Consider the following 60,948-nt stretch of genomic DNA (forward strand, 5'->3'; position numbering starts at 1 on the left):
ACTGAAGATTATGAGGGCAATCGAATTTTAAAAAGGAAATGACCCACATTGATAAACTATTTACAATAAACACTGCAATATTTCATGAAAAGATTGTAATTGTAAACATTGTCATTTTTAATTTCACTGGGACTTTAAAGAAATTATATATTGTGGCTATAGCTCATTTTGTGAAAGTCAGTCTCGCATTAATACTTAATGTTTCTATCACAACAATAGTTATTTAGAAATGTTTATAGTGTAGCTAAAGGATATAAATTGATAGTTGAAGTAAATTGTAGTCATGTTGACCAAATACCAAATCAACATGGGAATAAAAAACTAAAGCTATAAAACACATTCATACTTCATCAATATGAAGTTTTAAAGAACTTCATACCACAACTGGTATTCAGAAGCTTCAGAAGGTATTTGTGGGTTAAAGGGGTTGGGGTTAAGAATACAGTGTCAATTTTGAAGGGAGCTTCCTGTTTCTGGCCCACAGTTTATAAATGATGTCAGGTCAAATCCATCCACAGTCACATTCAACTGAGTTATCGTTTTACCCCCTATACTTTATCTAAAGCACATGTTTGCACGTATCCCTTTCTTTTCATCTGGAAATCAGGATTTGTGTAGTTGTTTGGGCTAGGACAGAAAGATTGTAAATATGAAGTTCACATGTGTGCTGTCACTGTGCAGTATGAACACATGCTTTTGGTAATATATGCGTGTTTATTTCGTGGCAGGCACACTGTTTTCCTTCCATGTGTACAGTAGCCACTATCAAGGCGGAGGTTAAGAGTGATGACAAGGCACAGCATCAGGTCTAGATGCAGCCGAGAAACCCGAGATCGGCCCAGATACGATCGTTAGCAAGTGATTCCCGCAAACAGCCTCTCAACTCCACAGATATCCGAGTAGGAGGAGGGCTGAGGCGGCCCCGGGCGAGATCACATCAGGGCATCACCCGCCTTGTCAACAATACTGCTAAACAAAACATGACGTTGCAATAATCCTTTACATGGTGCGTGAACATGACACACAAACAAGGCCTTGATCCTTGTGATATACGAGAGGAAACCCTTCCTACGCATCGCTGCTGATAACGTACCCATTAACAGCTGTTGATGGGAATAAATAATGAATCGCTTTGGTCCGTGGAGAGTTCTTGGGGAGGCAGAGAATGTGATGCAAAGTTTGCATTGACCAACCCAAGATGACTTAAATAAAGCACGTAATATCGGACACGAGGGCGCTACGTGTGTTTGTGTTTTTATAACAAGATTAGTGAGAAGAGGAAATTGTGCAGTTCCATGGGCTGCTTGTAATGAGGCCGTTTTAAACAGGAAGCATTTAAAGTTGTTTGTGTGCATACTGCATATGTTTGTTATGATTAATACGATACGATATGTTGGCTTGCAAAAACGTTTGCGCAACGCCGTGAGTTCTTACAAAAAACGTTCAAATCTAAAATCTGGAGGTCACCACGTGGGAGAAAAATAAAATAGTGATAACAGAGGGAAAGTGATACCAGCATGCAATTTATAAAATCAAATAAGATGCGCGTTAGGTAAGAGATGGATTAGCACTCTACTTCTAGATCTAAAGGCGACACCTCCTGGACATTAGTGGGAACTACACTTCAGACATATAGGATGTGCTGCTTATTTTATGTTTATTATGTTAACTGTAATGTCATGTTTCAGATTTGATTCTTGTGAAGATCAGATCCTTACAATCTGATTTAAGACAGAGAAAACAGTTGCAAAAAAACTGCAAGAGAGAAAGACGTAGAAGGATTAGCCTTGTTTTAACTAGACTCGTGTTGTCTGTTTGCTGTTTTTTGCGTATTTGGTGCAAATAAAATATGAAAAAGACAATCACTGCGTGCTCTCTGAGCTCCATCAGCGTTGGACACTGCTGGGCGGCTTTTCACCCGCCTCCGACTCATCTAAACAGAGCATTAGTTTCTTCACATCTTTATTATGCCAGGACAGACCACATGGAGTCACGTTTAAGACGGTGATGCAAACTAGCCTGACCTTATGTGCACGATCACAATTGAAGTCTGTTTAGATGTTGACAAAAAACAACTAAAACAATGGGAAAGGAAAATTGTTGCTTTCATGCTAATGGCTCATTGCTGTCTTTTGTGGAAAATATGATAGATACTTTCGTATATTGACGATTGTAAGTAAGCCATTCGTAGGTTGATTTCTCTGGATTTCACTGTAATGCTTTAAACCATTGGACCTTGCGGTACCAAAGCAGAGCGATACAAGAAATTAGGCTTCAGCATGTGACACTCTTTTCCATTTGCAATTGAATCTGCACTGTTTATCCAAACAGGTAAGACTCTTAGAAGTTAAGAGGCCTCTCAAAGATTTCCCATGAGCTTTTAGAGGCATCTTTGCTTCATCTCATGATGACAAATGCTTCGAGCTAATAGAGCTGGATGGGAGAAACTAATCTAGGTGCTAACGTAGAACGCAGCAGAGCCTAGTTCCATTTCAGCGAAATAGCTTATAGGATGGAATTTACATTACAAAGAGATATCAAGTCTAATGTTAATAAACCTTAGTAAGTCATACAAATACCCACATTGTGCTGATACTAAAAATAATGCAGAGGATATGGAGCCAAGAGCAGACAGATCTGAGGTCAGGTCCCTGAGGCTGTCACGGTGGAGTGCTCTTATGAGAAATCAATACCATTGGAGATTTTCCATAGGGGTTCCAAGGGTACAAGTACACACACTTCAGTGTTCTATTGAGTACTGTAGTATTTCAGTAGGAACAAGTAGCTTTAAGACCCTATCATCTCTAGTGAACGAGGTCTGGATTGGACTACATGACTGAAAGCTTCCAATTAGGTTAAAGTGTGCCAACTTGAAAGTTTGAGGTGTACAAGGAACACATTTGCTTTCTAATTAAAAATGATACCAGTATCAGGCCCAATACTCAGCTCATGTACTCGTAAAAATTCACCGATACCTCCTGTGACAGAACTTGCGGAAATTTGTTGTGAAATTTGCTTTGAAAGTTTGTGACGAGGAAGTATATACTGTATATATATTTTTTTTATAATGTTTTTAGGTTGTTTGTAATTGTAAAGCTACAGTCTCAATGTGTTGTGAAAAGAAAAAAATCGGTACTTGTAAAAAATGGTATATCCCTATATCCCTGGTATATCTGTCATTAACCGTTTCTGTTCTTGTGAAAAATCTTCAGCTGTTCTTGAATAAATCTAAGCACATTTTTCTGAAATACGTGCACAAAATGGAAAGACTAGGCAGAACGAGAGCCCAGTTTGCTGATGGAAGCCAGTTGACGTAGATGTCAAATCAAGTGTTCTCTTACAGACTGTGTGTGACTGTCTGTGACCTGAAATGGACAGTCTTTCTATTTTCACCATTCTAACCATAGACACACTGTAGACAGGCAAAAACGATCATTCTGTTACAAAACTAAAGGTTGACTGGGGCTGTAAGAGCAGAATTTGATGTATTTAGAATCGGTTATTTTACTTTATCAACATCAAAAAATCTCATGTAGTAATATTTTTGTAAATTTACTCCTTAAAATCAGCTTCTGATGTGACCTAAAGAAATGCAAAATCAAAGGATGTAAAGCAAGTGATATACCGTCGCTGTCCTTCTGAAACCTCAGATGTCCAAATTCACAGTTTTTTTTATAGGAAATGGAAGAAACACTGTACTTTTTAAATACTATTGTCAAAGGTGACAATCGCTTTTTTGGTTAGATATTTGCAAAATCCAGTTAAAGGGTGACTAAAAATAATGATTTATGGCATGCAATGCAAATCAAGAAATACGGAGACATGAGGTTTTAGAAGGACAGCAGTGGTATATTATGGATTAAATTATATTTAGCTTTCTTTAAATTATATTTTGAGGTCTAACTAAAAAAGCATTTTGAAGTCTAAGTAATGGGTTGCAAATAGAAGAAAATAGTGAACCATTCCCTAAAAGGATACAAATGGTAAACCCCTCTTAAATGCTCCATTCAAGCGTGTTAAAGTGATTTTATTAACATTTTTAATTTCCATTGGAGACCTATTTTTTAGATTTACAAATCTTCCTGTGTGAGGGTGATATTAAATGTAGTTTCCTTAAAAACATCTGACATATTACTTTTGTCCATAAAAACTAATCTCTGTACTGCCCCAAACTAGTTGCTTTATCTATAAAAACTTAGAAGCACCATCATATTTAAATTCAAAATGCAGTAGGGCCATCATTCCCATACAACAACTGTGCAGCCAGTTTTTTGGATACAAACCTTTGATTTCATGTTTTTGTCTTCATGTTGCTATGCAACCTCAGCGAGAACTGATTCAGAAAGCAGACTCATGATTGCAAACGTCAAATTCACATTTGAACCGGTCACAAAGACAGCAATAAAACGAGGACAAAATGAAGAATAATATACTTTTATTTTCACATCATAAAGTGAATCTTTGTTATATGAGTTTTATGAAACGTCATTAGTGTCAGCAGCATTATATCTGTTGTATATGTAATTCACAGTCTCTGGATAAATCCTGTAAGCATGGAGAAGCCTTCACAATTATTTAGCATCGTTATACAGGTCTAATATGTTTTTACTCTGTATGTCATGAAGATACTTAAGCTTTCCTCTCTAAGAGAGATGGCTTTAAATGTCCAAACGAAAGCAGATGATTGTGGCAGCTACTGTATCCACACTAAATAATTATAAAAATGTTAGCGCTTGCAGGGAAAAGGTATGACATTTCTGCATGGACCTTTCCACAAATTAACTAACAAGGACATGTGAGAAAATAATGGCATTTTTTGCAGTGCAGCACAGGTCTTTTTTTAGTATCTAAATTATAGATTATAGCCCTCAATTGCTATAGTAACGTCTTAACATAGTTGAAATGGCTGAGGTGAGCATCTCTCACTTTTGACAGGGATCTGAACATGTAATAAAGAGGCAGTAAGATTGTCAGTATTAGCAGCAGCATTCTGAACAACAGGAGTAGATTAATTCAGTACTGTAGGTAAGTCTGTATATATTTATTAATTGTTGCAACTCTCTGAGTTTAACGTTTTGTATAGACAAAGACTTATTTTACTGCTTGCCACAAAACCAAACTTTGTTTATTCACTAAGTTACGTTATGATAAATGCAATATCATCATGCTGCATATGCCTGGAGCCTGAGAAATCTGTAACGTGATATTGTGTTCATCCATATCAGTCTTATAGGAGGGCAGAAAACGAGCTCGTTTGGCCATGCTGGAAAGGTCAACGTCATTTTAGGCAGTCCTATAAGGATTAATAGTCAACTAACGGCATCGCCATTCTCCTCCTCGACAAAACTGTGCGGTGTCGACGACCGGCTGGGACTCGATCTTGTTCTTAGATTAGTTGAGCCGTAAAGCTTTGCGGAGTGCTTGGAATAGGCGAAGGCTTTCCTCCGGTACATCTCGCCCTTCCACATCGATATCATCAGCAGACTGGACAACACCACTCCGCCTAAAGTGAGAAGGCAAAGGCCCGCGATAACGCACCTGTCCAGGTGAGCGCCTATCCTGGCGCTCTCGTTCTCCAGTCTTTCCATTTCACGCGCGGACACGTTTTCCGGGTTCACTCCGACGTCCCGTGGCACCGCGTACGATATGATCACCAGAGAGATCCCGGTAATAAGGAACGTGACCGCGCTAATGAATCCGTAATCCACGGACTTCCCCGAACTCTCCGAGCTGATGTCGATGTCGGACATCAGCGATAACTCCTGCAGCGCGTCGGGACGGATCTCGCTCGTGGAGTCGTGGAGCTGGCGAGGACTTTTCTCGCTAGTGTCCGGAGTGGCCAATCGGAGATTGACGTTTTCGTCCACGTACGTGAACGAGGTCTCGAGCTCCTCGTCGCAGCAAACTCTGACCTTCTCCGTGGGCTGATGGCGGTGGTGGCCATGCTGTCCTTTAATGGGCGCCGTCCGTGGTGCTGAATTACATTGTGCCTCACGAGCAGTGGGGGAAGATTCTTCCAGCGAGCTGTTCAATCTGTGGACCTGAAGAGGACTAGAAGACCAGTCCAGTACCCCAGGGGGATCGGGTGTACCCCCTCTATTGTTTATATAAAGCAACTCCACCGAGGCCATCAGCACCCACCGACTAGTTTAATTTCGGGTCGCTCCACAACACTCCTAGAAACGCAAATGACAATATCTTTGTTTTAAATCATGTAGTATAAAGCATGCTGGTATGGCGAAACACGTGCTCCTGAATGCAGACCCATCGCTCTACCCCGTTTACACTACAACTGCACAAAGCTAATGGTTGTATTTGAACGAAATTCCTTCGCCTCTCCTAACAAAAGACGAGTAAAGTTACCGATCAGCTACAGCTTCTGTATCCAATTAGCAAAGCAGTCCGTGTAAAACTCAAGATAAGCTGTAAGTCCCTTTAAACGCATGGCTAAACCGCAGGCAGGGGAAACGAGACACTTCTCAGAATGCAAGATATGACAAAGTGTCCATTTACACTCGCAATGACAAGCACGCTAAACCAACCGGTAAAATGCTATAGACAAAATGGTAGCCTACATCTAAATAAAAACTTAATCGAGTAACGTTATAAGATAGCGATAGTTTTGGCACGTGCCCATCCGGACGCACAGACAGGTCACTGCATATCCCGCTCAGAAAACGACATAAACAGAACACGTCCTGCCGACTGAATTAGTTGGCGTATTTGACGCAAATAATTTGTTTGGTATAAAACGGTTGTTTTTGCCTCAGTCTACCTTCTCGTTTGGCGAACATTTTTCCTCAAGGAAACCGTTCTCCGCTGTGCTCCCTCCCACGCGCCGTTTTAAAGCTCAACTGAGCTCTCGCTTCCGAAATTACTAATACTACTATGGTAAAGGCCGCCATCTTAAACGTTAATTAGATCTGTGTGACGTCGCGGGGTAATCTCCCAATGGTGAGTGACGTTATTGTGAACGTGAAAAGAACTGTGCTGTAGACGTCCTATGGCAATCCTCGCGTCTTGAATATTAATTAGGCAAGGCTGACGTTGCTTGGAAGAGTCATACGATGGCAAAGGTGTAGATCACGCATATTAGGTGCTATTCCTTTACTATAGTACGATGCGTAAAGTTACCCGCAGGTCGATTTTTACATCCCTTCTTGCGTTGACAAGTATAATGGGAGGTTTCAAATCGTGGTAGAATTATGGGAAATGGGGTTTTTGTGAGCAACATCAGGCTATTTATTGGATAAACGCAAACGCGTTTTGGATTGAAACCCGCCTGGACACATTTCCTACTTCACGACCAGTAAGAATCTGCGCCTGTGCTAAACCGCACCCGTTCTCGTCATCGGTTGCTTTTTAAAGCATGGAAGATTACTGGTTAAGCTCTGTATAATATTTGATACTGCTATGTTTTATAGAATTACATAAATACCTTTATATGATTTTGTACATTTTCAGTCAGTATCTACAGAATACAAAATTACGATTGTGCAGCTGCTAAAACCTAAATAGGACTTCAAACAATTGTCTACACATTCCGACAAAACACCCAATGTATTATCCTCATAATCACATTGCTTTTATTTCAAATCCCCAAACATCAAAGTCTGACATTATCCGCAACCAAAAGCAGTTCTAATCTACCTTTAATAACAGACAATCAATAGGATGTCCTCAGATTTGTACCATCGTGTTGACCAATACAAAGGATGACTTTGGCTAAAAGCCAGACAAGTTCCCATTTAACAGATGAGTCTGCAAAAGAAGTATGGCTTACTCAGACAGAGATTAATGTGCCAGGCTGGAGTAGGCACTGCTCATGGAGAACAAGGTGCACAGTCATGAATTCCCATCTGTCACAGCCGGCTTTATGAATAGAGGTGAAGTAGATTTATGTAGCTGTCAAAAGGATGCACAGCTATCTTTTTGTTTTGTGCCCCTCTGAGATTTCCATAGCTGCCAGCTGAGCCAATCCTGTATGCTTTGCCAAGGATAAAATTGTGTTTCAACAATAAGCCTTAGGTCACAACCAACTAACCTTGAAATACACTGAAACGTGCTGTGGTTTGTCAATCTATTCTCATGTTGTTACAAAAGTAAAAAAAACAAACGTTTGAAAACATAAATTGAATAATGCTTTACACTCTATGAGGCAGGTGAATATATTCAACTGTCTCTCATATGGGTCAAACTTACTTCATTTGAATATAATTTAACATTTGGCATTCACGTGTGTACCTCTAGGCAGGTGTGCACAATACCACTTGACGTTTTCTTCATGACTTAATACTGAGAACCCCAGACGTGTCCAGAGACAAAATGATTGTGAAAGTTCCAATGAACTATCATGAAGACATGATGTATTAGATTTTAGACATAATAGCTTGGATGACGCAGTATGCAATTGTAGCTTAGTCTTAGTCTGGAAAGGCTTGGTTAACATCTGGATTCAGATGGCGTGAGGTTCTTTTTAGTCTCTCTGAGAGCGTCTTTTGAAGCGAGTGACGCAATACAGACAAGACACATTTCTCGAACGTTGACATCTTAAGATTGTGCCCTTGTCAGGGGGAGTAATCAGGTTTAAGTAAGGGAATCTGAGAAAGTTTGGGCGGAGCTGTCCTTGGTGCTGAATTCTTCAGAGTTAGGCTGAGACACACATTCCTGCTGCCCACTGAGGAGAGAATGTCACATGTTAAGTGATCCAAGGTCACGTCACGTGATCCAGAAGTCACTCGCATTCGGTTTCATCCGGTGCGCTGTCTGCAGGGTCTTAAAAGGAAAGAGGGAAATCATTTTTAAAAGAAAAATCCTTTAAACTCTTAATCCTTTTTTAGGAGAAAGGGAGTGTGAGAGTCAGTACATACAGGATGTGGACAGGGTGTTCTGTTCTGAAGGAATGAAAATAGAAGTTTTAGTTATTAAACATCTAGTCATTGAAGACTGGCAATGTGTCTTTGCTCTGGTAACATTATAGTGTGAGTTTATATTAAAAACGAGTCAGAAAATATATATTATTGCTTTCTATATTTTCATTTTTTAAGGTATAAGCGTGCATGGCAAATTGATCGAGAAAATAAATTATATTAATAATATATTATATTATGTTATGTATCTAACTTCTGGGATCCATTGCCGTGAGCAAGTTATCATTGCTATTATAAAAGATTTCGGCCCGGTTTCATCGAGACAAGGCTTAAGACTAGTCCCAGACTAAAATGAAAGTGTGACCTGTCTTAACTGAATATAACTCGCCCAGAAATTTCTTAAAATATATCAGTGCCATTGTTTTGTGTTCAGATGCACACCAGTAATGTATTCTTCTAAGGTATTTTTATAAAAGCGACATAAATATCTTAATCTAACTAAGGCATAGTCCTGGTTTAAGCTAAACCGTGTCTGTGAAACTGGGCCTTCATTTAATAAATTAGTTTAATCATAAACTACCGGCACATATATTTTTTCTGATATGACCGTGTTTCCATTATATACAGCCAGTAACAAGAACACACAAAATGTGTAGTTTTACTCCATTGTGTGCTGCATCATGTTATCAGAGCTCTGTCGGATGAGATACATGCAAGGTGAGTCACAGAACTGGGCTCTTGTCATTAAGAAAACGAGAGTCTTGAGTATTCAGCCAGAATCTTTATTTATTCCTTTGAGATGCTGGCTGCCAAGCTTCAAGTGGTCTGTTGGCATTATAATATGGAGAGCAGAACAACGTCTTTTGTGTTTCGAATTTTGCTGAAATAAAATTCAACTACAGGATGAATTATTCATATATAATTATAAATGCTTGTCTCGTTCTCACATTCACAAACTTGTGCTTCTTAGTTTGATAATCACTCAGATGTTTCATTAAAAGCTGGTAGGTGATACATCACAAACAGCAATCTTTCAACACTGCAGAAAGGTTTCCTCTGCTCTTTCTGGAGGAAAGTTTTGCCATACATAAACAATAGATTATAAGACCTTATAAACTCTCAAATGTGTCATAATTTATGTTGCTTATATATTGACCGTGTCAGACAATTGGTTGGCAGCATTCAAAAAATGAGGAGTTCAACAGAAATACTTTGAAGTTGTCCCAGTGTTTTCTTACAATGAAGGGAATCAAATATATTGTGGGCACCATACGAATTCTATAATCTTATGTTAACCTAAAAAAGTTAAACGGGAACTATTGGTGTTGTCCTTCAATGTGTCCACTAGATGGCAGTGTAACCCTTATCACGCAACGCAGTCTTTGAAAATTCAGACATTCCTTATAAAATGTATGCATGATCTATCCTGAACTAAAAACAAATATCAAATCAGAAAAATCTTTACAAATCATGGCAAGATTTTTCAATGTTTACATGTCTAAAGGTCTAGAAATCTATATCGCCAAGTGCAAAAAGCTCCAACTGAAACGTTGTTGATCTGTGGTTTTATGTAGTAGGCATAATAGATTTTGTCTTCATGGCCGCAGGTATCACCTCCCACAATATCATAAAGTCCACAAATAGGTCTGACCTTCTCATAATGGAAAGATGCAGTGACTCATATCACTTATCAGCCAGTAATAGCTTTTATAATGCAAAAGAGTCAGGACAGAATGAAAGGGGAATAAGTATATATTTTATATATCCTAATATTTTTTTAGGATTACGCATGCCCTTTACTGACGCTCCTAGACTCGTATTAGGTTTACAAAGGGGCTCGGTGAGACCGTGGCTGTGTCCAAATACCCCCACTTGCAGTCTTTGCACTTGACTACTTTCATGACGTATTTCCTGTTTTTGTCCCAAGTGTTCTAGATCCCAAGTGAGCATGTAGTATGTCTAACCCGACGGACACACTTAGCAAGTGCAAACATGTACTTAATGTGGTGCTTCTAATTATGTGATAAAAAGCAGTTTTTATAAACAAGAAACATGGATATATCTCTTATTTCCTGCAAGAAAAATTCCATGTGCTCTAGTCTCTGAAAAGTGAAAAGGAAGGGAGCCAGGATTTCTTCATCCCTTTCACCTTCATAAAACGTGTTAATAAATAAGTCTCACATTGTGATAGCCAACAAGGCATCCTCCTCCTTCATCCTTAAAATCTTGGGCAGTTCAATCTTCCCAGCAAAGTGGTGTCGGTTCTCCTCCATTCACTCACAGGCCAGCCGAATGTTTCTTGTGACCGCTGAGTCGTTTGTGCAATGTAAGAAATTCCAATAATAATGTAATTAATCAAGTGCTGCTCATAAACACCTTTAGGAAACAGAAAGGTAAGTACATAAACAAACAATAGTCTAGTAATACATAAAGAGTGGAGTTACTTCTGTTTCATCTGGTTTTGCTAGTTTTCTTTCTTGGGCAACTGGCTGTGGGATTTGACTGTGGAAAGCGACAAACATTACAATGTGTGTAGGCGTGCATTATTTTATTTTTATATACTGCATGCATACTGGAAATGCACATTATGGAGGTTTTAACCAAAAGTATAGCTATCAATATCAAGCCTTGTCAGAGGAAATGCCTGAATTAACTGACAGCACCACCACTTTCTGGTTGTAAGTCAGACTGATTAAAGGCAGCAACTGAAAATCTGAATCATTTTGTTTTTATTCTTTCGATGGTCTTCGCAGTCATTCTTGATAAACAAATAAATTGATGCAAACTTACCACAGCAAAATCAAATGGCGTTGAGAGCATAACAGAGTGCATACAGAAATACAAACCAAAACTATATTAAGAAATGTTTGCGGTTAGCACTCAACAAGTGTACAGCAACTATAAGACCACTTACCATCAACATGAATGCCCCACGATCAATTCCTACCAACTGAAGTGATGCACAAATAAATACAGAATGTAGCTGTCAAGTCTGGTAATCAATGTTTAGGCAAACCTTTATGTTTGCTCATAGTTTTGTTGAAAAACTGTGTACTGTATTCTTTCATAACTCTCCACTACAGATATTAAAGAGGTCAAAGCTGTACCTCAAAATCTGACAGTACAGACATGATCCAATGGCCTGGAGAAATGTAATTTGCCAATTTTCTAAAGAAATACAACAAAACAAAAATATCTAGATTAAATAACAATATGGGCATTCAAATCCAAATAAAGACAGTTGATCATATTGCAATAAAACTGTTTAAAAGGGTTTAAAAGAGAACTACCCCTTCTTATGTTAGAGCCAGTGGCGTGGTTTTACTGTGACTGAATTATAAGTATCCACAAGTTTCCTACGCCGAAAGATGGGAGAAACTTCCGGTTCAATGTAAACAAAGGCATTTCTGCCGTATGTGAACTTACACACTGACAGCACTTATAAACTACATTAGCGTTCTGTCCACTACTTTATAGAGGAATGAGATGTTGATTTTAATAGTTGACGGCGGATATTTAGCAACTTTATTGATTCAGTTGTTGTGACAGTAAACCAATGAGCAATTTGAAAATTATGAAGGGTTTTCAATTTTCCTTGCATGATGTCGATTGTGTGCTATTTAAAGATGTGGTAAATAACTATTCTTTGTATTTAAAAGCGAACTGCAAGCGTAACACANAATTAATCAAGTGCTGCTCATAAACACCTTTAGGAAACAGAAAGGTAAGTACATAAACAAACAATAGTCTAGTAATACATAAAGAGTGGAGTTACTTCTGTTTCATCTGGTTTTGCTAGTTTTCTTTCTTGGGCAACTGGCTGTGGGATTTGACTGTGGAAAGCGACAAACATTACAATGTGTGTAGGCGTGCATTATTTTATTTTTATATACTGCATGCATACTGGAAATGCACATTATGGAGGTTTTAACCAAAAGTATAGCTATCAATATCAAGCCTTGTCAGAGGAAATGCCTGAATTAACTGACAGCACCACCACTTTCTGGTTGTAAGTCAGACTGATTAAAGGCAGCAACTGAAAATCTGAATCATTTTGTTTTTATTCTTTCGATGGTCTTCGCAGTCATTCTTGATAAACAAATAAATTGATGCAAACTTACCACAGCAAAATCAAATGGCGTTGAGAGCATAACAGAGTGCATACAGAAATACAAACCAAAACTATATTAAGAAATGTTTGCGGTTAGCACTCAACAAGTGTACAGCAACTATAAGACCACTTACCATCAACATGAATGCCCCACGATCAATTCCTACCAACTGAAGTGATGCACAAATAAATACAGAATGTAGCTGTCAAGTCTGGTAATCAATGTTTAGGCAAACCTTTATGTTTGCTCATAGTTTTGTTGAAAAACTGTGTACTGTATTCTTTCATAACTCTCCACTACAGATATTAAAGAGGTCAAAGCTGTACCTCAAAATCTGACAGTACAGACATGATCCAATGGCCTGGAGAAATGTAATTTGCCAATTTTCTAAAGAAATACAACAAAACAAAAATATCTAGATTAAATAACAATATGGGCATTCAAATCCAAATAAAGACAGTTGATCATATTGCAATAAAACTGTTTAAAAGGGTTTAAAAGAGAACTACCCCTTCTTATGTTAGAGCCAGTGGCGTGGTTTTACTGTGACTGAATTATAAGTATCCACAAGTTTCCTACGCCGAAAGATGGGAGAAACTTCCGGTTCAATGTAAACAAAGGCATTTCTGCCGTATGTGAACTTACACACTGACAGCACTTATAAACTACATTAGCGTTCTGTCCACTACTTTATAGAGGAATGAGATGTTGATTTTAATAGTTGACGGCGGATATTTAGCAACTTTATTGATTCAGTTGTTGTGACAGTAAACCAATGAGCAATTTGAAAATTATGAAGGGTTTTCAATTTTCCTTGCATGATGTCGATTGTGTGCTATTTAAAGATGTGGTAAATAACTATTCTTTGTATTTAAAAGCGAACTGCAAGCGTAACACAGGCCTTGTGCACATATCATAAAGCTGCTGTGTCGTCAGCTGGCCATCTGATAAACATTATACTAAAGATCATGTGCAGAAGCTGCCCTTTTACATTGGAAAACATTCTCTCTGCGTTTTGTTTGTAAGACGATAAGTGGAAGAAATGCCTACTATATAGGTATCAAGCATATCAGATGAGCAATGTAGTCCACGTGATGTGATATATTCCAACAGATTTTTGAAAACACATAGAGAGAGTAAAAAATCCTTGTAAATCCAGTTTACTGTCTAGCGTTTTTATTGAAGACCATAAAGTGTGTTGATGAATACATGAATCTAATTGAAATCTCTTTTTCAACTATGAGCACATTCAGTCTAAGTGATGTTTAATGCTCGTTATCTATTTGCTTGAGATGAGCGCTCCACATTTTGAAGTTCGTCTTTTAAAAACTGTACAGTCCCTGACAGGAGGATCTGTGTGTGAAGCGCTCTTTTTTTACGAAGTGAAATAAGCTTCACCTGGTTGTAAGCGCAGCCACGAACAGGTGTTGCTTATCAGTTTCAGAATTATTTTTTAATAGATTCCCACATGAAACCAACAGTATTGCAATTCAAAATATCGATCACAGTCTCCTTTTCTGTCATCAGAATCAGTTATACAAGGTGCAATACACTATTTCTGCCGCTTCACCGGAAGTTGTATCCACGTTCATTTTTACAGTAGCGCTCCAGAAATACAATACTGGAAATCATAGCTGGCTGAAAGAATATGATCTCAAACAGATCTGCCATACATCTCATAATGCATGACACAGTTCAGTTCATGAAGTCACAGAAGTATTGTTCCATCTCTCCTCACACCTGTAAAAAATGCTAGTAGCTAGTTCATTTAAAAATAAATACAGGATAAAACAAGCTGGTTTTCATAAGAACACAGACATTCATTTGTGTTAGTATAAACTCCAAACACATTCATGTTTTTAGAATGAATGCAGATGCCATTTTTGGCATCAATGCATTGACATTATAGGTGTTGTTTTGCTGTAATTTCAGTTACCCTTTGCCGGTGTCTTCTGTTAATATGAACCAGCAAGTTCCTTTGATTTATCTGAAATCCACAATGTGTGCAAGTCACCCTGATTTGTTGCCGGACACGTGCTCTTTTTGGAGGTGTTGCTGCTGATGCTGCGGATGGTGTTGGTGCAGCTGGCAATGGAGGCTGTCCGGATGCTGTGTTTTTACAGGTTTTTAAATGTTTAATAATACCATCCCGTCTGATAACTGTTGAAGTGCAATAGCAGTAGTGAAAATGTGGTGATGGTCAGCAGTTTAGACCGCACTTGATGATGATAAAATCTAAATGTAAAAAGAATAAATTAGCGCAATCGTCTTGTTTACAACAGCAATGTTTCTAGTGCATTGCCTAGGAAGAGGTTTTGTGCTGAAATGCCTTGCTCAAAAGCACAACATAATCTAAAAGAGTCTAGGGTATATATTTATATAGTTGTTCATTCATTTTTTCAATGATTTAAACTGTGTATTGTACTGTAATGCGCAGTCTATAACAACAACAACAACAACAAGTATTTGAACTCCTGAGATTCCGACTTCTCAAACGTTTCACAAAACAAGGAAATGTTTAACGATCGATATGTTTTTGTTTTAAATTCCAGGAAGAAATGATTGTAACAAGCAAAAGCAGAATGGGAGTATAATTCACACACATACCTTCTTGTTGAACTGCATTTTGCATGTGATTAGCTACATCATTCGGGAGCTCGTGTGAATGGTTAAACACCAGTAGGCACAGTGGTATTGTATGCAGCATCTCTGGATAGACAGCAGGGGTTCCTGTCCTCGAATAAGTACTGTCTGATGCATCTGTGCAGGTTAATCAAACATTTAAATAAGTCAACAAATAAAAACTATGATTCAAATTAAACACACCACACATGCTAAAAGTAGCATAGGGGATGGGATGACGCTTTAACGCTAAAGGTAACCTGCTCCCGAATGATATGTCAGGGAGTGAAAAAGAATTAACATATAGGTCGAGACAGCGATAGATATACGGAAAGATTTTATACATGTCTCAATGTTAAAGTCACCATGAAACGGAAGTTGCGATTGACTTCTTTTCCGTATCGTGACGTTTAACCGAGTGCAACTGCTTCTGAAATTAGAAAAAAATGGGGCGGGGCTTTATTTTGTCCTTCCGTTTTGATTGGTTTCTTGTAAGTCGGGCGTTGCTAACAAAATGGAGGCAGGTTTAAATGCCAGTTTACAGTAGGCTTGATGCGGCGCCGCAAGATCCGACAGGCGGATGACATCGAAGTTCCGCGAGAGCGATTCGAAAAATCATGAAAAGTTTGCTCTCGAATCGCTCTCCCGGCACTTTGATGTCATCCGCCTGTCGGATCTTGCGGCGCCGCATCAAATCAAACTAGCCTACTCTGTTGTGGAGGGGAGGGCTAAAAAGGTCTGGCCATTGGATAGTCAGTAGTCCTACCCCTTTTTTTGTTGCTTACATCATGTGGTGAGTTATTGTTGAGAGGGAGCTTACTGTTTTTGATTCAAGCTTGCAAGTGCAAATGAATAAAAAATAATGGTGTGCACGGATAAATCATTTATAACAATCACTGCAACAATGTGTCAAACACTTAGAATTTTCCCTTTAGATTTCATGGTGTCTTTAAGTTTATCTGCACACGTTTATTACTGTGCGATGCAAATTGCGTGAGTTCTGATGGACTATACATGCGCGTGCATGCGGCTAGAGTAGCCCAAGCCCCGCCCACTAGGTAGAGCTCCACCTCATTGGCTCTGTAGCGAGCACCCCTATTGACCTGTTCATCCCAGGGCGGCGCAAAACCTCAGTCAGCTCTCCACAGTTATGCGCGCCAAGGAGACGATTATTACATTTCACACGAATTGCGAAGGACACCTTCTTGGCTTTGTACCAAATGCAGCCACTTTAATATCCATTCGTGCAGGTGGTGCTTGCACCATTTAAACTATTCTAGAATCTTTAAAAGGAATTTTCTTTCTCTGGAATTTCAACGGGGTATTGGAACATGTCATTTTCGCGTGCGCACCGGACACCTGAATAGTATTTTTTTGTGCAACAGAGGTGAAAAAACCGAGTTGATCATGGAGAACAGCACTTTATTCCCATTTGACAACCAGTCTCTTCCGACATGGACTGATCACAGTGTCGAATACAAAATCGTAAGCATATTATCAGTCATGCTTATTTGTGGGATTGGAATCGTCGGCAACGTCATGGTCATTCTGGTAGTATTAACAACCAAGCACATGCGTACGCCAACTAACTGCTACTTGGTGAGTCTGGCGGTCGCCGACCTCATGGTCCTGACGGCAGCGGGGCTGCCCAACATCACCGAGAGTCTGTTCGGCCAGTGGGTGTATGGATACGCCGGCTGTCTCTCCATCACTTACTTTCAGTACCTGGGCATCAACGCGTCCTCGTGTTCCATCACAGCCTTCACCATTGAACGCTACATTGCCATCTGTCACCCGATTAAATCGCAGTTTCTGTGCACCCTCTCTAGAGCCAAAAAGATCATTGTTCTCGTTTGGTTTTTCACGTCCCTCTATTGCGTTATGTGGTTTTATCTTTCCGACACTAAAGAGGTTGTTTATGAGAACGCAATCCTAACCACGTGCGCCTACAAAGTGTCTAGAAACCTGTATTTACCCATATACTTCACAGATTTTGCAGTGTTTTATGTTCTCCCGCTTTTGCTGGCAACTGTTCTATACGGTTTGATTGCGAGAATTCTCTTTCTCAACCCACTCCCGACGGATCCCAAGGAAAGTAGAAGGAATTGGAGGAAGGAGTCGTCCGTGGGCAATAAATCCGTGAACTCCAGGAGTTCCTCCAGCAGCACAACTGCAGCTTCTCGGAGGCAGGTAAAGTGCATTTTTTTTAGTACGTTTTTATTAGCTTGAACATGACCGTGCGTAATTACGCACATGGAGCGCTCGTGGCATGCTCTGGGTTTCTTAACCAGCCGGAATTAGTCAACAAGTAATAACTATTTCTGCGTTGTTTCTATTTGAAATGTTTGTGATATTTTATTGCCTCGAGCATATTAAAGTTAAAATGCGCTGTGAAACCAGAGTCTATCTGATAAACTCGGAGCGACTGCGCCTGGACTACACATTTGTCTGTTAAAGATCGTTTGTTTGTTAATAATTGTGAGAAAACAAATAAGGATTATTGATTCTGTTAAGGTTCAAGATTGAAAAAGTTGCTTCTTTCTATGTATTAAAAATATTTTTGTCTTAAGATCAATTCAAACACGTATTCAATGTGTGCATTTTTCCAGCTGTATACTACTACGACCTTCACTCTTCTGTTGAGAAAACATGCAAATAATGAAAGTGGATGGTGGCCAGCAGCTGTCAAGTTCTTAAAAGCATCATAATGCATTTGGAAAAGTAGCCCATATGGCTCATGCACTATATTACAAGACTTAAATCATTAAATCATTGATTAAGTAATTGTGAAAAACCAGAGAGTGGATTGGTAACATATCACAATCAATAAAAAAAGTAACAACTGTCTATATGGTGCAGGTGACAAAGATGCTGGTAGTGGTGGTGATCCTCTTCGCTGTCCTATGGATGCCCTAACGGACTCTGGTGGTGGTCAACTCCTTCCTCAAGGAGGCCTACCTGGACACCTGGTTCCTTCTCTTCTGCCGTCTCTGCATCTACATGAACAGCGCCATCAACCCTATCATCTACAACGCCATGTCCCAGAAGTTCCGCGCCGCCTTTCAAAAACTGTGCCATTGTGGGTCACAGCACTCTGAGAAGCCCCCCACGTACAGCGTGGCCCTCACTTACAGTGTCATAAAGGAGAGCTCCAATGGTGAAAGCCCAGATCACTTCACCACAGAACAAGATGACGTCCGCGGAGCTGCCGAAGAGCTCCTGCCTGGAAGAAAGAGGTTGTCGTTTAAAGAGTCCTCACTAGTTAGTAACGACACCTTGGCTAGTGCTTAAATGCTTACTGGTATGTTATGAAGTAGGAGGACTTTACATTAATTCATAGTGTCAATTGTTTCAGTTAAAGTGTGCCTCTGAGTAACTATAGTCCTACTGAAGTGTCTTTTAGCTACAGTATATGGGCATTGTTCACAACGCACACAAATCTGATCCGTTTCTTTACAACTGACTGTTCATTCTGACATTTTGCAAGTCATTAAATGTTTGTTCAGGCAGTGCAGTCAGCATCTGGTGTACAGTATATGGGTATTGACTAGGGATGTAACGATTCACCGTGAGCCGGTTGAAAATCGGTTGTAATGAGCAACGATTCAAATCGGTTGAGGCTTGAACTGAATCGCGATAACACAAATCTGATCCGTTTCTTTACAACTGACTGTTCATTCTGACATTTTGCAAGTCATTAAATGTTTGTTCAGGCAGTGCAGTCAGCATCTGGTGTGCAGTATATGGGTATTGACGAATATGCAGTAAAAAATGTTTTTTGTAAAACACCATTTCTGAAAAAAAATACACATACAGTATTTATGTAAGGTGAAGTCTGAAGTTTCAGAGGTGTCACTAAATTAGTCAACTCTTTCACTGTTTTTTTTTTTTTTTAGCATTTTTACCAAAATGTCCTATGGTGTGACATGGCAAGAATTAAGAAAAAATATATACTTATTAAAATATACAAATATCATAAGAGTGATCTATATTCATCATTAGATTCTTATTTTCATGAAGTGTTATTTATTTAGTACGAAATTGTGAAATTACATTATTTTATCCTCATGACTTGTTTTTTTTTCAATAAATATGAGACGAAATTTGCTGTCATTTTTTCAAAACTGCTAAAAATTAGACTACAACTCCCCTACTGCAATATCAGAACTGTCCTTTAAGACATTATGAGATAAAAAAATAATTTTTGGCTCTTGTATGTGTGTCACACTAAAGGACAGAAATGGTAGTTATTGCATTAAATGGTATTTTTATTTAATTTAATTTTGACAATGTTTTTAAAATGAATAGATATAAATGAATAAATTCATAGACAAACATTACAATCGAAGGTAAAAAGGAAGAAAAGATTGCAAATTGTTTCCCCCAGAAAATGTAGAAACATTGTAGGAACTATTCTATGTCAGTCAATGTTACTGAAACTTGTCTCCCTACTACACAGCACAGCTAATTGTTACTCAAACTATATTCATTAAGATGTGAATTAATTTGATAAAGTATAACGCTGCTCTTTCTATAAGGAATCATTTTGGTCAAAATGAAAAATGGTCATTAATGTAACTATTAAATTTGAGAACACAGCAAATTATCAAAAATGAATAATAAATGAGTTAAACAATTATTATTAAATTGTTTAAAATGCTTCTTGTCCTCTTGTGTGACAGTACAGTTGTCACACCGGTGGACAATATCTGTCACACCAAAGTAAGTTTCAGTCTTTTGTCTCAGCTAGCGACCTTGCTGTTTCTAACTAAACTGTCAACAGCCGTCAGCAAGAATTATTTGCATAATCTTCCATGATCATATAGTTTTTCAATAAAAAAATATAACTTCGGGGCGTCACACCAAAGGACAACAAAACTTAACTCAAAAAAGTGAAATATTTGAACAAGTTTGAGACAAAAACGTACCATGTACACACGTCATGTGCTTCACAGGGGCTTCAACAATAACATGATCTTGAATGGGGTCTTTTGAGCCAATTAATGTTGTTTGTGGATTTGCACGATTTAAAAACAGGATCTGGTGTCACACCAAAAGACATGGTTTTCCAGACAAGTTCCTACACTTTTAGAAATATATGGATGAATAAATGATTTCTATTTACTAAAATAGATAGATAGATTATGCCTGATTTATTAACATTTTTATGCTTTTCTGGTGTATCTACATCGTGTATCTACATTATACGAAGTGCCCAAAAAGCTGTAAATGAGCAGCACAGTGAGCTGTAAAAACATTTAATGAGAAGAAAATGTATTTTGGATGTTGAAAACTGGGATAGTTCACCCCAAAATTAAGATTCGTTTAACATTTATTCACACTCATTTCAAACCTGTATGACTTTTTTTCTTTAACAGATAACAAAAGAAGATATTTTGAAGAACATTGGTAACCAAACTGGTCCTCATTGACTTTGATTATATGTACAGTACACAGAACCAGTTGGATGTTTCTTAAAATATCTTCTTTTGTGTTCCACAGAAAAGTTTTTTTACTTTTGGCAAACTGTCCATGTAAATATTATTTGATGCTGTAAATAGCTTAGTGATCTGTGTAGTTTTACTAGGTTACTTTAAAGTAAACATTGCTTTTGACATAGCGTTTTTAATCAAAGTAGTATATTTTATTTATCATCAGTTGTGTTGCATGAACACAAAGTGAAAATGTACAGCTGTTGTGAGGGAAAAATATACAATGCATGTCTCAGTAAATCGGTGACATCAGTGTTTCAACAGTCCTTCTTGGTGTTTTACTACATGTTTTGTATTTGTATTTTGCACCGTTGTCGTTTAAAAATAAACTAGTGGATGTTTGGGGAATTGACTTTGTTTATCAATCTCCTTTGTACAAAATGTGATTTCATGCTCAGATGTTATACGGAAGCTGTGTATGAATGTGTCAGAATCTATTTCCGTTTGTAATGACATGCTTCAGTGCTGCAACATAAAATCCCATCAAATGGATTTACCCTAATTTCCCAGAAATCATCCGGATATCAAACAGACTTTTTTGTCACAGGTGTTACTGTGACAGCAGACAGCCAAGATTACAAAACGGGTTTATGGGTGTCCAAGTGAAAGGTCAAACAAGAGCTCCTTTCAGTAGCATTCCATTGCAGAAGCACTGAAGCAGTGATGTTATTTGTCCCTAAGATTGAGCTTGGAGAAAACCAGACGTATAGTTCAGAAGATAGATGAAAATAAAGGGTACCATTCCCTCCTCTCTCTCTCCAATAACAAAGTAATCACTCCATATGGAGAAGTGGCTTATCCAAAAAGTAATTTGCGAAAGCCAATAAATGACAAACATTAGTGCCTTTGCAGATGCAAGCAAAATAAAAAGCCTAGAATGGATTACGTTAAGGTGTGACGTTGGATCTATGACGAAGTGCCACATCATTGTCACCAAAAACTGACCTCATCAAGCGTGTACCTCAGAATGACTATATTAAATTTAAAACTTATATTTACAGGCCATCACCTGCATGAATTTGGCAGAACTGTGGCACATGTATTGAATAAAAAAAATAAAAGCAATAGAAGTTTATCCATATTATTTCTGAGCCTGCAAGCCATTTTTGCATGCACACTTTTTTAGCAATCTCACATTTTTTCCCGTTCAATACAATACTTCATAATGATGAACCGCTGAGAAAATCTTTAGTGAAGAAAATCACAAACTATATTCCCTTATTCAATTGGCATGGCTCTGTACAATCGGACAAACTGAATTTCTGCGCCCAAACATATTGACTTTGTTTTTGGGACTACAGAGAAACAAGCAAATGCATCCAACATTAGCCTCAGGGTTTACTGTGAGAACGAGTGTTGAACTGAACTAAATGTCCCTCAACAACAAGAGGCGGCAATAGGCAGGAGAAGACTGACAAATGTAAGCAGCTACTTATGTCAACACTTGACCAGAGATAAGAGTACACTCCACTTTCAGGATTATTTTCGGACACTACACTCTTAAAAATAAAGGTGCTTCAAAAGGTTCGTCGATGACATAGAAGAACTTTATTTGTCTAAATTGTTCAATAAAGAACCTTTAACATCCAAAGAACCTTTCTGTCTCACAAAAGGTTTTTGCTTTGTGGCGAAAAATGTTCTTCAGATTATGAAAAGGTAAGAAAGAGATGGTTCTTCTATGGCATCGCTGTAAAAGCACCTTTATTTTCAAGAGTGTACACTGTAAAAGCAACCGGGTCTCTATCGGTATAAAGAGTCTGAAACAAACAATATATTGCTGTTTACATCGATTAATAATACCAACGTAAAGCTCTTCATAAATAGAGAAGACTTAAGTCCAGCTGCTAAGCATGTTTAAACAAGCCTATTCAGATTTTAATGAACATTCTGTTTTCTAATGTTTTCAACAAATTTTGACTTAAGGCTGTGGAAATACCTTTGCCAGACGGTGTGTGCTTTAGCAAATAAGACCAATTAACAAAACCAATATTTGTTTTAAACAATTCTCTGCCACATCTATGCTACTCAGATTGTATGTCAACAACTGTCTCGGAGATCTAAATGACCCAGATTCCTCTGAAAGTCTTCCACTCAAACCTGTGTACATGAAGCACGCAAACTCTCCCCGGATCCACCAAAACACAAATCTCACAAATCTGATCCTCGGGCTGTTTTTTCGAGATTTTTGAGATCGTTTACCAACTGTATAGACAGAGGGGCAGCATCATTACGAAGTAAAATATTCAACTTGCCAGAAATGAACAGGTGAACTATAATGGGTTTTCAGTTTGACACTGGCTCAACTTGTCAACTGGCAGACGTGGGCGACACACTCACTGAAGCATTCGTTTTATCTTCCATGTTTTCCTATTATAATTCAGCTCGTGTACTGTAAGTAAACTATACAAAATACAAACGCAATCCAACCTCTTATTCTAAAACATTCACAACTTTTCTCAAAGGTGTTAACTTGTACTTGCCTAAAACTTAAATGGTTTGCTGAGAAGTTAAACATACTTTCAGAAAAACGTATAATTATGTTTGTCTATAAAAAGGGTCTATGATGATGTTCAATGAATATCTAAAGTTGCTGGTGCTTGGCCTTTTGTCATTTTTAACAATATTGCAGTCTTTGTCATTCAATATCTCAAGAGCATCCGAGATCTTCTGAATGTTACATGCTTCTGCAAGAACAAAAGTGTCATGCACTTTTGATACAGTTGCCCACACCGCTTTTAAACCGACGCAACTTTTGCTGACGCATACTGACCTCTGAGGTCATCCCAACCTGCAATAAACATAAAAACCCAATGCTGGAGCGATTTATGTCAATTGAATAGAACAGAATGTTAATGTACGTATGTTTCTAAAAAGCCGTGACTCATTTGGACATGCCCGTTTTTGTTACTTCGCTGCATTTAAAGGATTGCCATCTGCATTAGTGGGGTTTGCTTAGGTATAGAAAATGACCTTCTTTAACCACGCGCACATTATGTACTTTGCGCTTTTTCACAAGATGATAAAAACCAAGAGAAAAGGTTTCTAGACTCTGTGTGTGTTGAAGAAACAAACACCATGAATCACATACAGTGACTTAAAATCTGATGTTGTTAAAGCTGAAAAATCTGCACAGCCTGGATTGATGGAGCCATTGACATAAAAATGCTCATTTGCACATTAACGAGATAAACACAAAACAATGGCCACCAATGCAATGAGTAACCAACACGTCGTGGCTACAATGAGGAGTTTTAGTCCTGGAATAAGTTCAGGTTTTCTGCAAGAACCAAACCATATATACTATATATAATCAGCATGGGAAATGTACTTCATTTCCTTTGTTGCTGCTGTCCCTGTTAAAAAAGCAAGTTGGCTTCGTTAGGAACATAAAACAGCTGACCGATAAGCAAACATTCGCTGTGGAGTATCTCAGAGGTATAGCGTAGGATGGGAGATTGAGCAGATGTTTCTCTCTGAACTGTGCCTAAAATTAATGGTTAACCTCTATCATTCCCATTTTGCAATGAATGAACAGTAACGACTCATTGGCATTCACAAATCACAGACCAGCGTTGCTAGGCAACAATTATTTTCTATCCGTCAAAGCTCAAGTTGATGGGTTTCTTGTGGACAGCTGCAGAAGAGACTCGGAAGAGAAAGGTTTGGTGGACGGGGCATTGATGGTTCCGTTTCGGTCAAATCTGATAAGCCAGGCTCTGACTAAACCTCAACAAATCAACAACTTAAACTAAAGATGAATCAAATTACACTTAACCTAAATTGTATTGTTATGGTGTCAAAGTGCTCTTGTAGTTTTTCTTAAAGGGTGGGTCCTTTTCTCAGTTTAGGACCGAGTCCAAAATATGAGTCATTTATTTACAAATACCCCAAGAGAGCATGACCATTCACACTTTCTCCTTTTTCCAAGTTCTAAAGAAGCACAATTTAACATACATTTATCATTTCTTTATACCACGGAGGTGTTGAATGCTTCAATCTGATTAATTGGTTTACAAACATTCCACTTTCAGCAATCCATATAAACCTTAGAAAAACCTTATTTGTCTAAATGGTTCCATAAAGAACATTTAACATCCGAAGAACCTTTCTGTCTCACAAAAGGTTTTTGCTTTGTGGCGAAAAAGGTTCTTCAGATTATGAAAAGGTAAGAAAGAGATGGTACTTTACAGAACCGTTGACTGATTGGTTCTTTGTGGAACCAAAAATGTTGCTTTTACAGTGTACACTGTAAAAGCAACCAGGCCTCTATTGGAATAAAAGTGTTTACATCATTTATTTTGAATAATACCAACGCAAAGCTCTTCATAAAAAGATCAGCTGCTAAGCATAATTAAACAAGCCTATTCGGATTTTAATGAACATTCTGTTTTCTAATGTTTTCAACAAATATTGACTTAAGGCTGTGGAAATTCCTTTGTCAGACGGTGTGTGCTTTAGCAAATAAGACCAATTAACAAAACAAATATTTGTTTTAAACAATTCTTTGCCACATTCTTCCTTCTGTCAGAAATACATCCAACAAAAAACCAAACATGCAATCAGGCAAATAAATCTGAAAACTTAGCTGATAAGCATTACCACAGATTCACACATCAACAAGAAAAAATATCTTGGAAAAATATCACAAAAAATAAATAAACTGTGTTTTGCATTGACAACGAACTCTGTGTTTTAAAGCAAGAGATTTCAATGTAAACACCTATGAAGGTGTTCCAGTCTGCTGACCGCATTACAGTTCCATATCACTTCGCCAAGTTTAAAGAACAGAAAGATTATAGTGTAACCTACAGGCCATCACCGCACACTGCACCCTGCTCTTGATCTGACGTTTAACATGTCAAACTTTACTGTTAATGGAAACCTGTGCGGTTTCAATTCAATAAACAAAGCATTTAAAAAACAATATAAAATATACTGAAAGCAAATAAATAAAACAACTAAACACAAAAACAAAATGCATTAATAAACACCGATAGCCTGGTTCGTTTCCCTTTCATGCTGCTTATACTGATAACAAATATATTATGATAGACCTACTCTTTCAAAAAAATGTTTAGTGCTGATGATAGAAACAATACGACGAATAAATAATTTATTATAATTGGCTTTTCTGGCACATTACTGTGAACACGCAGGCGTGCGCATGGTCTCTCTCTCACACACACACCCCAGTGGCTCAAGCTTCCGAGTCCGTTCGCTCTACCGGGCGCTTGAAATGAGACGCGCAAGAGAGTAGTCCTATCATCAACAGCATTTTAAAGACGAGAACATGACAAACATTGAAATTACACATGGCAACAATGTCCTGTGGTGTGGTAACCGTGGTATAAGCGTAATAATTGACTCCGGTCCGTTCAATTATTCGAAAGTTAATTAGTCGTCAATTATTCCTTGTTGTATTTAGTTATTTGGTAACTGCATGTTTCAAATGTGTGCTCAAATACAGCAACAACAAAAAAATGCTTAGAGCAAACCGCACAGATGTCTTGAGAAATATGGTTTTGCTGGGCACAAAAGAAGCAGTTTACCAAAGAGAGGGCTCAGGTGATACAGACCCAACTACTCATGGATGACGGAGTTTTCACCTCCAGCTTCTGATTTCTCTGACAAACACAAAACAGCGGAATCACTCTGACTTCCCTCGAGATAAAGGGAATCTTGAGGACAATAAATATAGAACGCCACTTGATTTTCAGCACTTGGAAAACAAAATTTAGACCTGTTTTTTCATGTGATGTTTATTGGGTACTTTGACATGCAAATCATATTTTATATCAAATAGTCTTTGTTGGTCTTCATGCCGTTGGTTATGCTGATGCCAAACTATTGAATAAAAAAACTGAAGAGCCCTCATAAGCAGATGTCGTTTTTTTTTAATTGACCATTTCAGAATAAATAATGACAATAAAGTTATTTCATGGACCTTTTTCACGTTTCCGGGTTTCTCAGCAGCGGAAGTCATCAAAGTTGGGTAAACTTCTATAGCGGTGAATGGGAGACCACCACAAATATTTTTTTTGCGTTCTGATTTGCTCAAAAAGCTTGTTTTCATTACTTTCAACAAAATAAAAAAATAGAGACAGTCTGATAACGGCAGTCAAAAGAGTGAATAATGTCAAATTTACAGTGACTTCCTTTAGCGTTAACTATTTTTGTAATTTGATGCAAAGGCAATACAATAGAAAGTATAGTGTTATAAACGTACATACATTAAAAAAAAGAAAATATAAAACACTTTTTATGATTTATGATGCTGATGACTGTTGAACGCATTATCACAGGCTTGTGAAAAAGGTCAATTTAAGGGTCTAGTGTATGAAATTTAGCGGCATCTAGTGGTGAGGTTGCGAATTGCAACAGACGGCTCACTCCACCCCATCCCCCTCCCTTTCGAAGCACTACGGTGGCTGACAAAGGACTAAGATGTCGTCATGTTTTCGGTCTTTCTTTGCCGAAGGAGATAATACGGAAGCGGAAATACGTCAACTCCACTCGAAGCCCGATCGGATATTCGTCACCTAATTCTGACCTCAACCCGAAAGTAATTTATGAAACGGCGCTGTTTTAATGTCAATAAATACTTGTAAAGTTTTAATGCTACAAAATGATTGTTTAAATGTTATTAAATACATACTAAATCCAGACATTGCTTCCAGGTTTGTATTTAGAAAGTAAACATTATAATAGTTAGCAGTGAACAATAAATGAAACATCAAATAAATTAAATTTTATGAAAATGAAAAAATGTGAACACAAATAATTTAGGAATTTTATATTTAAAGCAAAATAACATACAAAACAACCACAGTAAAATGTTGACTAATTTCCACAAATTAAGTTTTAATTGTTTAGAGTAAAAAACACAAATTTGTATATTTACAAAACACATCAACTGCAAGTAACAGTAAATAACGAACGTTCTCCTTCTTTCCTTTTAATGGCGGGTCGCAACCAACATGTTTAGGTGTATATCACCACCTACCGGGGTGTGTAACATCAGGGTTTTCAGTACTTCGGTGGATTATATAAAAACTTCGGAGAGCTCAGCGACGCCATTTTGCCCCTTCTTTATTATTAAGTGGAGGTGACGCATTTCCTGTTCGAGAGTGGAGCTCCACTCGCCCCATCGGCTGCAGCTAGACCCCTCTCAGGGGACCTGCGGTGTATAGAAATAGCTCATTCTAAGGTAACAAAAATATAATGCTTTTTGTAAGGTCTTTCTACACCTCTGTATATTATATTGCATTTCTGTCAATAGAATGCAGCTTTGCTTGTTTATACAAATGTAACTATGACACTGAGACCTTTGATTTAATAAAGAAAGAAAACAACAAATCATTACATTCTAAATCAGAGGTTTAAATAATGTGTTTTTAAATGTCTTGCTGTAGTGGAGATGAATCATTCATTTACACTTCACATTTCATCACATTATGCCCCTCATATGAAGCTATTCCCCATATCCATCAAACTGCATATCATTTCATATTTCATCCGTGCGTACCATTTCAGATATAATTACCTAATCCATTAGTGTGAATTATATTTCCTTGCACATCACTGGACCCCCACTGGAATCTCATTTTCCAATTCTTGCTTTGTATACGCTTTGTCAAGCTGAATACCAGCTCACCCACAGTCTCCTGTGCTCGCTTGCCAGGTTGGGGTGCGTCAAAGGACTGATTGCTGTCTGGGTGTGTGCCTTGTGTTTCATAGACTGCATTACAAAAAATCCATAAAAGTGTTTTTTAATTATGACCCAGAGGTGTAAGTGCCAAACTTTGGCTTGGCTGTTTTGAGGTCACTCGCCTGCATACTTGTCAGGTCACCAGTCAAAAGGTCACGTAATGGCTAAATGAAAGGTCACATCAATGAGCAAAATTACACTGGGTGGCCTTTATAACAGCTCTTCTCTACAAGGCTGTAATTTACGCCTTTTATGACTCCTCGTCCAGTCGACCATTACATTTTTTATTGTAAATATTGCTGGTCCAAAGTTGGTCCAGAAGAACTTCCTGTTTCAGTTTTTTTAACACTACACAAACGTTTGAACAAGAAACAGCTGACAGAACATTTACAAACGAATCAAAATGTTAAACACATAAACTTTTCAAACATAACAACAAGTGTTGCAGATTTTGAATACTTCAAACATATTCATGTTTAAAAAACACAATACGAATGCTTTACATGTATTTTAGGATTAGTTAAAAAATGAATATATGATGGAATCAGGGGTGTAGCCAGAACTGTTTTTTAGAGGTGGCCAGGTAAGACCCAGTGATTTTATTAGAGTGACCAAAAAATCCTTACAGACAGAAATTCCTTAACTTCTACTGTAATTTACACCAACTCTTCATTACACATAGTTTGCTGGTCAAAAACATACACAAAGAACGTAAAGTAAACAATTTATTTGCAATGCTTTCATGTGCTGCTAACATTATTTTAAATAATTTGCTAGCTATCATTTGCAGCAAGTTAGCATTTTTTTACAGAAAATAAACATTGTTGTACCACAACTTAAACTTTCGCGAAAATGTAATTAATGATTGAAATCCAGTTAAACAAGACTGATTTTACTGACCTGATCCTTCTGCTCGCGATGAACTTCCATGGTACACAGACAGCACATTGTCACAAAGCGGTTAGCAGCTGTTCAGCTATAACGCTCAGACTGTTTGCGTCAGCGTATGACATCATATAAACGCGAGAGTAATGTTCTCGCGTTACTTTCAGTGCATACGCTAAATGATCTGTGCAGCACTCCGTATAAACTCCGACACACATCTTAAAACTGCTTCGCACAACAGAGGTGGCCAGATAGGTGGCCATCCATCATTCAGGGGTAGTCGTGTGACCATGTAGCTACGCCCCTGGATGGAATAAGCCTGATATTTTTCACAACTTGCTGTGTCATTCATAATGTTTGTTTCATAATAAATTGAAATTCAACAGACACTGGACTGGCATTGCCACAATCCATGCAGAAATGCTGAGCACTAAAGACAAAACTGGAGTGGTCTCCTAATTTTTGCTATGGCTATACGGTATGTGCCGCCCAACCACTTTTCGGATTCTTTCTTTGCCTCAGCATAACGCATGGTAAACACTGTAGATATTGGTAGCTATCCTACTGCCTGGCGACTGCATGTGGCAAGACGAAAATGACACTACTAATAGACTAGATAATTATTGAGTGAAGGTGTATCTTAAAATGGCAGCGACTTCAAATGTCAAGAAGTCCTCCTTCTCCATTAACTTCCTGTCATGCTAGAGCCACACAGCTCAACGCACCTGCGAACAAGTGTGGATGTGACTCGCATATGAACAGATCATCTGGAATTACCGCACTGATGCGCGCATGTGGTGTGAAATGCCACACTGTATCAGGGGATAAAATAAAGCTCGTTTTTAATATGTGGGGGTAATGCCGCTGGGTGAAATAATAAAAAATGGTTTAATCAATCTGCATTTTATAAACAAACCACTGAAATATATTGAATGACGTCTTCTGGGGAAACGCTAGACACTGAAAATGAAAGTTGGTGGGTGGCATACAGTGATTAATTTATTTACATATTCCTGTATTTTCTTAAGGCTCAGAATTAAGGTAAGAAACACTACTGTACTAACACTTAAGCTTCACATTTCTACACTACAGAATAAGACCATACAGTTCTAAAACAGAAGCCATCCTCATTGGTTCCCCTCATCAGACCAGAACATGCATTATAACATGAATTTCATTCTCTGGCCAGGATATTACCCTATCTCCATTAATTACTAATCTCGGCGTCAGGTTTGACCCTCATCTAACCTTTGAGGCTCATATCAAAACATCATTTCACCACCTCAGGAATATTGCCAGACTCCGTCCCACACTCTCTCTAATGATGCTGAAAAACTCATCCATGCCTGTGTCTCCTCCAGACTGGATTATTGTAAAGCTCTTCTCATCGGGATCCCTGGCAAGAGTATACAGAAACTCCAGCACATACAGAACAGTGCTGCCAGGATCCTGATGTGAGTACGTAAACATGAACATATCACACCAATTCTTCAATCCCTACACTAGCTTCCCATTTCAGCCCGGATTGAGTATAAAGTTTCCCTTCTCACGCACCAGAGTGTCCATGGAAATGCCCCCATTTACCTTAAAGAACTCCTTACGTCACAGAACTCATCACGCTCTCTACGCTCCATAGATTCCCATCGGCTCCTACCCCTTTGACTAAGACCCGAACCAGAGCTTTTTGCGCTGCAGCCAGCCGCCTCTGGAATGCCCTCCCTTTACATCTGAAGTCTTTTAATGTTTAGATTTTCTTCTAAAGTTTTAATCTCTAGCTAACTAGGGCTTGTAGGGCACAGTATAATGAAAGATGATCTGTGGTGTATTTTGAGTTGAAACTTCACAGACACATTCTGTGGACTCCTAAGATTTATATTACATGCTATAAAAGGACTTCATTAGAGGGCCTTTAAATTAATCATATTATTTTGCTTAATACGTTAACAGCCTAACACAATGTTATTAGCTGTAGAATTCGATGGTTCCATAAAAAATGAAAAAAGCAATTGTGCCAAAATGCAAAAACAACATTTAACTAGATTGGTGCTTTGTCATGTTGACACAGAACTTATTACATAACATGAAGAAATATTGTTTAGAACATACCTCCTTTGACTTGCGTCATTTATAAAAAAAGAAGGGTGGATCATGACTTTCAAAAATGACCCCTCCCTCCTAATTTGAGAAAATAGAAACAAGGCAAATATTTGCTCATCTACTTTTAAAGAGATGTTTAGAATACCAAGGTCTTACAAAGACCTTTACAAAGTTGACTGTAAGGAAACATTAGTCTGTTCTCATAAACATCATAATAGATTTACAGCAGGGTGTATCTGTGTGCACAGGGCTTACAGGCCAGGCCACAAACACATTTCGAGAGGTCTGCTGCTTTCAGACGCTCACCAGCTATCTTTCATCTGTTTTCACAGCTGAGAGTCACTCAACCGATCCCGGTTAGCATGGATATGGACCAGGATATAACATGATAAAACTTGGGGATTGTTCAGATATCAAGTAGAAAATACAAAACACCATAACTAGTTGAGATCTCAAAGTTCTGTGGTCTCTAATAGCCCCAATGATTTCACAAAGATGATTTTCTTGCCTTGAACGGTTGAAGTGGTTTGCTCAGTGTTCTTTTTGAAAACTGTCAGGAGTCAACTGGAGCTAAACTTAACACCACACACTGACATACACACAGACCTCACTTTTGCAAACACACACAGGCCTTGTCTCCCCTGACAGTCCCAAAAGGATTTCTCTTAACTGACAGTCGGTCCACACCAACATATGCCTTTGGGATCTGGAAGCTCCTACGGCAAATCCCACAGGTATCCAAAGTCTTAAAATTCTAATGCTGACAGTTTTTTAAAGCAGGTGGGGAGCATATTTGGGAAAAGAAATGGCAAACTGAAGAAAATGTAAGTTTAATTGCAATTTTTAATTTGTAAGTTTTTTCAGAAAATATACATTGGACTAAATTAAAAGGACAGTTTACCCAAAAATAAAACTTATGTCATCATTTCCTCATCCTCGAGTTGTTCCAAATCTGTTTACTTTTTTTCTTGGAAGAGGATTTGGAAGAATGCTTGTAAGCAAACAGTCCTTGGCCATCTTTGTAGGGCTGTGCAAAAATATCGATACATGTAACTATCGCAATAAATTTTTTTTCGATAGTGTATCGATAGTGATACCTCTACTATCGATAATTTTTTTTAAATCATGTCATATACTGTACATACGGCCAAAAGTAAGTGGAAGCGAGCATGGCGAAAAATATGAGAAGGCTTGGAGCTCTCCGAGCTGATGTGTGGGTGTGCTTTGGTTTTCTAAAGAAGTCATGGAGTAATGAGTTATATCAAATAATGCTGGTTGTAGGCTTTGCAAGTCATGACACAAGTCACTTGGCTACTGCAGTGCATTAGACAAAAAGTTTATTAAGAAAAGTAACAATGACATTTATTGAGCTTTCACGGATGTGACACCAGCACATTTACAGCACGGATGAAGCAGAGGTTTTATACTGCCCATGTTCAGTGTTTTAACTGTAATGCACCACAACAGACAAGTGACTTGTGTGAGCCGCCTTATTCCCCTGTGCTACCCACTTGAGGGGCGCAATCCACAGTTTGAGAAGCCAAACCTCTGATCTAAAGGTCCATGCATCGCACATCATGGCCACTCTACAGAGGTAAGGGATGTTTTTACACTTATCCTCACAGAAAACCCCCGCTGGTGCACAGCATGTTGTATTTCTAGCTCTACTTTTCACATTCTCTATTTAAAGTATTGCAATATATCGCAAATGTGTATCGTATCGAAATACATAGCAATATATTGTATCGTGACCCATCTATCGTGATATGTATCATATCGGGAGGCACTTGCCAATACACAGCCAAAAGTGTACTGTAGTCAAAATACTGTAGTCAAAAGTGCCCCAGAACTGTTTGCTTTCCTACATTCTTCAAAATATAATCTTTAGTGTCATCATTTACTGTTCAACAGAACAAAGCCATTTTTCCTACTATGGTAACCAATGATGGCCAAGAACTGTCTGGTTACAAGCACTCTTCCAAATATATTTCTGTGTTCATCAGAGCAAAGAAATTTATACAGATTTTGGAACAACTTGAGGTTAGTACTTCATTTACTTGACTGTTCCTTTAACACATTCAATGTGACAGCCCTAATAAACATTTGTATAATTATGAAAGTGCTAGATAATGACATAAATAATATCATAATTACGAAATCAATTGAGTAAATGATGGCAACTACCTAATTAGATTTTGTGCTGAACTGAATATTAGACTGCATCTTTCTTCACGTGCCATCCAAACAGACAACAGTACTACAGTTATTTGTCTCCTGTCGTTTGGGAATTGACCCTTTGCAAAACCCCGCCCCCCATCGTTCCTGTCCGACAAGTTTTGGGTATCCGCCATGCGCTCCCAGTGTAAATGTGTGCATTCCCTGGGGAAATGGTAAAGGATTTCTGGAAAAATGACACGTTGATTTCAGACAGAAAGGTCTGGAAAAAGGCATTCGAGGGATACATTCAGGATTTGAGATAACTGTAACAATAATTATACCTATATTTGCATCCACACCAGCAGACGATAACGTTACGTTAATTCTAAACTCACACGATGCAGTAGGCTACTAACGTTACTGTCACACAAATGGATGTATAGCTAACCTAAATATGCGGAAAGTATTTATATTTACTCCAAAATTTGTAGTAATGACTATTTTAGAGAGAGAGTAACTTCAGGCAGAGTTTTGATCGGCCGTGATCCTTCTTTGTGAAAACAAATGTAAATTTTTAAATATTAGTTCAGTACAGAAAAGAATAAAGGTCCATCAGTGTCTTAATCTTTATTTGTGTTAAATACAACAAACACAGTACTGCTGTTGCTTTACGACTTCATCGCTGAAAACATCTTTCCTTTAAAATGTTTAAAATGCAAATGCTGCTCTCTGAAGGCTGAAGGTGCGCTCATCACATCACAGGGTGCACAAGCATATCTTGCCAGCTTGCTCATACCTGTAATATGTAAGTTATATATCAATAAGTATTATATCAGCCTTAAAACACCACTTCCCGAAAGCTTCCGCCTGTAATTCGTACATTTATGATTCCAACAATATCGTGTCTCGTATCTTTATAGTTGTGATGTGAACTCCGCTATTCTCCTTCATTTAGAATGATTTTATTACGAAGTTATACTTGTAACTTAGTCATCGTTTATCGTTATAGTGTGAACGTCCATTAAAGCTTGGTATATATCTCTCTGTTTACTATTACGATAATTAAAAAGCTATTCTTTCATATTAATCACCAAAGCTCTACTACGCCAGCTTGTCGGGACTGGTTTGTTTGTCGGACAAAATAGCGGTCAGTCACGGGGAACATAATATCGGCGTTAGGATTGGTCAGGTCGCCTGTCAATCAAACTGCTTGCGAAGGGTCAGTTCAGTGAAGAATTTGTCAGGAGAGGATCTGGCAACATGAAGGATGAGCTCATGTGACATCAACAGTGTATTATTCTTCTAAAGACGCAGCACATGCCAAACATTGGAATATACGCCCTAACATACATCAAACTGCCTTTTGGACCTTGAAAATGTTTTGTGCTTCCTCCCAGAGACTTAATCGGTTTACTCCAGCATTCTTACATAACCTTTAACAATAGGTTTTGTAAGAATGCTGGAGTAGTAACAAGAAAAAAATCTCTTCACTGGAAACAATGGAGTGATGTGATGTTTTGATGTCAGTGAAAGCAGCAAAGAGGAAAAAATTGTTGCACATCATTTCTTATTCCCTGTCCAAGTGAATTGAACCGTTACCCCATATTGTACAAATCGATACAGTATGTAACAAGGACGGGGGGGATTGGTCAATATATATTTTTGCTCCATTAACATAGTATAGATTTTGCAGATTGGTTGGATAAGCCTTGATGTAAACCGTAAGCTCTTATAGTTATTTTAGAGTTCGGTGCGTATTTACAACATAATAGCCCGGCTGGTTTCTTTCATCCCTCCAATGTTGCTCGGAATATTCGGATGCTCTCATTGTGATTAAGAATGGTTAATGGATGTTCCAGTCACACCACTGGGAGAAGAGCACACACTCCTCTCACATACCCTGCCCAACACACAAAAGAGCTTATCAAAGCCATGCTGATAAACGACACCAGAAAAAGGAATAGGAAAACAGCATGCACTCAAAATGCAAGCAGCCTTTTTTGTTTGTTTGCTTGTTTTATATTTATTGAATTTTTTAAGTCGCACAGAAATTGATCAATATTGATAATATTGATCAATTTGTTTGTCAAAATGTACAGTGACAAAACTTGAAATGTGTATTCAGTACACTGTGTCCAAGGTATTAAGAAGAAGTGCTCTCATGAACGCGCGCCATACACTGACAAGACAGAGTAGAATATATCCATTAAAGTCGATATTTTGGTTTGTTTTTCGCACTTAAAGCATTCTCGTCGCTTCAAAAAAATTCAACTGAGCCACTATGAGCGGATGGACCAATTTAAGCATGTCTTTAGTACTTTTCTGGACCTTGACAACAACTACAACCATGATGTCGATGAGGAGGCCTGGAAATCTCTCGGATGTCACCTAAATATCTCTATTTGTGCTCGGAAGACGCCGGAAGTTCTCTAAACATGTTTAACGTCATGTGGGTGAGTAAAAAATGACACAAAGTAGATTTTTGGATGAACTATCCCTTTAAGGTTCTTTATGCCTATGGCATCGAAGAACCTTTGGAAGCACCTTTTTGTAGTTAATGTCTTTTGTGTCTCCCTCTAGAGTTATAGAAGTGATTTCAATGCTGTCTCAAATCATGCTCAGAGTTGTTCAGATTCCAAAGTCTGCAATCTAAATATCCAAATTCAATTGAATCCAAAACCAAATTAACTTGTTCTCCAATTATACTATATACAGTACTACATGTACTTTATCAATTGTCTAATTTATGTCTAGGTTTATAACTGATAAATCTATTACATTGTCAGAACTATAAAAAAGCAACATTAAAAAAATCAAAAGTTATTTTTTGTCTGGGTATGTATCAGCTGTCCAAACAAACATCAGCACAACCGAACAGTCGCCAGAACACAAGCCAATACGTTTATTAGTAGTAACAGATTGACATTTAATCAAAACTCATTCGACCTCCCCTTGACAAAAAAACAGAACGCACGCACAATTCCAAATTGACCTCTTAAGCTTTCTGCTAAGCATGTCATGTGGGCACCCTTGTTATGGTATCTCGAAAGAAAGTCTGTGTGGGGGAGACGCGCATATCGGAGAACAGGGATGAAGGCATTAAATGTTATGAGAAATGAAGCAGAGGTGGACGCCGATCAGCCTCTCGGTGAAGTGCTTGTAACAGAAGACGTGCAGCTGCAAGAAACAACAGTGTTGTTTGAAGTCTAACAGTTTGGGTGAGGAGTGTGTTTGTAATTCTGCGACTGGGACAAATGATAGTTTTGTCATGTGTTCGTGGGATTTGTGATTGCTCCAAGTACTTTATCTTCTGGAAACATCGCTATGTGTGTTAGCATCTGGTGGAACCCAGAATTACATTATATTGTGTGTACCAATGACATATTTATACAAATAATACTGAGAAAAATGAGTAATTATCCAAGTGAACAGATAAGCAAATTGAAGATAAGCTAATTGAAATCCCACAGGTAATTACATTATCGGAAATAATTTATTCACCCTCATGTCTTTCAAAACCTGTATTTGACTCTTTCTTCTGTGGAACACCTGAAGATATTTTGAGAAATGTCTCAGTGGTTTTGTGTCCATACAATGGGAGTCAATGGAGGACAATGTTGTTTGGTTACCAACGTTCTTCACAATATCTTCTTTTATGTTCTGCAGAAGAAAGAAAGTGATACAGGTTTGGAATGACATGAGGGCGTGTAAATAATGAGAATTTATTTTGGATGAACAATCCCTTTGAGTCAAGTCTGTGACAACTTCACACCATGTTAATGTTTATGTTATTTACAGAGAAATGAAAATATTCCTAAAATACGGCACTATTAGTGGCGTTATTTAAAAGCATGTAGCTCTTGTTTATTTAAACAACCAATGTTCATCAGAAATGAATGAAATAACCCATCTTTCAGTATGACATACCAAACTCGGATGTTTTGGCAGGGGTTTTTGTTTACATTATCTATCCTTTGATAACCAGAAGAGGCTTAATCTCCAAATTTGAGTGTGAGTGCCAATGGCATTAAGCAGGATCAAGTGGCTGAATCACAGGGGGTTTAGGGCCTTCTCGCTAATATGTGTCATTCTCTCTGGGACAACGAACAGAAAAATGATTACTCTAGAGCTGGATGAAAAGGTCACTGGTAACACAGGAAGATCAATAGCAAATTCATCACAATGGTCGAATTTCACAGGCGTATAAAGAAACCTTAATGATGAAGTGATACATGAGGAAGGAATCTCTGTAGTGACGAAAAGACCTATCCTTCTAGAAGAATATATAGATATCACAAGCCTTATAGTACTATTCTTATATTTAGGTTGCTGACTGGTAATGCATTATTAATAGCAATGCATTTTTCTATTTTGGGTGGTATTTATTCAATACAAGCACACACTAAATGTCTTTTAGTCCAACTAAATCACGTTACATATACTCTCCAATGACTAAAATCAACTACATCTCATATTGTAAAAAAACATGAAAATCGTTGGAGTCACATAACCCAGTACAGACTGCTCGCCCACAGTTTTTTTTTGGTATTTGTTTTTTAAAGGTAAAGGTTAATGCTAACAGAGACCACAAATTAGCACGATAAAGCTTGCTGTTATTGCAGTCATCAGATAATGCTCATGAACAGCAAACAAGTCTGAGTTCACACTTCTGCTGGTTCTGTTTTAATGGCACCATTACTGAAATATTAGTCGAGTGAGAATATCATTTTAAAACCCTTTTTAGTCACTGACTCTTGCTGAATAAATGAATAACAATGTTAAAGTGATAGGACTGCTTCACCCAAAAATGACAATTCTGTCATCATTTACTCGCCTTCGAGTTTGTCCAAATCTGTATAAATTTATTTCTACTGATGAACACAGAGAAAGATATTTGTAAGAATGCTTGTAACCAGACAGATTTGACTCCCATAGTAGGAAAAAATTCAATGATAGTCAAAAGTGCCCCAGAACGGTTTGCTGTCCTACATTCTTCAAAATGTCTTCTTTTGTGTTCAACAGAACAAAAAAAATGATAAAGTAATTTTTCCTACTATGGGAGTCAATGGGGGGCAAAATCTGTCTGGTTATAAGCATTCTTCCAAATATCTTTCTCTGTGTTCATCAGAACAAATAAATATGTACCAATAACTGTCTATGTCTTGTGTACATTTTTTAAATAAAATTAAAAATCTTGTTGTTCATTCTCTCCTTGCTGACTCCAGCTTTAATCCTCTAGTAGCATGGCCTTGTAAACTAACGGTACAGTTTAGCGTGTTGACAAAATGTTGATATGCTCTCCTACTTGTACGTTGCTTTGGATAAAAGTGTCTGCCAAATGAATAAATGTAAATGTAAATACAGATTTGGAACAACTCGAAGGTGAGTAAATGATGACAGAATTTTCATTTCAAGTATCATTTTAATTAAATAAAACCAGAGATCAATTAAGCCATACCTATAACACACTAGAAACAAGTGGCACGTTGATGCACAAGCAGTAAACTCTATTAAATAATGTAAAGACTAAAGTTCAATATTACTAATGTTCATGATCCTCGTTTATTATTTAGTCAAATCTTTAGTTTTGACCTGCTTCTCTTAACTTCTCCATGTACTCTATGTACCGTTTATGTACTGTATGTAGTTGTTTTGATCATCTTTAAGTTTTACTTTGAGCTTTTTATTACGCATAATTAAAAGTCTAGCGTTTGGAATCTGTTTGGATTTTCAGTCATCTGTTTATCTGTTCTCTCCAATTCAAGACAGCCATGATAGGACGTCAAATTTTTATCACGATTTGTTCATTAAAAACTGGCTTTCCTGTAGCTCAGTGGTTAGAGCATGGTGTTTGCAAAGCCAAGGCCATGGGTTCGATCCAAGGGATTGCACATATTTAGAAGCAAATGTATAGTATAATGCATAAAAGCAACTCCCAAATGCATAAAAAAAACTATAACTGCAACAATATAACTGCGTTTCACATATTCATAGACATTATTAATTATTTCTATTCAGAAGAAATATCGATTAAAACTCTCCATCAACCATATTAGGTAGTTGTCTTCCAAACTATCCCGTGATGAGTTAACTGGGTAAATGTGTACGTGATTTAATTAGTAGCAAATTGGTACAGAAACCGTGACTAAAGATACAATCCCTGTAGCATGTCTTCAGTCTGTCCGCAGGTACCCTGGCTTTCAAGACCAATCAGTATCACACACACACCCGGAAAAATCGCTTTTACTGCATCTTAATGAACTAGCCATGGGGGAGAGAACAATCTAGATACACTTTCTTCTGGATCCTCGGAGAGGCAAAGGACTGTTTGTTAGTTTGTTTTGGTCTGACGCACCTTAAAATGTTAGTATCATATCCACCATTAGCCACATGGAGCATTAGCAGAGCAATAGAACGATGACTCACTTGAGAACAGAAGGACAAACAAGACAAGCAGTACAACAGATCATAGGAGTACCTAGAAAACTCAAGGAAAGAGCAGCAAACATCATTGAAATGTTTTGCAAATATTGCAATGTACTAGAACATTAGGTTAAAATTAGGGCTGTCAAACGATTAATCCCGATTAATCGCATACAGAATAAAAGTTTGTGTTTACATAATATATGTCTGTGTACTGTTCATATTTATGTTGTATTCATAAAAACATACACATACATGCATATATTTAAGAAAAATATAAAATTTAAAAAATAATAAACATTTATATATAATTTTAATTATTGGTAAATATAAATAAATACATGTAAATCCTAAATATGTATGTGCTTAGGAATACAAAATGAATATGCACCTCACACAAACATATATTATGTAAACACAAACTTTTATTCTGGATGCGATTAATCGGGATTAATCAATTGACAGCCCTGGTTAAAATGTACAAGAATGTATAAGGTAATGTATGTCTTTTCGGATGTATAAACAGTAACTTATCATCTATTTTAGATATTTGCTATTTTAAATCACCCAAAAGAGTAAAAAATTCAATTAATATACAATCTCATAAAAGAAACAAAATGTTGTTCACAAAAGTGCATCACGTGTTCAATTACAAGTATTACTAGTATTTTCAAGTATTTCAACTATACAAATAAAAAATGCAAGAAGGTTTACATAATACGAAACACCAACGTTGTAGCACGTATACCAAAATGTACACATTATTTTGCACGTACCTAAACAGAACGACATGTATTGTAGACAACAGTAACAGATCTGTTATTGTACTGTAGATAAGCACATATGCTCAGATGCATAGGTTGCTGCCATTTACGTAGCTGACTATGGAAAAAATAGATTTTTTAAACGGATGGTTTACACTCTCATTCCTTCTCCCAGACCCAATAGATTATGACCTGGGTGGCTTGGATTTTAAAGTATTAAGCTTGGATTTACTGCGACAGTAGGTCATGTTTGTTTAATAAATATAACGCCAGAAGGCTCTGCACATGATTCCGGTCCTGAGTGTTTATGGTGCCATATCAGGCTACCAGCTCAATACTGCGGTATTTTGTGAATGATAAGAACCGTGAAGATTACCAGCTCAATACTGTGGTATTTTGTGAATGATAAGAGCCGTGAAGATTATGACGACAAGAGGTGAAACTGTCCAGACCGGCTTCAAAATAAACAGCTTTATATAATGTTTAAGCAAGGCTGTAGTCTACTTCTGTGATGCTCTTGTACTGTACTTTGAATATATACAGTACTTTTCTAATTCCTTATGATGTTAAAAATAATTATTGATTTGTATTCCTAGTGTTCGTCAGATGTAATTTTTTACCAGACTACTAATCAATACAGGAAACTATATGAGGAAAGCATTGAACGCTAAGTTGTGCTTCAGATGTAAATTTTTTACCAGACTACTAATCAATACAGGAAACTATGAAAGCATTTCAATGCTAAATTGTGCTTCCAGATGGCTAATGTTTGCTTCCTCCTTCTCAACCAGGTTATTAAAACATTTTCTCGTAATGTGGCCTCTGGGTAGCAAATCTAAAAAGGAAAACAGGTGGGATTTATGCCATAAATATCACAAGATATCTGCAGTAGTAGCCTGATTGTCAGCATTAAGCCACTATTAGTTTTTAAGAGCAACTTTTAATGCAATAATACAACCCATAAACGGAATCTACAAGGACACACTGTACCGTATATTGGCTTGTTTACTGACATTTAAATGCAGGGAGGTTCTGATTCCCCTAATCCATGCAGCATACTGTACATTTATGACCTTAATATTTTGAATGTCGTTCCCTTCGTGTTTTTTACATTATGCACCTATGCACCTATTGCCAACAAAACACAGACATATGACTTAGTTTGATTCTTGTCCGACATTTTTTAGCGCTGGGACCGCGCCATCTATCAGTTTCAAACGATCTCCAAATCCAGCGTTATATCCACCGTTTATATAACAAACACACAACTTCTCTCACTATCACAAGAGTAACGAGCTGCAGGCCCACAGCGCAGCCAATCTTGAAGCAGCGCAGCCAATTTTGATAAGCGGATCTTCCTATTGCTCGTTGGTTGGCGCGTGGGCGGTCTCTTTCTTTCGCCTCGCCCTGGGCGTGCTTTTCCGGGAGAATTGCCCCATTAAAAGGAATAGACTGATAAAAAACTTTCCAAAACAAGTTGGAGTGCTGGGGGAGTGTATCAAGCACAGAATTACTACGTCATACGTCCAATAGCATGTTACACGATCTTTAATGCAGGTGATTTTAATGCTGTAAAATATTAGGTTGACCAGAAAAAAGGCGTCCTTTTTTATTTATGAAAATACAAAGCGTGTGTAGTGAGAAGCTCAGTATACTTGCTCTATTCAGCCTGTTGAATGGCTTATTATAAACGGTGCAGTCAGTCAAAGGTTCTTCCAAATAGCCCTTATCTTCCAATTTCAGCCTGCTGTCCATAATACAAGCCTTTATATCACAAGGAGCTTTCCAGCGGCAGAAGAAAAAGCTGATAGTGGGTCCGCAACTGTCACATCCATTTTTAAATAAAAATGAACTTGAACTAAGAACTACTGTGTAGCAGATATCACACAGGTATCATTTAAGCTTAGAGAAGAAAAGATACTGAAATAGAGCTTAATGCAACATTTTCACAATAAAAGAGCATATGATGGGGTTTATTGCAACAACAACAAAAAACATATTTTCCTTATCTAAACAACAAGACAGTTTAATAAAAATAAAAAATGTGTAAGATGAGATTTGCTTTTGTCGTAAAGGACATTATTTTTCTAACCACATTAGAAAATAGGTTTTCTTGAGATTTATGCTTAAAAATAAAGTAAAAAACAAACAAACCTCGGATGTCCATATTTACTGTTTCTCAGGAAATGGAAAAAACACTGTACTGTTTACTGTAATGTCAAAGTTGGCAATCACTTTTTAATACTTTTTATTGCTTAGATATTCGTAAAACCCAGTGACAAACATAAAGGATGACTAATAATAATGATTTATATGTCAAAAAAAAGAATTATATTAAAATATCTATAATATTTCATATAGTTTAACCCAAGTAAATGCATGTTGTTTTAGGGATGTTTTTTAAATAGGAAATCATGTTTAAGCGCACGTTGGTTTGCAGTGGCGAGGTTGAGTTTAAGTGGGAAACAAGTATTTTTAAACCAGAACAGAATACACAGCACAGCATATCTGACAAACACATTGTGCAATATATTTTGAAAGTATCAGGCAATGAGTCATAGTGTTTTGTTTGTTTGGAGGTTTTTCTTTTTTGTAGAATTCAAATTTCTATGAAACGTAACATAATTAGGTTTAGGACTAAATAAGACTAATTACACTGACCTACAAAGAATTTCATAATGTCTAAATAGAGAGAAATCATAGTGGAGCCTGTCTTTTGAAGTTAGCATTAACCATCATCTGGTCACTATGGCAACACTACAAGTGAATGCAACAGATTTGCAGTTCAGATTTGGGGTTCAAAGAAATGGTAGAGTGTTCGTGAAAAATATGCATCTTTCCTCTTTCATATCTCATATATTGAGCTGTACGAAAAGGCACTGATGAGGGTAACAGTGAAAGGATATTAAATTGGTCTTTTTGTATTTTCCATCTTTTGTTTGTAGTCATTTAACGTCAGCTACACACACAGCCCCCCAGATGGATTTAGCCAAACACTGCAAAATGTTCCCTTAAAAAATACAGTGTATTTTATGCAAAAAATACAAACATGAGAAAGAAAGATAGGTTTCTTAAAGGATTATTAAACAAAGGATGTTTAAACAAAGGGAAACCATAAAGAGATTTTATTTGACCTCACAGGATTATATGCATCAAACCAAACTGCCTTGACTGCAAAAATATAACTATTTATATGTTAAACTCTTGCTGTTAATTAGATGAAATTCTCAGGAACATGTGACTAATTTTCAAGCTTGCTGAATTATAATCAACACGTTTGCAGTATGAGTATTTGTATAGTGGCTGTGTTAAAAGATTAGTTCACCCAAAAATGCAACTTTTGTCATTATTTACTTGCCCTCATTTAATTCCAAACTCCCATGACTTTCTATTGTGAAATACAAAAAGAGGTCATTTAACTAATAAGCATTCGGGTGAATTAATAGAGTACATTATGACCTATTTCAAAGCTAACACAGCACACGAGAGTGTAAGCAAAAAAAGAAAAAAGAGTATGCAACTTACTGATCATCTCCACATGATCAGTTTGGTTTTGGTGAAAAAACATGATATTTGGGGGGGGGGAGTCAGAATGCTATTTCATGCATTCTGACTTCTTTACACTGTTAAAAAGTGCTGGTGTCTCATTCTTAACATGGTCAACTTGTCAAAAACGAATTGGACGTTTGATGTAGTGTTTCTGTGCTCACTACACTCCGCAAGGGTTCGTACAAGTTTTGGAAAGTTTTTTCGAACACGAATTTCCGTTACGTAACAGGTTTTCTTAGTCCCGTATTGGACAATTCTCCCGGAAAAGCACGCCCAAATGTCAACCAGCGAGAGAAAAAGCACGCCCATCAATGTGCTTCGTTTGGGTTACGGAAGCTCAGCTGTGTTTGTTTGTTCACGGCATTTTGTGAGGAATATTATATAAACAGTGGATATAACGCTGGATTTGCAGATCGTTTAAAACTGATAAATGGAGCAGTCCCAGCGCTAAAAGATGCCGGACATGAATCGCACACATAAGTGAAACTGAGTCAAATGTCTGTTTTGTTGGCCATCCGTGCGTACGTGCATAACACTGTAAAAAACATTCTTTTGAAAAATTGTAGAAACTGAAAATTAAATATTGACTCAACTCAACAAACAAAATAATTATCCCAAAATGAAAATATGCATTGTCGTAATTATAACTTGCAGCCTTTACGCATGCACCGGAGAAAACCCGTTGGTTTAGTCAGTGGATTCAAATGCTTGTGCGGACGACATATTTCCATCACTTCCAAGTTATGGTGAGTATTTAACTCTCTATTTATTCAGTAATGTAAGTTAAACCGAGTGTAGGTTCAACCATTTTAACACAAAGACAAAAAACATGGCTTACACCATAGAGTCCGTTAGGTATACATGTTTGCATTTTATATCCTAGTCTAGCCCATTTTGATCTCTCGGTTACCTAAAGTTACTACGTTTCTGCTGTAACTTTGCTTTTTCTCAATGTTACACACCATTTTTTAGGTCCGAACTCACAAGGCATCAAAAAGGGAACTTGAGTGACGAACAAGCAACAAAGTACAAGTATATATAAAAAAACGGTATTACCTTGTACAGTATTTCATCACTGTTCTGCCACCAAAGTGCACCATTTACATTTATGAATTTGGCAGATGCTTTTATCCAAAGCGACTTACATTGCATTACACTATACATTTGTTTCTAAGTATATGCAATCCCTTGGATCGAACCCATGACCTTGGTGTTGCTAACGCCATGCTCCAATCACTGAGCCACAGGAAAGCTGTTTTTACAGTACATTAATGGGAATTACTTTTTATAAAAACATTTTGATAACATTTGTTATCTGCAGAGGTGACAGAAATATGAACCAGAAGTAAAGGTCAGGCATAAGATTTGAAACCGCTTGAAGTGACGTCCAAGCTACTACAAGAACAAAGAGTGTAAAACAATACACAATTACCAAGCAGTCAGAGTGCATTTCACCGTTGCATGAGAATAGCATGTAATTACAGTGCTTTACATTATGATGCTGAAACCAAGCAGAGACTAAAAAATGTTTGTATAATATTCTGAAAAACAACTTTGTCAATGTTTTATATTGAGTTTTTAATTGTGACTCATCACATAAAGAAAGTTAGATATAGAAAAGAGTGATTACACATATGAGTCCTTCGACTTTTAATGGCCCAGTGGTTATTAATCACTTTCTGCCAGTGATATTTTGAGCGGAAGGGTACAGCCTTTCTGAGTTTGACATTCAGTCCCCATGGGCATAGAGATACTGACACCATCAGTCAGTGGGGTAAATCCCTCACTCTGGGTGATGTCTGCTTCTTGAAAGATTGTGTCTGGCTGTACACTACACAGGCTATTTAAAAACTTTAAGAAAGTATTACAAAGGAAAGAGAAAACCAGCAGAAAATGTACGGTTGAAGGCCTGCGACATTGCGTTTTGAAATAAATACACTGATTTTGTGTTTCTTGGGAAGTGGTGCACAAAATGGGACTCAGGTCTCTAATCTAAATGTAAGAAAAGGTGCACTTTCTACACCACTAATGCAACCAAACAAAATTGCAAAATTGGCAAACACATGAAATTGGATGACAAACATACCAGTTTTATTGTTTGGATATTGCGCTTTCATACAGCAGCTTTCACTTTATGTATCAACTTTGTCTCCGATTCTTCACCTACAATTCCAAATCAGACAGTTGTTGGAATACAGTAAGAATGTTGAGCTATGAAATGAATGTACACAGACTTGGAAATATTCCATGAATACATTCTTGTTAAAACCCGATTGAACAAAATTCATATTAAAATCAAGATACTTTGGTATCTTGGCAAATCTGAATACGGAATACTAGAAACAAGTGTGATTTGTTCTTTCATAATTCTTAATAAACACACACACAAACCATCTCTGAATATTAATGTGGCAGGAGAAAAATTACACAGACTTCACCCTTAATTATGAACGGGCTCTATCATTGGATCGAATCCCTAAAAGTAATTCTGTTGTACATAAAACTGAATGATTTCAATGTATATTCAATCTTTCATTACAAGATCAGATTGAATTACAGTCCAAAAGCACATCCATAGAAGAGCTGCACTATACAGCAATTGCCTGATAAAGTATTACCTCCCTCAAATGGAATGGTTTACGTTTACTCTGCTAACATCTTTTATTTTTTGACAGATGCTTTATGTGAAATGTAACTTGCAAGGTCATACAACATTGTGCTGTGAAAATTGGTCTTCGGCAAGTAAGAGACAAATCAAGTCAATGCCAAAGCTGAGGCAATGAGCCACGACCATAAATTGGTGCCACTAAGCGAGCAGTGCATCTGAAGAATGAGTCGGCCACAGAAAACATTTATTTAGAGGGTGAATTTAATATAAGGGGTTCATTCCACTATTAAACAGTACATTTCAGACCACATATGTGACCCTGGATCACAAAACCAGTCTTAAGTAGCACGGGGAAATTTTTAGTAAAAGACAAAAATACATTGTGTGGGTCAAAATTATCGATTTTTCTTTTATGCCAAAAATCATTAGGATATTAAGTAAAGATCATGTTCCATGAAGATATTTAGTAAATGTCCTACCTTAAATATATAAAAACTTTATTTTTGTGATTGGATGGTCTGCCACAGTGCCCCTTGATTAACAATTTCAAAGGCGATTTTCTCAATATTTTGATTTTTTTGCGCTCTCAGATTCCTGAGTTTTAAACGGTTGTATCTAATCCAGATATTGTCCTATTCTAACAACTCATATATCTATAGAAAGTTTATTTATTCAGATTTCAGATTATGTAAAAATCTCAATATCGAAAAATTGACCCATAAGACTGGTTTTGTTGTCCAAGGTCACATATGTGATCTACAGTATATGTCTATATTAGGCCTTACATCAGGAACCTTGTGTAAACACTATTGAATGTATGTTCGTTTTATCACCAAAGGTGAATGACTAGCACTTTCTGGTCATTAAGAACAAATGCAAGAAGGTAAAACAAATATTGGCCATATTGCACTGAATGTATAGCCTTAACAACGGCCAACTACACATGAATTAATGACAAGTACACAACCTTTTCGTTCTTAAAGGTAGTTCACCCCAAAATGAAATCCTCTATGTTTCCGATATAAAAGACATAAATAGAAAGTGGATTTGGACCAGGAACAGCAGCTGGCTCCATTCACAAACTTCCATATGCAGGGCTGTTCAGTAGGGGTGTGACGAGATCTCACGAGATCCGACTGGTCTCGTGAGAACACAATTTCCTTACGCAATTGGCATGAATGAGTGCTGGGCTCGAAATTGAGTCCATTTTAGTCGCATATGCTCCCTAAATTTAACCTGTGCGACCTTAAAATATATATGTGGGAGCATTTGTGTGAGTGCACATTTTGTTGTGGTGCGACCTGTTTTCATTACTGTACAGAACACGCGGATAACTGCACAAAGTATGTGCGTGCTGTGAGCTAAAGTGACCGGCCCCGCCATTCATAGACAACGTGATTTCCCATCCCGTGTTGCTACTTTCCCACAGTTTTTCTGTGTAAACACGCGCTAGACGAAAGGGTTTCAACGTTCGTGCACATCTGCAGTGCCTCGCGCATAAGCACTAGTTTACGGCGGTAAACCTAGTGCTGTAATCCGTCTATTTTATCCACTTTTGACCACTTCTGTCCTGATTTCTTCTTCGAATAGACGAAATAAGTGCATGCAATGTACATACTGTATGAGCGCGACCGGTGTTCTGCCAATTTATGCATCCCTATCAAATTTTGCTACCTCTATACAAAACAGGACTAACCCCTCCCCCAACCCAACCCTTACACCTAAATAACCCCTCCCCCAACCCAATCACAACACGAGGGTAGCACAAATTTATGGGTAGCATAAATTGGCAGAACACCGGCTTTATTTCTGCTTTGACAGATGTGAGACAGCGTCAAACACGGTATGCGTGTGTTAGAAATGGAACGGTGAGAAAACATTCTGCTTGGTACGTTTTTCGACTTTAAACCAAACCTTTAGGTCTTTAGCTGGCATAGTTTAAATCCTGTCTGGCTAGCGCGCTTCTCATAATGTTTACGCATGATGTCCGTATGCGGTAAGACGGTCTCTTGTGGCTGCCGCAAAAACAAAAGCCAAAACAAAAGTTCACCGAAAAAAAGCTGAAGTCTAACCAAAGCAACACGTGCAACACCGCGACGCTACTCTACTATTGCAACACTCTCCCACTTATTGCCAGGGACAAAAATGTATAAACTGATAACATCTAAATACAATAAAAATCGCACAACATAGCCACCTAGTGGTGCAACTGGGTAACTACTACCTTACATGCATAACAACCTGCGTTATAGTAATTTAAAGGTTACATATATTTTGCGGCTCCAGACAAATTGTATTTGGTGGGAGAGGGCTCAAAATGGCTCTTTTGGTCACAAAGGTTGCCGACCCCTGGGTTAACGTTACGTGAAAAATAACTAAACTTGTTCCCCGGGTCCTGATTAGGTGGGGACACATGAGAGGTTTTTATTTTAAACACATACCCAAACTATAATCCATACCAACAAAAAACAATAGTTTATTAAGTGATATAAAGGGGGTGCTGTAAATGCAAGCATCTTTGATGATCATTTCTGTGAAGTCCGCTAGTTTTATTGTGTTTAACTACAACTTTCGTCGTTTTTTATGGCAATGGCAGCTGGTATGTGTTATGTCAGATTAGAGCCTTCACTCTGTCGATTCTGGCACTCAAAAACACAGAAAGATGATTTTAAACTCCTTATGTGGCCGACTCTGTGCTGATTTGTATTGGCCGCCTCCAGTTTTCCCCTTGTTTTGCCTCCAGCTAATGCCGTGACGTAATCGTGACGTCAGCTCAAAAGGGGTCTATAGTATTGTATACTACTGTATTTTTATGTGCACAAATATATTACTTTGTATAGTACAGAATTTAGAAAAATGAAAACTAATTTAGGTAAACTAATAGTTATACGGCCCTAATTTATCCATCTGTAACATTAATTTCATTTGTCAGTTACCTGCCTATTCGTGTGATAAACTGCGATTGTGTTTTTTTAAAGATGACAGCAGACATTTTATACTTGTGCTACAACTGTTTGGCCTGTTCTACAAAATGTTAAACCTCTGTAGCACCAGTGCTTTAAGAATTATGTCATACTCCTAATACAATTAATATTACCCATACTACTAATAATCAACCCACTTCTAGGTAAACATGCTGCTTGGAAACATTTAGCTTTATTTCTGAAACATCCAAGAAGGTCATAGCTACGCCGTAGGCTGTGCGAGCTCTGCATAGCCAGACGTGCATCTCTCCAAAAATGTAACAACGTGTCAACTAAAAGTGATTGGTCACAACTCACAATTTGTCACAAGCGTTGTGATTGGTCTGTTTGAAGCCCTCCCTCAGGTCAAAAAACTCTGATAGTGTCATGTTTACTCCAACGCATTTCCGAATGAGTTATCTAAGTGAATTATTTGTTCTTCTGTATTTAACATCTCAAGCTGCAACAAAGTGACGGTTTACTTGCCGCTATCACTGCTAATGCTTCTCAAACGAGCTGCTTCTTCTTCAGCTTCTGTCTTTGTTACACAAGCAACACGCGCGTGGACACTGACGCCTAGTTGTCATTGCCTGTCATAAACCTTTGGAGTAAACACTTTAAAGACACTTCTTTGATTTTATTGTACATAAAGAATTCTTGAGGTAAAGTTACTTTTTGCCAGTTAATGTTACCTGCAAGAAGAACGATTTACAAACGTAGTTCAAGGAAATGCCAATGGTAATATTCTATCGCTGTTCTTCAAACCTTTTCAGGTATTTTCATGATAATAAAGTATATTTATAATGATGATGTTTGACAAGTGTTGCTTTTTCAAATGCACATTATAAACGATTAAATCTCATAGTGATTTTAGATGGAGCAGTACTTCCTACTGATCAAAGAGCAGTAGTTCACGGAAGAGCTGTCCATAAAACACAGAATTGATTTTAAAATCGACCTAGACGGGTATAATTAGTGTGAATCAATATATATCGTCACAGCCCTACACCTGAGATAAATCATTGTGGCAGCAATAAAGCTTCTCCAAATAGTGACCAAAGAAGATCATCAATAAACCATTGGTAATGAGCCTGGTTTAAACTGGTTGGTCTGAAGATCAAGCTGGTATGGATAGGGTAAACGGCTAGTGCTGTTTGAAGAGGCTGATGCTTCTTAGATTGAAGCCGTAGAACCACTAACCTGAAAGATCATGAGCTGAAAGCATGGTTATTCACTCTCAGCTGAGTGTCACATTTTGACAGGTCGCTCAAAAATGAAAATGAATCTGTCATTTGGTCACCCCAACTTTCTACCCTTTTAAGTTGACAGGAAAAGTAGAAACCTGAATTCAGACTTGTGAAGATATATTTAAATTTGGCAAGCGAGTACCTTAAAACAAATATCAATATTAATTGAATCAGCATTTCTAGATGTATTGTGTCCACTCCAGTCCAGTATATGTAGAATTTCAACAAAACTAAACCCCAGGAGTGACATAAATATACAGAGCTTCTTTTTTTGTTATTTTCACCGGTTTCTCCAGTTTTAATTGGTTGCAAATAAATGCAGAGAGTTTTGATTTAGAATTTGGTAGAAATGTTGCTAAAAGTTCACAGAATGGAACAAAAAATATAATTTTACCTAATCACATATCTGTAAATACTAATCAGTAAATCAGAAAAAAATTAAAAATGATTTTGAAATGGTCTCTTCATTTTTTCCACAGCTGTATGTGTGTGTCTCATACAGTAAAAATATAGATGGAATGTGTATACATTTTTATTCATCCACATATTTACTTACACCCAAAAATCTCATCCAACGTTCAACTGTTCTTATCTACTTGCCAGAAGTTTGGCAACCGAGTGCCAAGCTGTGGTTAGTTAGGCCTCATCAAATGATGGGAGAGTCATTACAATTATTGTTAGTGTAATTATTGTCGTTTTACTATACAAACGAAATCGTTCCTTCAGGAAACTAAATTGACAAGGGTTTTAAAAAAGACAACAGCAAAGTCCTAAAAGAAGTGAAATGTGATGACATCTTCGTCCTGTGTCAGCTACCGTAGTGCTTCGAAAGGGAGGGGTGAGTGGTGGACTGAGCCATTGATTGAAATTCGCAACCTCACCGCTAGATGCCGCTAAATTTCACAAACTAGACCTTTAAGTAAAATACTGGTCGCGTTTTTCAAGTCTGATGCTCTCGGGCTTAAAAAGGTACAAAACACTACACCTTTATATTGCTACATTTGAAAAATTGAGACGAGAAGTAAGTATATTGAAATATGTTAATATGTAGAACAGAAATATTAAAATACTAAAAATAAGCTTACTGCACCCACAAGATACCGAGACTACTGACTACTGACTGATATTGTCAGTGAAAACACACATACAGCAGACCTAAAAGAGTTCTCACCTCAATTTATCGTACATCTTCTATATTTATGCCCTAAAGCAGTGTTGCTGAAGCTTTAAATCAGCCCTTCTGGTGATTAAATACCAGGGTGGATGCTGCCCTCATAAATTTCCTCTCTTCTGCACCAATATTTGCCTATTGATTTATTTGCAGCATTTCTATCAACCCAACAGAGTCCCTCATTTCAAATGCAACGCTGGCTTACTTCGTTAAGCATACAACAACATTGTTGAGCTGCGGGTGGCCGAGCACTGCAGAATCAAAGCAATGATACAAATTTAGGCAAGCAACTCACCTCAGGTGGTCACTGAGGGAAACCCATTTGTGGCGTTGAGATTAGTTGCTAGGTATAGTAGTAAAGCACACGAGGGAGTGCAAAAGCATATCTAACGTGTCGTGCTAATGTTTAGGTCAAGCAGATGGGGATATTATGGGATAAGTGTTACACTGGAGTAGCAGGATATGGAACCCATGCTGATTCCCCGTTAATGAACCCCAGGAATTGGCGGTCAGTGACGGTCCTGATGCCAGGCACGAGCACCGTACGGCTTCCCCGGAGGAATGTACTTGCAACGTTTTTCTTTGGCACCTTACACAAGATTTAATCAATGGCACAATCACCATTTTCCACAGCAGCTTCTAATCAGGAAATTAATGCCACTGCATGCTCCGCACCTCACCAAGCGAATCTGCACCAAACCAGTTCATCACGGATTAAAGCTGGAGCGAACGCGTGCCGTTGATGAGCAGGACACATTCACAGCACTTACAGTAAGTGTTCCCACCTGAGCCCATTAATCTTTGGTCTTTCTCTCCTGATCCTCAGATCTCTCGTGATCTCTCTTGCTCTCTAGAGGACGTCTCTCCAACAACATCAGTTAATGAGCACAGGCAAAAAGACTTGAGGATAATTTATTTCAGTGGGTTGAATCTGACAAACACATGCAACCCGAAACGTGCAGATACAGGGACAAGAGCTGCCACAGCTGCATTAAAATACTTACATAAACAAGTAACAATACTTAAAGGGACAGTTCACCCAAAAATAAAAAATACTGTCAATACTTACCTATCCCGAGTTTGATCTGATGAACACAGAGAAAGATATTTGGAAGAATGCTTGTAACTAAGGATGGACAATAAATGATCAGCCATATCGGTATCGGTATAATAAAATTTAGATATATTATAGCAGATAAATGATGAATCATTTCCTCTGGTTGAACCCCTTCAGCTGCACGCTGCTCACAGTAGAAATACAGTAGTACTGTCTTTCCGTCATGATCATTCACTTACTGTTATTAGCAAAACATTGTTGATGTAGTATGTAGATATTTATGAATGTGTGAATTATAATTATACTAAATGATATTCAAGCAAAAGCATATTGTTTGAAGCCGACTGCTGTCTGAATGCATTTTTGAGTACTGTTAGACTTCTGGCTATTGAGAACACCTTTATGGGTTGCTCTGGAAGAACATCTTTAATTTGTTTATTAAATAGACATTATACCAGAAAGGTTTAAAAGTTAAAGATTCTTTAATTAGTGTAAAGTAGGCTTAGTACATGATTTTCAGGGGGGGAAATAATTTTCAATCTCAGAAAATGTTATATTAATATTTAGATACTGTTTATCGGCCAATATATCCGTTATCAGCTTCCAGTGTTCAAGAATTATTGGTTATCGTTATAGGCCAAAATTTACATATCGTTGCATCCCTACTTGTAACCAAACAGTTCTTGCCCACCATTGACTCCCATAGTAGGAAAAATTACAATGGTAGTCAAACGTGCCCCAGAACTGTTTGCGTTCCTACATTCTTCAAAATATCTTCTTTTGTGTTCAACAGAACAAACACATTTTTCCTACTATGGTAGTCTAAAAGTCTATGTTAAATACATTAAAGAGCTATATATGAAATATATTAAATAGCATTTCCATTCATGTCAGTAGCAGTTGTTTGTTTGGTGCAGGACCCATTTATATGTTGCTTGAAAACTCCTGTCAAATACATAGCTCATTTTAAATGCAAAATGGATAACAATAACTGCCTCATGTTTACGTGAGAGCATAGCTTTCACAGACATGCGATTTCTCAGGACACTCCTTTCAGTGATATCTGGCAGGAAATAGCTCATTTTATGTGCAGTATTGATTAGGAAACGTTTACACCTGCTTTAAGTGCCATATTATAAGCGTATGGTGCAGGTTTGGACCTTTTAGAAATAGAGCTACTGAGATTGCAATCCTGCTTTAAATAGTCATTACACCTTGATGAATGACACCAACTTCAAGGTTGTTCCAGAAGATGGTGTCAATGTGTGAATATTATTCAATTTACATTTAGTCAGATTATGATTTAGTGCATGCTTGTATTCAAAGCCAAGTAAAATACCAATTGCAAGTCATTTGCCATACAAGAGCTAACAATATTTGCGGTAACATACTGACAAGGTCCAAGTGAGTCAGACTACGAAATACACCCCAAGAAAATATGCAGAAAAAGTTGACATTACATTTCCCAGTCTGTGCACGCTGAACTCAGAGACAAAACAACGAACATTAAAACCTAAAAAGCAGAACGTTCCCATTAACATCTGATGCCCTTAAACAGCATTAGTCACCATATAATGGTTCTATAAATAATGCCAAGCCAGATCGCGATTTCCTCTGTGACGTCTTAATTATACAACAAAGGCAAATGGCACTGGTTCTTGTAGAATCAAATGGCGGCCGTGAAGTTGCCAGGCATTAGTAATGTACTGTAAGTGCTAGATCTGCAGTGAAGAGAAACTGTGAATCACCGCGACACCCTTCTATAAACACAATCACAGCCTGGAGAAACTTCTTGAAACGATAAAAACGTAATAAACGATCTCTCTAACCACTCAAAAAAGTGCTACCACCAGTTTGCCATTTCCAGGGGCTTAATTTTTATACATGTTCTTCCATCAACCCATTAAAGCCATTGAGTTTTCAGTGGTTTGAAGCTGTTTATTCAGACAAATCTCAGAATAGCAGCGACTGATGAGGCTGTCGCTGTTCATCCATTAAGAATCTCCATTAGAGATCTCAATGAATTCCTCGGCTTGTCTTAGCATCTGCACACTTCACTGGTAATGGTTAGCAGATGAAAAAAATGGCGGCAGAAAAATGAGGACGTTATGACTACTCTCCTCCCATCACTTACAAAACTGTGATAGATAATTATAAATCTTCAAGCATTAAAAACACTGGCAGATTATGTTCGACGTCAACATTAAACACATCATATTTCAACAGTTCATAACTTGTAATTGCACAAAAGTTTGCCGGAGAGACTATACAGGCAGCACACTCCAGAAATGTCTTGGACTGTCAATTTCCGAGCGGTTTCTGGATTTCACAGGTGAATAAGATCAATCTTCTCGTACTTTTCTCACTCATTTAGAAGAGACACTCAATAATAGACACCGTAAGCCATCAATCCCTCTGTCAGAACAAGACGTTTCCACTTGAACGCTTGCCCATCCTTCCATCTCATGACCACCGTTCTTGACTTTAACAAACATATGTAACTCAACACACAAATACAAAGTTTTCATAATTATATATTCTAATAGAAAAATGTATTTGAAATTTTTGTATTGCTTTGAGCATGAGACAACATAGGCCTTTCACCACAGGGATTGTGTGAAGTTTAGAACTCAAACAGTAGGCAATTAAAAACAACAAGGCATCCAGGAGCTCAGCAGAGTGTTTAATTAAACTACAGATAAGCAAATCCATGGTAATAGCTGTCATGGGGTCTTCAAATCAAGTATTATAAGGCCCCTTAAAAAAGCACAATGCCATACTTTTGGCAGTTTATGACAGCCCCATGGATTAATTAGCTCATGCTTTCCAAAGTACAATTTAGATGCATAGTTTTTGTCCAATCACAAGAGTTTTGGTCTTAGAACTTTCAAATTAACATCAGTGATTGAAAGTTTGTTACAATATACCCCCAATACGTAATTGGTGGGCTATCCTGATTTTGCCAAGTGGTTGATGTCCTTAGGACAACATCATGTTGACCCTGGGACATCATTAAAATCAACCAATCAGATTTCAGAAATAAGTTTAATTTGTAAGACAAGCACATACATTTAGAAACAGCAATGTATAACACAATCGTTTTAAGAAACATAAATGAACTGCATCAAGATGTAATTAAAAGGTTACTTTTAATATAGACCTCATCAGATGATGTAAGGTCCAGAAGAACTTCCTGTTTCAGTTACACAAGCGTTTGAACAACATACAACCAACCCAATATGTATAACACATTTAAAATGTTAAACAAATATCTTTACGCTTAGTCAAAGTAAGATAAAAAAACTAATAATAAATCAATAAAAACTGAAACCGGAAGTGATTTTTACGTCTTGCAAAGTGGTCTATACCAAGTTCTACTATTACAAGTTAAAACTTTTAGTAAAACATATTTACAGTTAAAAAATTATAAACGTCAAAAAACGTTTTGGCAATAAAATATACAGTACTGATTAAAAAAACGTAACTACGTGTGATGGGAATATTAGCGTGCCCCAGTGAAAAAACGTCATAAAAGCTGACTCTTAACAATATCCATAGACAAAATATTAATTGCTCTTTCATTTGTATGATCACTTTGGATGAAAGTGTCTTTTAAATAAATGCATGTAAAAGTTATTTTATCTCATCCATAATCGCGTCTACTACTGCAAATTCGAATAGAATTGACATTTTTGTTCTTTGTTTAAGGTTATAAGATGCGAGTATAAGTACCCGAGTATTATTATTTCATTCAATCGTTGCTTTCTGAACCTAAACCACTCACCTGTTCCAAGACGAAGTCCAAACGCACCTGTGGATTTCATACTGATTTCTAAGGCAACAGTGCCACCTTGTGGTTCACGATACCTACAAACAGGGAAGATATGTGAAATTTATATAGACGTTTCTGTTATATTGCAAGCATGTGTTAGCGCCCTTGTTTAACTTATATACTTGTACAATACTCTGACATAATTTAACTATCTGCAGCAGCATACAGTTAACGTTATCTACCTCAAAACGTCCACAATCCATAATGTCTCCTCGTGCTTGGTGTTTCTCACCGTAATTACGTCAATGTAGACATCAAAACGTTAAAGTTTTTAAAGTGTTAAAGCATTTAAAGTGTTAAAATGGTTTATTATACATGCCCTCGGATGTATAACAAAAACGTAAGACCTGCTTTTTGATGTCACACGCCAAACAGTCTGCGCAGCGCCGCGTGAAGTCAAACGCACTTGCGTAGGAACTCTCATGTAGGAACCTTTGGCCGATAAGCGTGTTTCTGTGGGGAAGTTAAACGCTGTGCGGAACGACCGGCTAAAACAACAGCAGAGCGAAATCGATACACGCCGATCAGAACATTATGCGTATTTTCATCTTTGTTTGGTACTTTTATTTGTTTTAAAATATACACATCACAATGATAACCTAATTAAATGCTTCTGCTAAGTAAAGTGCGTTCTCACATTTGCTCGTTGCTCGAGCAGCAGCTGCAAGATTGAAATTTAAAATAATGTATTGTTTTGTTTATTTGGCCAAATGTATTTAGTATGAAGAATCATGGCCATTTATGAGCCGTGTTTCTTAATATTTAAAGTACATTAGAGAGACGTGGATATTTAATAGTGTTTTTTAGGGGTAGGCACACCCATTGTTTGTGGCACTGGAATTTCGAGCTTGACGTTAAGTTTAACCGTTTTTATTTTATTTTCAGAATAATATGAGTAAAGAATCACAAATGAGGGCTGCCATTAATCAGAAGTTAATTGAGATGGGTGAGAGGGAGAGGTGAGTCCTTATCATCGCAATTTTACTATGGCTGTGTTTCAGAACCTTGTGAGAAGCCTACTTACATTTTAGGCATCTAGTCTCAACCTAATGATCTAAAATGGCTGTCTACGTAGAAAACAGGCTTTAGACACATATTGTGTATATAGGTTGAATTTCAGCCCTGTGTAAATCACATGAATTTTTATTTTCGTTCAGGTTAAAGGAGTTGCTCCGTGCCAAGCTCATTGAGTGTGGCTGGAGAGACCAGATAAAAGCATTGTGCAAAGGTAGGAGTACTAATGTAGTCTCTTGTGAGTTTCACATATTCTTCTAAGGTAAAATAGCATTGTTTGTTTGGTTTCGCAGACGTGATTAAGGAGAAAGGAATTGAGAATGTAACTGTAGAGGACTTGGTTGCTGGAGTTACCCCCAAAGGAAGAGGTAGGCTGCTATTAACTTGGCATCATGTTGAAACGATTATTTGACATATTGTCAAACATATAAAATGAATGCAGCACACAAATGTTTTTCTTTGTTCAGGCGGTTGATCACTCACAATTGTATTCAATTTCCTTTTGTTTATTAGCCCTCGTGCCTGACAGTGTCAAAAAGGAGTTACTACAGAGAATAAGAGCCTTCCTTGCCCAGCATTCTACATGATGCTCGACATCTGGGAATACTCTGAGAGTATCTGTCGTTTTTGTATTGAAATTATGCCAACAGTTAAGCCAGACCATAAATTGGTATAAACTGTATGATGTGATTTTGCTCTTCATTGTGTATTTTTGTTACCGCTAATAAAACTTGATCATGTTTGTACATATTTTATTTTGTTCAGCATTATTAGTTTCATAAGTCCATTTAAAATGGTTAATTGTTTTAAAAGTTTGAGTTGTAGTGCAGAAAGTTCCACGCAAACTTTGGATGGAATATAAATTCTGTCCATATTGCAAGTATTCGTGAAATATTAAATGCTGCAGTTAAATCTTTGGCCGGAATACCAATACAAGAGACCCAATACTGTTTCCTCTCTCACCTGCATAATATCTAGCCACTTTTCTAATAAAAATGGCTGATAAAAGTACATACCTCTTTGCAAAACTGGTAATCATCATACATGAGTTTAAAACATTAGTTTGAAAAATGTGTGTAGCATGTTTAAAAAACAAAAGGAGATTCTATTTTTAGAATTCCTCACTGAGACTGTGTTGGTTAAGAATGTCAAAGGCTCAGGAAAAATAATATCAATACTTTACTACAGCAGCTGTGCCAATAGCTAATTCAGTCAGAATTTGGGCTGGAGATATGTAACCTTCTGATAGTTGGTGTACAGAGCTATAAACACTTTTTAAAAACAAAATCACAAATTAAAATCGAGCAATATCGTGCACCCCATACAAAGGAAATATGCAATGACATTTGGCATTGTGAAAAATGTTATTTTTCTTTTAGAAACTTCTATTTAGTTGCATGCATTTTTCATCGTCACATTTATCTCAAATGAAGAATGAGCTAATCTTTCACTTTAATATTTTTATCTATATAGTATCAAAATTCTAACTGCAAGTGTCACACTCATAAAACTTCAACCACATACCAGACATCTCAGTTAAATTCAATCCCTCTCTTAACTGTTTGCATCCATTTTATTCAAATTTCAGTTCAATTAATGTCCAAACTCGGGTTCAAATTGTAAAAATTACGCTCAAACAATCCCTATTTAGAACTATTTATAGTTTAACTTTAATTTCAGAATAATGAAACCCCAACCCTCTCTGCTTTTTATATTTTTGAGTAGAAACAGAGTCTCAGCTGTAAAAATAAGCCATTTTATCACAGATTTAAAACAAAATGACAAATCGTATAACATTGGTTAATAAAAGTTTACAACCAGAGAAAAGGTCAAAGCTAAAGCTGATTTGGAATATATTTTTAGTTTTGCAAACAAACAATTCTAGGACAGCTATACAGAATAGATCAGGTTTCTAAGGTACATTGTTTTTTCAACTTTCCCAGGGTGTATGCTACACTCAATAAATGTACTTTGAATTCCACTGCCTGAATTTATGACACCTACGACACAGGACTTCAGCTCTGCATTGGTATGGCTAAGCATCACTCACCCTCTCTGAAAATGAGCAAGGAAAAATTGGCAGAGGCTGCCTCAGCTCTGAGAAGTTTTAAATGTATTTACACCCCATTGTGCCTCCTGGGAACTGTTTTCCACCAGCTAATGAGACTCTAGAGCGAGATCCACTCTGTTATTTCTGGCATGTGCCTGCCGGTCAAACAGGCATCATTCTTGCTCTCTCTCTCTTGCCTCTCTATCTGTTTCCCTCTCCCGCTCATTTCTTCTCTCAGTAGCTCATTGCAAATAACAAATAAGAGGAAATACATCATCCCTTTTAATTTAATAGCCAAGCCGAGGTCTGCCAAAGTTAACACAAAGC

At 37.4% G+C, this 60,948-nt stretch overlaps 3 protein-coding genes and 1 long non-coding RNA gene across 4 annotated transcripts; 2 read left to right on the plus strand and 2 right to left on the minus strand.

Moving 5' to 3' along the window:
- Positions 1–4,454: 4,454 nt before the first annotated feature.
- On the minus strand, positions 4,455–6,878 carry LOC130558092 (transmembrane protein 74). The gene is made up of 2 exons (XM_057340327.1): positions 6,776–6,878; positions 4,455–6,176 (listed from the first exon to the last, which is right to left on the minus strand). Exon 2 carries the CDS (start codon positions 6,129–6,131, stop codon positions 5,310–5,312), a length of 822 nt encoding a protein of 273 aa, XP_057196310.1. The 5' UTR covers positions 6,132–6,176; positions 6,776–6,878; the 3' UTR covers positions 4,455–5,309.
- Positions 6,879–15,637: 8,759 nt separating this feature from the next.
- LOC130558502 (uncharacterized) lies at positions 15,638–57,920 on the minus strand. Its single transcript, XR_008963432.1, has 3 exons — positions 57,740–57,920; positions 57,510–57,592; positions 15,638–15,742 (listed from the first exon to the last, which is right to left on the minus strand). It is a non-coding gene; the product is annotated as an uncharacterized LOC130558502 (long non-coding RNA).
- trhra (thyrotropin-releasing hormone receptor a) lies at positions 15,742–19,175 on the plus strand. The gene is given in 2 exon segments (XM_057340945.1): positions 15,742–17,794; positions 18,464–19,175. Coding segments are annotated over 2 exon segments (1,215 nt in total). The 5' UTR covers positions 15,742–17,011; the 3' UTR covers positions 18,896–19,175.
- A 92-nt stretch (positions 57,921–58,012) lies between the features above and the next one.
- Positions 58,013–59,315, plus strand: eny2 (ENY2 transcription and export complex 2 subunit). Its single transcript, XM_057340575.1, has 5 exons — positions 58,013–58,114; positions 58,443–58,516; positions 58,715–58,785; positions 58,865–58,939; positions 59,085–59,315. Exons 2-5 carry the CDS (start codon positions 58,449–58,451, stop codon positions 59,156–59,158), a joined length of 288 nt encoding a protein of 95 aa, XP_057196558.1. The 5' UTR covers positions 58,013–58,114; positions 58,443–58,448; the 3' UTR covers positions 59,159–59,315.
- The last annotated feature ends 1,633 nt before the right edge of the window (positions 59,316–60,948 follow it).

Source organism: Triplophysa rosa, linkage group LG8 (assembly GCF_024868665.1).
Source record: "Triplophysa rosa linkage group LG8, Trosa_1v2, whole genome shotgun sequence".
Lineage (NCBI taxonomy): Eukaryota > Metazoa > Chordata > Actinopteri > Cypriniformes > Nemacheilidae > Triplophysa > Triplophysa rosa.

What these genes read in the sequence shown, in the direction of transcription:
- LOC130558092 (XM_057340327.1), bottom strand. Translation starts at nt 6,131, where the DNA reads ATGGCCTCGGTGGAGTTGCTTTATATAAACAATAGAGGGGGTACACCC.
- eny2 (XM_057340575.1), top strand. Translation starts at nt 58,449, where the DNA reads ATGAGTAAAGAATCACAAATGAGGGCTGCCATTAATCAGAAGTTAATT. An exon ending in GAGATGGGTGAGAGGGAGAG is followed by an intron (nt 58,517 to 58,714) that starts GTGAGTCCTTAT and finishes ATTTTCGTTCAG; the next exon opens with GTTAAAGGAGTTGCTCCGTG. An exon ending in AGTTACCCCCAAAGGAAGAG is followed by an intron (nt 58,940 to 59,084) that starts GTAGGCTGCTAT and finishes TTTGTTTATTAG; the next exon opens with CCCTCGTGCCTGACAGTGTC.